Source organism: Grus americana, unplaced genomic scaffold, assembly GCF_028858705.1.
Source record: "Grus americana isolate bGruAme1 unplaced genomic scaffold, bGruAme1.mat scaffold_565, whole genome shotgun sequence".
In the NCBI taxonomy this organism is placed as follows: Eukaryota; Metazoa; Chordata; class Aves; order Gruiformes; family Gruidae; genus Grus; species Grus americana.
Window position 1 is genome coordinate 1 of NW_026561803.1, and position 58,542 is coordinate 58,542.

Sequence of the window (58,542 nt, forward strand, 5' to 3'; positions counted from 1 at the left end):
CAGGATAACCCAAACTGTCTTTCCCAACATATTTTTCATAGGCACTACAGGAACTTTATCCCCTTCCACTGGGCGTGGAAATTTTGATTGGGCAGGGCCAGCTCGATTGGCAGATCCCCTAGTGTTAACCAACCAGGTGGCCTTTGCTAGATGTGCGTCCCAGTGTTTGAGGGTCCCACCACCCGTTGCTCTCAGGATAGTTTTTAGCAGTCATAGAATCATAGAATGGTTTGGGTTGGAAGGGACCCTAAAGATCATCTAGTTCCAACCCCCCTGCTGCGGGCAGTCCATTGTACCTTTCCATTTTCTTGGAGGCTGGTGCATGGCAAGGGATGTGATACACCCACTCAATGCCATGCTCTTTGTGGCATGGGGCACAGGATATGTTTCCAGCCATCCAGTGGTTGCTTCCACCATTGTAAGAACATAACGCTTGCCTTGGTGGGTTTGTGGGAGTGTGATGTAGTCAATTTGCCATGCTTCCCCATATTTATATTTCAATCATTGTCCTCCATACCACAGAGGCTTTACCCACTTGGTTTACCTGATTGCAGCACATGCTTCACATTGATGGATGACCTGTGAGATGGCATCCATGCTCAAGTCCACCCCTCGATCACAGGCCCATCTATATGTCGCATCTCTTCCTTGATGGCCTGAGGTGTCATGGGCCCACCGAGCTATAAATAATTCACCCTTATGCTGCCAGTCCAAATCCACCTGAGCCACTTCAATCTTGGCAGCCTGATCCACCTGCTGGTTGTTCTGATGTTCCTCTGTGGCCCGACTCTTGGGTATGTGGGCATCTACATGACGTACCTTTACAACCAGCTTCTCTAGCCGGGCAGCAATATCTTGCCACAATGGGGCAGCCCAGATGGGTTTGCCTCTGCGTTGCCAGTTGCTCTGCTTCCACTGCTGTACCCACCCCCACAGGGCATTGGCCACCATCCATGAGTCAGTATAGAGGTACGGTGTTGGCCACTTTTCTCTTTCAGCAATATCTAAAGCCAGCTGGATGGCTTTCACCTCTGCAAACTGGCTCGATTCACCTTCTCCTTCAGCAGCTTCTGCAACTCCCCGTGTAGGACTCCATACAGCGGCCTTCCACCTTCGATGCTTTCCCACGATGCGACAGGACCCATCAGTGAAGAAGGCATATGGTTTCTCATCTTCTGTTAGTTTATTATACGGTGGGGCTTCTTCAGCACGTGTCACCTCCTCCTCTGGCGACATTCCAAAATCTTTCCCTTCTGGCCAGTCCATGATCACTTCCAGAATTCCTGGATGATTGGGGTTTCCTGTTCGAGCCCGCTGTGTAATCAGTGCGACCCACTTACTCCACATAGCATTGGTTGCATGGTGTGTAGAGGGGGCCCTCTCTTTGAACATCCAGCCCGGCACTGGCAGTCAGGGTGCCAAGAGGAGCTGTGCTTCAGTGCCAATGACCTCTGAAGCAGCTCGAACCCCTTCATAGGCTGCCAATATCTCCTTTTCCATTGGAGTGTAGCGGGCCTTGGATCCTCTGTATCCCCGACTCCAAAACCCCAGGGGTCGACCTCGAGTCTCCCCTGGTGCTTTCTGCCAGAGGCTCCAGGTAGGGCCATTCTCCCCGGCTGCGGTGTACAGCACATTTTGTACATCTGGTCCTGCCCGGACTGGCCCAAGAGCTACGGCATGAACTATTTCCTGTTTAATTTGTTCAAAAGCTTGTCGTTGCTCAGGGCCCCATTTGAAATCATTCTTCTTCCAGGTTACGTGGTAGAGAGGGCTTACACTCAGACTGTAATTCGGAATGTGCATTCTCCAGAAACCCACAACACCTAACACTGTGTCTCCTTTTTGTTGGTTGGTGGAGACATGGCTGCTATTTTGTTGATAATATCCATTGGGATCTGACGCCACCCATCGTGCCACCTTATTCCTAAAAACTGGATTTCCTGCGCAGGCCCCTTCACCTTACTTTGTTTTATGGCAAAGCCAGCCTGCAGCAGGATTTGGATTATTTTCTTCCCTTTCTCAGAAACTTCCTCTGCTGAGCTGCCCCATACAATGATGTCATCAATGTATTGCAGGTGCTCTGGGGCTTCACCCTTTTCCAGTGCAGTCTGGATCAGTCCATGGCAAATGGTGGGGCTGTGTTTCCACCCCTGGGGCAGTCGATTCCAGGTGTACTGGACACCCCTCCAAGTGAAGGCAAACTGTGGCCTGCACTCTGCTGCCAAAGGGATCGAGAAAAATGCATTAGCTATATCAATTGTGGCATACCATTTGGCTGCCTTTGACTCCAGTTCGTACTGGAGTTCCAACATGTCTGGCACGGCAGCACTCATCAGTGGTGTGACTTCATTCAGGCCACGATAGTCTACTGTTAGCCTCCACTCTCCATTGGACTTCCGCACTGGCCATATGGGACTGTTAAAGGGTGAGCGGGTTCTGCTGATCACTCCCTGACCCTCCAGTTGACGAATTAGCTCATGGATGGGAACCAGGGAGTCTCTGTTGGTGCGGTATTGCCGCCGGTGCACAGTTGTGGTAGCAATTTGCACCTGTTGCTCTTCAACCCTCAGCAACCCTACAACAGAAGGTTGCTCCGAGAGGCCGGGCAAACTAGACAATGGTTCAATTTCCTCCGCTTCCAAAGCAGCTATTCCAAAAGCCCACCGGTAGCATGTTGGGTCTTTGAAATACCCTTTTTGGAGGTAGTCTATGCCCAGGATGCATGGAGCCTCTGGCCCAGTCACAATGGGGTGCTTTTGCCACTCATTCCCAGTTAGACTTACTTCAGCCTCCAACAGAGTCAACTGTTGGGATCCCCCCGTCACACCAGAAATAGATATCGGTTCCACCCCTTCCTAGCTCGATGGCATTAGGGTACACTGTGCACCAGTGTCCACTAGGGCTTTGTACTCTTGTGGGTCCGATGTGCCAGGCCATCGGATCCACAGTCCAATAAACCCTATTGTCCCTTTCCTCCACCTGGCTGGAGGCAGGGCCCCTCTAATCCTGCTCATCATAGTCACTATTCACCTCTTGCAAAAAGGACTTAGAAGTCCCTTCAAGAGGATCATAAGTGCGATCGGGCCTTTCACTTGGTCTGGGGGGCTGCCGGGTGGAAACTGGAGCGGCATTCTTTCTGGAAGAGTCCCTTTGTACAGCTGTCTTGCCTTGTAGCTCATGTACTCGTGCCCGCAGGGTTGAGGTAGGCTTCCCATCCCATTTCCTCATGTCTTCTCCGTGGTCACGCAGATAAAACCACAGGATATCTCGTGGTGTGTATGCTCCATATCCCCTCTCTGGAGCAGAAAAACGCTTACTCCTAACAGCTGCAATACGGGTCTGCACAGGTGGGGAGTAAGATATATCCTCTTTGAGTTGCCGGACGTCCTGGGACAGTTTCTCCACAGCCGAGATGAGGGAGGAAGAAAGGGTCTCTTCATATTGCCGGAGTCGGCCAGCGACTTCGTCCACTGTGGGTGCCTCTTCACTTTTCCAGTCGATGACTGCCAGTGAGTTGGTGTACGATGATGGTGCACTTCGTACAAATTTTCGCCACATGGGTCGGGTACACTGGACTTCATCGGAGTCTGTGGGCAACTGTGCATTGTCCGGATCATAATAAAGCATCTCCCGCACAGCTAATTCCCTCAGATATTGGATACCTCTCTCCATAGTGGTCCACTTGCCTGGCCGACATACAACATCTTCGCTGAAAGGATACCTTTCCCTCACACTTGACAGGAGTCGCCTCCAGAGGCTGAGGGCCTGTGCCTTCTTCCCAATTGCCTTGTCAATTCCCCCTTCCCTAGACAAGGAACCTAGCTGCTTGGCCTCCCTGCCCTCCAGTTCCAGGCTACTGGCCCCGTTATCCCAGCAGCGGAGCAGCCAGGTAATAATGTGCTCCCCTGGAAGGCGGCTGAAATCTTTCCGCATATCTCGCACGTTCATCGCACTTTCTCTCTGCTGCTCCATCCTCCTCACTTTTTTCCCCTGCTCCAACGGGGGGTCTTTCCCATCAGGGACAGTCCTTCATGAACTTCTCCAATGTGGGTCCTTCCCATGGGCCGCATTTCTTCATGACCTGCTCCAGCGTGGGTGCCTTCATCAGGGTGCAGTCCTTCAGGAGCAGACTGCTCCAGCATGGGTCCCCCGTGGGGTCACAAGTCCTGCCAATAAAACTGCTACAACGTGGGCTCCTCTCTCCATGGGGTCACAGGTTCTGCCAGGAGCCTGCTCCAGCGCGGGCTTCCCATGGGGTCACAGCCTCCTTCAGGTGTCTCATTCATGCTGGAAGGCACCTCGGGAGGTGTCTGAACCTCCTGCTCAAAGAAGGCTCAGACCAAACTACTCACAGCTTTATCGAAACACATCCTGTTTGCTTTCTGGGGCAGAGACAGTGCACACTCCCTGGGAAATGGCTTCCAGCATTTGACTATCCTCATGCTGGAAAACTCTCTCCCTATATGCAGCCTGACCCTCTCTTGTTCCGGGCCATTGCCTCTTGTCCTTACGTCTTGTACCACGCACATAAGCCTGACTCGGACTTCCTGGGAACGGTGCAATGCTTCTGCAAGAACTTCCCTTCTCCAGGCAGGACAAGCCCAGCTCCTTCAACCTCTCCTCATAGGCAGCATCCTGACATTCTTGAGGGCCCTTTGCTCAACCTGCTACAGCTTGCCAACATCCTTCCTCTACTGGGGATCTGAAATCGGGATGCAGTAACCTGGAAAATCCCTTCCCCCAATTTCCTGGCCGTGCTCCTGCTCTGACAGCCCAGGATGCTGGTGGCCTCCCTTGCTGCCAGGGCACACGGCCGCCTCCCGTCCAGCTCCCTGCCCACCGAGACCTTTCCCACAGGGCTGCTCCCAGCCAGGCAGCCCCCAGGCTGTGCCATTGCCAGGGTGAGTCCCCTGCAGGGGCAGAAACTGCCACTTGCCCTTGCTGGAGTTCAGGAGGTTCTTGCCCATAGATGCTCTTCTCCTCCTTGAACCATTTCCCTGAGCACAGAGGCCTGGAGACCTTTTCAGTAAACACTCAGGCACAGAAGGCATTGAGTCCCTCAGCCCCACCTGTGCCTGCTGTTATTAAATCACCCTCCCTGTTCAGCAGCAGCAGCAGGCTGGCATTTCAGTTGTGCAGCCTAAAGGTCATCTCTAATGGGTCTCTAACAGGTGATCAAAGCTCATCTTTTCACTCTTGACTTTCCCAGGTGACCTTTGCCTTTCCTGAAATCCTACCTGCACAATGAAGTTAAGGCTCAAAATTTTCTCGTTTGTGGAAGGATCTCAGAAAGGCACTGCAGGACCCTTTTATTTATTTTTTATTGTAACACAGAGAGAGCAAGGCTCTCCATATACACAGCCACTCAGTCAGAAAAGAAAGCAGACAGTGAATGAGAGAGGGGATGACAACATCATTACAAGTAAAACACCACCCCAAAAACAAAAAATACAGACAGACTGGACCTGTAATAAGTTACATCATAAATAAATGCTGTGCAGAAGAGGGGCAGTTTTTTGCTTCTGAATAACATCCGGTCATCAGTTTCCACACTGCATCCTTGAGCTCCTTGTTCCTCATGCTGTAGATGAGGGGGTTTATGGCTGGAGGTACCACCGAGTACAGAAGTGACACCACGAGATCCAGGGTTGCGGAGGAGACAGACAGGGGCTTCAGGTGGGCAAATGATCCAGTGCTGAGAAACAAGGAGACCACGGCCAGGTGAGGGAGGCACGTGGAAAAGGCTTTGTGCCGTCCCTGCTCAGAGGGGATCCTCAGCACAGCCCTGAAGATCTGCACATAGGACACCACAATGAAAACAAAACACCCAAATGCTAAACAGGCACTAACCACAAGAAGGCCAACTTCCCTGAGGTAGGCGTCTGAGCAGGAGAGCTTGAGGATCTGGGGGATTTCACAGAAGAACTGGTCCACAGCATTGCCGTGGCAGAGGGGTAGGGAAAATGTATTGGCTGTGTGCAGCAAAGCATAGAGAAACCCACTGCCCCAGGCAGCTGCTGCCATGTGGGCACAAGCTCTGTTGCCCAGGAGGGTCCCGTAGTGCAGGGGTTTGCAGATGGCAACGTAGCGGTCATAGGCCATGATGGTGAGAAGATACAATTCTGCTGAAATGAAAAAAACAAACAGAAAGAGCTGTGCAGCACATCCTTGGTAGGAGATGTCCCTGGTGTCCCAGAGGGAATTGGCCATGGCTTTGGGGAGAGTGGTGGAGATGGAGCCCAGGTCGAGGAGGGAGAGGTTGAGGAGGAAGAAGTACATGGGGGTGCGGAGGTGGTGGTCACAGGCTATGGCGGTGATGATGAGGCCGTTTCCCAGGAGGGCAGCCAGGTAGATGCCCAGGAAGAGCCCGAAGTGCAAGAGCTGCAGCTTCCGTGTGTCTGCGAATGCCAGGAGGAGGAACCGGGTGATGGAGGTGCCGTTGGACATTTGTTCACTCTGAGCATGGGGAACTGTTCAAGGAGGAAAACACAGTCAGTTAGCAGAGACTTCTCTGAGCAAAATGAAATCCATTACCCATAGACTCTGCCCCTACTGCATACAGCCCTTCTCATTTCCCAGGAGACCTCCTACACTTCCATGGGTGCAGCTCTGGTTGGTGCTGGCTGATTTTGCTGTGAGGAGCAGAGCCTCTGCCCGCTGGCTGCCGAGGAGTCAGCCCTGCTCTGCAGCAGTGGGTTCATGGGAACGGTGGGGACAGGGGCCAGTCCTGGGTTTGGCTTTGTCAGGTGAATCCGCTCCTAACGAAAAAGGGCCTGTCAGCATCTGCACTCTGCGGACTAAGGAACTAGGATGGCAGAAGGCAGTTTGAGACATTCGGGAGGTGTTCTGGGATGTCAGAAACCCTCAGCATTTCTGCTGCACTCAGGGAGCACAGAGTGAGTCGTGCGAGGCAAGAGGATTGCCTGTGGCTTAGAGCAGAGTGAGGGGAGCTGGTCTGTCCCTCCGTCTTGTTCCCAGCTTGTACCTTCATGAGGTGGAGAGTGACCACACTCTTAGGTTATGTCATACAACCAGACACTGCTGAGAGCAGAGGCATCCAGCGCAGACCACAAAATGTCTCACCCTTTCTCAAGGTCTCAGCACCCCACTTGTAGACAAGAAGAAACGCGGCTCATTTCACCAACCCAACAGCTTTTCCTTGGTTGTAGCATCTCGGCATTTCTCCATGGGGCTTTCAGATAACACAAAGGTGCTATGGGGCAGGCTTGCATCCTGGAGGGCAGCTCACACCTTGGAAGGACACCCCAAGGACTTAGCCAAGTGTCCTAACGACAGCATCTGATTAAGGGAAATCCAGCTCATTCTCCAGCCCCACAGACTCCATTGCCCACAGCCCCACACGTCAGAGGAAAGCTGGGACACTTGTTCCCAAGGACATGCCCACATGAATGGATGAACAAGATCAGCCCGTGACTCTGCAGCTGAACCTCCCACCCCCAGGGAGTCTGACCGCAATAAAAAGGTAACTTTAAAACAATCACAGGGAGAAACAAGGAAAAGCACAGGGAGGGTCTGGCTGAGAGAGGCCAGGGCAGAGACAGCCGGGCACTCGGGAAAGCATTACCCTGACCCAGCTGTGCATGTCACCTCCCAGAGACTGATACTGCAGGACAGTTGCCTTCCATCCGATTGCTGGTCAGCGGGAAATAAATATGTGGCAGGAGGGATGCCCTTCGCCTCTTCTGCTGGTCTGCTGGACAGAGAGGTGACTCCTACCCTAGACCCCAATGTCCGTGAGGGCCAAGGATGTGCTGGGTGGGAGGGATGAAGGGGGTTTCTCAGGGAAGGCATCTGCACTGCAAGGGGTGGCCGGGAGGTGCCCCTGTCTCCCCTGCAACAGGGTTTCCATGAGCAGTTCCTTCCTTTCCTGCCCATCTCTCCTGCCTGGAGCTGTCCCTGCCAGGAGCTCTTTCTCTGGCCCCACGTCTCTTCTCTGCTCACAGACCCCATGCCAGCCCCTGTGTGCCCAGCTCTGCCCTGCAGCCTCTCTGTGTGTGTGCAGGGGCTACAGAGAAGGTCACACAAAGCCTGATGAGACTGGAAAGGTGATGCTGGTGCTGTCTGTAGCCCCCACAGCTGCACACTGAATCACAGATGAGGAAAGCTCCTTAGCCATACAGGAGACCCTCCTTTGACCTCTGGATTCAAAAGCCCCCTTGGAAATGTCCCACTGCCCAACCAGCCGACCAAGATGAGAAACCTCAAAAGGCAGACACCTTCCCTTACAGGGAAAACCATCTTGAAAAGACCCCTTGGAAATCCCCAGGGCTACCCTGGAGCTGTGAGCAACCCTGACCCACGCAGCACCCTCTCGACAGCAGAAGGACCCTACCCTGACAGAGGTCGCTCCTTCCACCCACAGCTGCTCCCCACAGCGCCATGGGGAGCTCCCCGGGCAGGCTGAGGGTGACCCTGGCAGGCGGCAGAGTCCCTGTGCCAGCACACAGCCCCTGGGGTGCAGGGACCCTGCTCGGAAGGACAGCCCTGGGCACCCCTGGCTGCACACCCACCTGCACACCCCTGCGGCCGTTCCTGGCAGAAGGCAGCCGTCATGCCCTGTGCCTCTGACGCTGTGGCAGGGAAGCCCTGCTCTGCAGCACGTCCTCCTCCTCCTCCACACCAGAGACCTTGTGAGCGTCCTCCTGATAGATCCCACAGGCTGTGGCATGTGCCAGCTTTTGGAGGTCTCTCCAGGAACTGCAGCTGCTTTGTCCTGCTGCCACAGACCTACCGTGCCAAGTGGTGTGGACATTTCTCCTCCTGTTACTTTGCAACATTCTCACACCCCAGACTGCCTCTTTCCTCTCTTCTCCTCGCTCCTCTGCCCTCGCTGCCTGCAGGCAGTGCCCTCAGCCCTGCTGCGCTTTGCAGAGGAGCTGCTCCTGGGCAGAGCTGTCTCTCTGCAGCGCTGCCCGCTTGCCATGAGCTCCCTCCATCCCAGGAGCCCAGCCCAGCTCAGCAGCAGCACAACAGCCCAAAGTGCCACTTTCTCTGCCCCCTCCCCACCCTCCCCGACTCCCTCGAGGTGTCCCTGGGCCTCCAGGGCTGACAGCTCACGAAAGGCAGCAGGGTCTCTCCTGGGGAGCAGAATTTGAAGCAGACTGAAGTAATCACCCAGTGTCCCTCCCTAAGCACTGGACAGGCTGATTCCTGCGATGGGAATTGCTCTTCCAGGGTGTGCAGATCTACAGGAGGTGTCAATGTTCCCCTCTGGAAACCCCCATTCCTGCCCCATTGTCAGGCAGGACACACAGGCAGTGACAGGCAGGGGATCATTTCCTTCTGTGCAGGGCAGGGATGGAACCAAGTCAATGAAGGCATCTCAGCTCTCATCAGTATTCCTGAGGCCAGAGGGGATTCAGCTTCTCCAGTGCAACCCACAGACCCACTGGAGGTGGGATTCCTCTTGCCTCAGCTCAGCTGCAAAAAAATCATGGAATCATAGAATGGCTTTGGTCGGAAGGGACCTGAAAGAGCATCTAGTTCCAACCCCCCTGCCATGGGCAGGCACACCCTCCACTAGGCCAGGTTGCCCAAACCTGGCCTTGAACACTTCCAGGGAGGGGGTTTCCACAGCTTCTCTGGGCAACCTCTTCCAGGGCCTCTCCACCCTCTACAGTGAAGAATTTCTTCCTAATATCTAATCTAAATCTCCCCTCTTTTAGTTTAAACCCATTACCCCTTGTCCTGTCACTACACTCCCTGATAAACAGTCCCTCTCCAGCTTTCCTGTAGCCCCTTTAGGTAGCTCTCTGATCATCTTCATGGCCTCCTCTGGACTCACTCCAACAGCTTCATGTTTTTCCTGTACTGAGGACCCCAGAGCTGGACACAGTACTGCCGGTGGGGTCTCACAAGAGCGGAGTAGCGGGGCTGAATCACCTCCCTTGACCTGCTGGTCACGCTGCTGGTGATGCAGCCCAGGACACAGTTGGCTTTCTGGGCTGCTAGCGCACATTGCCAGCTCATGTTGAGCTTCTCATCAATCAACACTCCCAAGTCCTTTTCCTCAGGGCTGCTCTCAATCCATTCCCTGCCCAGCCTGTAGTTGTGCTTGGAATTGCCCTGACCCACATGCAGGACCTTGCACTCGGACTTGTTGAACTTCATGAGTTTTGCATGGGACCACCTCTCCAGCCTGTCAAGGTCCCTCTGGATGGAATCCCTTCCCTCCAGCATGTTGACCACACCACACAGCTTGGTGTTGTCGTCAAACTTGCTGAGGGTGCACTCGATCCTGCTGTCCATGTCACCGACAAAGATATTCAACAGTACCGGTCCCAGTACCGACCCCTGAGGAACGCCACTTGTAGCTGATCTCCACTTGGACATTGAGCCGTTGACCACAACTCTTTGAGTGAGACCGTCCAGCCAACTCCTCATCCACTGAGAGGTCCATCTGTCAAATCCATGTCTCTCCAATTTAGAGACAAGGATGTTGTGCAGGACAGTGTCAAATGCCTTGCACAGTTCCAGGTAGATGATGTCAGCCACTCTTCCCTTATCCACCAATGCTGTAACCCCAACATAGAATGCCACCAAATCTGTCAGGCACAATTTGCCCTTAGTGAAGACATGTTGGCTGTCACCAGTCACCTCCTTGGCAGCTCCATGATCTTGCCAGGCACAGAGGTGAGACTGACCAGCCTGTAGTTCTCAGAGTCTTCCTTTTTTCCCTTGTTAAAAATGCATTTGATGTTTCCCCTTTTTCAGTCAAATAGGTCTGAGCTCCTTATCTAAGCTGCCATGTTAATAATGGAGAGAGAGGCCAGGAGTGAACTTTTCTGATGCTAAAACCTGGTGCCATTTGAGGTGCCACAGGTGGTCCAAGGCACGTGCAGGTGGCAGCAAGCTGTAATGGAACAATTGTGAGGGACAGGGCGGCATGTGAGGGCATCGCCTTGGAGGCTGTTGGGGAATTCCTTTGGCCAACAGACATGACAGCAGATGCTGACATTCAGTACAAAGAATCCTGTCCCTGATCAGTAGGTTCAGGGCAACCTATAGAGGTGTTCCTCTGACCAAATGGAGGCATGTGCCATAGGGACGGCTATGTCTCCTTCTCTTCCCCATCAGCTGTATTTCCCAGGTCTGCCCTGACTATAACGTCTCATGGTCTCCTGTCAGGGCTGCACAGCCCAGCCCTGCTTATCTCGGGCATTGGTGAGGACAGCAGGTTTTGCTGGCTCTGTGGGCACCTCATGTCAGCTACCTCATCATCTACATCTACAGCTCATATCATCATTGACATTGCCATCTAACACATAGTCCAAGCGCGTCTCTGCTATGAACATAGCGCGTCTTTGCATATATGGGCCCTTGGGATGTCAGAGGGGCAGACTGGGGACCTTCAGGAGGGATCTCATGAGCAGCAGTACTGATAGGCAGCAGAGCCCAGCACAGCTGGTGTTTCAGGACAACCTCCTGCAAGGACAGCAGTGGTGCATACAGACAGTCAGTTGACTCTCATAAGGGAATTTAATGGCACCAAGATGAGCTGTTACTGATGAAGTTACAGTTAAAGAAGAAAGAAAGACCATGTGGGGCCACTGCAGAATTTACCAAGGGCAGGTATCAACAGGTCTGAGATACCTTTGGCGCCTTTGGCTTCATCTTCATCAGCAAGGTCTCCCAGGCCTTTGTGCCTTGAGGCAGAACCCATGGAGAACAACCTGCAGTGAGTGAGGATCAAGTCAGGGCTCACCTGAGCAAAGTCAAACCTTTACCAGTCCATGGGACCAGAGGGACTCCATCCAAGGGTGCTGGCCAGGAAGTCACAGTGACACTGCTATGTGTCACTTTGGACAGGTCATCCGGGGCACTCCCTGAGGACTTGCAAAAAGCAAACATTGCATGCATCTTCCAAAAAGGCCCCAGGGATGAGCTGGGAACCTGAAGGCTTCTCACCCTCCTTTTGGTTGAGGAATGCATCCCAGAGTGTGTCCTCTTGGATCCCATTTCTGGGGTTCTGAAGCAGAGGGTGACTGCGTTTACTCAGGTACATCATGCCTGACCATCCACACTGCTTTCTGAGATGAAAGGATTGTATTTCCGAGTGAAGGGAGAGCAGTGGATTTCATTTACCTAGACAAAAGCAAGGATTTTAACGCTATCCCCCACTATATTCTTTAATTCCTATTATGATCCTCTGGTCTGCCTGGGTAGATAAGTGGATTAAAAACTGATTCCATGTTCGGGCTCAGAGGGATGTGGTGAATGGGAGATACACTGCTGGGGACCTGTAGCTGCAGGGTCCTTCATGGATCCATCCTGCAACATGCCCTCTTTCATGTGGTTTTACGGACCTGGAGGAGATGAAAGCATGCTTTCTCATCAAGCTTGCAGATGACACCAAACCGAGGAGAGGAGCTGATACTCTGGAGGGCAGGGCTGCCATCCCAAGGAACCAAGACAAGCAGGAGGGATGGGCCAACAGGAACCTCATAATATCCAGCAAGGACAAACCCAAAGGCCTGCCCTGGAGTGGACTAAGCCCCTGCGGTCACATAGGCTAGGGGCTGCTTGGCTGGGTTGCAGCTCTGTGTTAAACACTCTGGTGGGCCTTGGGTTCCCTTAGGCCGAAGAAGAGCTATCAGCAAGGAAGGCCAAGAGCCTCTGGGGCTGTATGAGCAGGAGCGCAGGCAGGGGAAGCGATTCTCCACCTGTCGTGGTTTTACCCCAGCCGGCAGCTAAGCACCACGCAGCCGCTCACTTGCTCCCCCCATCGGGATGGGGGAGAGAACTGGAAAAGTTAAAGTGAGAAAACTCGTGGGTTGAGATAAAGACATTTTAATAGGTAAAGCAAAAGCCACACGCACAAGCAAAGCAAAGCAAGGAATTCATTCACCACTCCCCATGGGCAGGCAGGTGTTCAGCCATCTCCAGGAAAGCAGGGCTCTGTCACGCGTAACGGTTACTTGGGAAGACAAACGCCATCACTCCGAACGCCGCCCCCCCCCCCCCCTTCTCTTCCCCCAAGCTCCTTATAAACTGAGCATGACGTCATATGGTATGGAATATCCCTTTGGTCAGTTTGGGTCACCTGTCCTGTCTGTGTCTCCTCCCAACTTCTTGTGCACCCCCAGCCATCCCGCTGGCAGGGCAGTGCAAGAAGCAGAAAAGGCCTTGGCCCCGTGTAAACACTGCTCAACAATAAGCCCATAGAACAAAAACATCCCCATATTATCAACACTGTCTCCAGCACAAATCCAAAACATATCCTCACACTAGCTACTATGAAGAAAATCAACCCTCTCAGCTAAAACCAGGACAGGGGCTTTTCAGACTTTCTTCATCCCTCTGTCCTCTCCACTGCAGGCCATCGTCCTATGGTGTTCCACACCTGTACCTCCTCCTCCTCATTGAATCATCATAGAATGGTTTGGGTTGGGAGGGAGCTCAAAGATCATCTAGTTACAACCCGCCTTGCTGCGGGCAGGGACACCCTCCACTAGACCACATTGCCCAAAGCCTCATCCAACCTGGTCTTAAACACTTCCAGGGATGGGGCATCCATCCAGGAGGATCTGCTCCATGATCTTGCCAGGCACGGAGGTGCCTGGTGCCTCTTTCTCTGCAGGCTGTAGACATCCACCCTGCTACCACACCTTGCTCTCACCTCAGCATCTCCCTTCCTTTACTGATATCTCTCCACCCTCCCTGGCTGTTCCTTGAAACACAAAGCCTTGGGCTGATCCAGTTTCCCTCTGGGTGACTTCATACACCATGGCACTGCCCTTTGAGTGACATTTCTTCATGTCCAGACTAGGCCTCCTCAGCTGCACTTTGTGGCATTACTTCTTTCTCATGCTCTATCTCACTACAAAGGGAAGCTCCCTCATCTCTGAAGCAACTCTTCAAGCACTCTCAGGCCACTCCTGTACTGCCTGGAGCCTCCACACTGCTGGGCCAAAGAACGCCCAGTCCCTTGACCACCCTACACAGGTCATGTGCACTAGGTCCCAAGCCTCACCTTGGCAGACCTCCACTTGACACTCCCCACTTCTCCCTACTTCTCCAAAACAGGGAGCCACACCCTGGGACACACCCATGTGTGTAGGCCACACCAATGTGAGTTGAGGGGGATGATAAGGCAGGTTGTTTGAGGGGCCCATGTTCCTCCTAATGCAGCCCCGTGACGCAGCAATGCCCCTAATGCAACACTGTGGTTGGTGAGTGTCTGCTGTGGACCTCCTGATGAGGCAGAGGAAGTAGATGAGGCCTTCTTCAGACACCTGGAAGAAGCCTCATATTTGCAGGTCCTGGTCGTCGTGGCAGACCTGCACTATCCCAGTATTGACTGAAGGGGCAAAACAGCAAGGTGAAAGCCATCCAGGAGGTTTCTGGAGTTCACTGACAACGCCTTCCCGACAAGGGTGACTGAGAGGCCAGTGAGGGGGGCGGTCCTTCAGGATGTCATACGTTGAAACAAGGAAGAGCTGGTCAGGGATGGAATATCGGGCGCGAGAAAGTAGAGTTGAGGTTCCTGAGAGAAGGGAACAAGGCAAAGAGCAGGACTTGAGGAGAGACAGCTTTGGCGTGCTGAGGAACCTGCTTGGAAGAATCCCATGGTTTAGGGTCCTGCAGAGAAGAGGGAAGAGCTGTTTGCTAGACAAGGATCTCCTCTTCAAGCTTCATAACAATACACCCAGATGTGCAGGAAGTCAAGCAACATTGCAGGAGGCTGGACTGGGTAAGAAAGGAGCTCCTGACAAAAATCAAGCATGAAGAGGAAGCCCAGAGAAGGTGGAAGCTGGCTGCCTTCCAGCCTCAATGGTTCTGTGATTTGGCGATGGAGAGAGCCGTTGTGGTGGGTTGACCCCAGCTGGATGCCGAGTTCCCACCAAAGCCTCTCTATCACTCCCCCTCCTCAGCTGGACAGGGGAGAGAAAAGATAACAAAAGGCTTGTGGGTTGAGATAAGGACAGGGAGAGATCATTCACCATTTACCATCATGGGCAAAACAGACGCAACTTAGAAAAAAATAATCCAATTTATTACCAAATGAAACAGAGTGATAAGAAATAAAACCAAATCTCAAAACACCTTTCCCCCACACCTCCCTTCTTGCCGGGCTCAACTTCGCTCCTGATTTCTCTACCTCCTCCCCCTCAGCAGAACGGGGGGACGGAGAATGGAGGTTGTGGTCAGTTCGTCACACATTGTCTCTGCCCCTCCTTCCTCCTCACGGAGGACTCCTCACACTTCCCCTGCTCCAGCGTGAGGTCCTTCTCCTAGGAGACAGTCCTCTGTGAACTTCTCCAGCTTGAGTCCTTCCCACAGGCTACATTTCTTCATGACCTGCTCCAGCATGGGTCCCTTCCACGAGGTACAATCCTTCAGGAACAGACTGCTCCAGCATGGGTCCCCCAGCGGAGTCACAAGTCCTGACAGAAAAACTGCTCCAGCGTTGGCTCCTCTCTTCATGGGTCCACAGGTCCTGCCAGGAGCCTGCTCCAGCGCTGGCTTCCCACAGGGTCACAGCCTCCTTCAGGTGTCTCCACCTGCCCCAGTGTGGGGTCGTCTGTGGGCTGCAGGTGGATATCTGCTCCACCATCAACCTCCATGGGCTGCAAAGGAATCTGCTCTGGCGCCTGGAGCACCTCCTCCCACTCCTTCTGCACTGACCTTGGTGTCTGCAGAGTTGTTCCTCTCAAATAGTCTCAGTCGCTCTCTTTTTCTTCCTTCTTAAATATGTTATCACAGAGGCACTGCCACAGTTGCTGATAGGCTTGGCCTTGGCCAGCATTGGGTCCGTCTTGGAGCCGGCTGGCATCAGCTCTATCGGACACAGGGGAAGCTTCTAGCAGCTTCTCGCAGAAGCCACCCCTGTAGCCCTCCCGCTACCAAATACATGACTCTGTGTGTGTGTGTGTGTGTTTGTCTGTGTGTGTGTTTGTGTGTGTGTGTGTTTGTCTGTGTGTATGTGTTTCTCCATGGGGTAACTGGAAGGATGAGGGAATCCCAGGGCCAGCTCCTGGATAGATGGAGAGTTTAAGATCAGCTCCTGGAGACATCACTACTGTACGTATGGGCTTTCCCATAGCCCCTGCAGAAACTGTGATACATGTTCATACCCGCATCTTCCAAAAGCCTTCAAAATCGTGTGAATCCTGGTGAATTTTGAATGTGTGCTTGCTTTCATCCTAGGACTGCTGACTCCCCAAAAGCCTCACAATCATTGCACCAGAAATTGCATTAAGTTGTCTGATAGGTGTCCAGAGGGAAAGGCAGCTCGAGGAGAGTGGCATGACTACTGCATGCAGGGAAGGGAATACAATGATTTGGCTAGCAGGCAAGGATTTGGGTCCTCTGTGCTGTAGGCACTACAAGGGACACCATACAAGGCAGTGGTGCGTGCTCAGCGTGAACAAGGTCAACTGCATCTGAGGCCGTGGTAGGAGAAGCTCTGCCACCCCAGACATCTTGAGTTTTCATCCCCCTGCAGTGAGCCGTGGTGTGGTGACATCTGGACCGGTGTGTCCCTCTGTGGGAATTGCTGCTGTAGAGAGGTGGGGAGGAACTGGAGAGTGCCCCGAGGAGGTCTGCACATGTCCTGTACTTTAGGCCTCAACCCCATCTTTGCCGACCTCTTCCATACCCACTCAACCCTGGGAACATGCCGCTCCTGGAGAACCACTGCGCCCTCCAGGCAGCTCCAGATTCCTCTCCTAGACGATGGGTGTCCTTAATGTCACCTGTGTGAGAGCCCTGGGCACACCCCTCAGTTACACTCACCATCTTACCTGTCATCAGACACCGACTGGTGACGCATAAATCCAGTCCGACATCTTGTCTCTAAAAGGTCACAAAGAGACACTGGGCTTTTTGCTCCCAAACACATGGAGGAAGAGGAATTTCAGTGGGGCAGTTCCTCATGCCTCTTTGGAGAAAGAGCCCAGACAGAAAGCACTGCACCGGGGAGATCCCACTGTATTATCGAGATGCTACGAGTCACGCTAATTCTGAGTAGTGTTGAACATACTTTTATAAAGGCAGCCAGGCTCACTTATACATGCAAAGTTGGTACATGACTCAGATACAGTGACGTAAATGCAAATATTTGTGAAGAAAGAAACATAAAAACCATGAATGAAAAATATCAACAGCATGATAATTATAATGATATTATAATGATATTTAAACCAAAGGAAACCAAACCAAAAAAACCCCCAAAAAACCCAACCTCACAACAAACAAACAAACAAAAGCTGGAATCAGATACACTGGGAATCATTTGTGGACAGAGGTGGTAATTCTGTCAGTGTAGCAAAATGTCCTTGGAATCATTTTCTCAAGGGCATCCTTGAGCTCCCGGTTCCTCATGCTGTAAATAGTGTGTCACTACTGGAGGTACCACAGAGTACAGAACAGCTACCACCAGATCCAGAGATGGGGAGGAGATTGGGGGGACTTCAGGTGGGCAAACACGGTACTGCTGCTAAACAGGGAGACCACGGCCAGGTGAGGGAGGCACGTGGAAAAGGCTTTGTGCCGTCCCTGCTCAGAGGGGATCCTCAGCACGGCCCTGAAGATCTGCACATAGGACACCACAATGAAAACAAAACACCAAATGCTAAACAGGCACTAACCACAATAAACCCAGCCTCACTGAGGTGGACATCTGAGCAGGGGAGCCTGAGGATCTGGGTGATTTCATGTCGGAACAGGTCCAGGGCATTGCCCTGGCAGAGGAATAGGGAACAATTATTGATACTTGGCAGGAGAGAAATCCCCATATTGCTATGCTGCTGGAGGCATTGACCCACAAATCTCGAATGCTGACATGTGGGAGTTTCAGGCCAGAGGGACCTTCACACCCTCGTGCCTTTGGCCAACAGAAAGGCAAGGTCTGCATCTTGAGCAGAATAAACTGCATGCATGAGGACCATGACGTGCCTGGCTGAGGAGAAGGGCATGGGGTTATGATGGATGCCATATGAGCCAGTGGGTTTCCCATTTTGAAAGGTGGATGGAGAAACTGGAGAATGTCCAGAGGCAGTTTGTTGTGATGAGAGTTGGGGCCTAAAGCACGAGCCGTGTGGAGAGGCAGAAGGAACTGGGTCTCTTTAGTCTGCTGAAGGTGAGGAGCAGGGCACTCAAAGGCAGCTGAATCCTGGCAGAGGCAACAGCCACAAGTTTCCTCCTGGGACCTTCACACTGGGCCTTCAGAAAGAGTGAACAGAGGGTGCTGCTGATGGCAGCAGGACACCCAGAACTCTCTGTTATCTCCATCTCTGGAGGTCTTCAGTTTCCAGCCAAGCTGACTGTGGGACTGGCGATACCCCACCCTTTGCTGGGAGGCTGGACCAGAGATCCCAGCGCTCCCTTTCCCAACAACCCTTCCATAAGCCCGTGCCTTGCAGTGTGCCCCAGGAGAAAGGATTCAGCTGGAGGTGGGGGTCTCTGCAGCAGGGGGTCATAGGACGATTCAGGGTGGAATGCTCCTGTACTCAGGAGGTCTCTAGTTCTACCTTTGGTTCCAAGCAGGGCCAGCTCGGAGGTCGGAGCAGGTTGCTCCATAGACATCAGCATCCCAGTACAGAGGCTGCACGTGTGCCAGGCATTGAATCCACCGTTATGGAAATGGACACAAAGCCTTTGAGCGGCTCCTTGAACCCAGGAATCGGTATGCCATGCCTCCCGAGCTTCCCAGGAACACCTAAGCTTTCTGTGCAGAGGAATGCGAGTCCACTTTCCCTGTCCTGGCCAGTCTCCTGGCAAATGTGGTGCTGTAGGTTCTGAAGAGAACCAGAAGAATCTCTTTGAGGAGGTTAGTTTCATTTTACATGCTGAATTGCAGGGCAGATGAAGGGAGCTCAGAGCTTCCAGGCTCCCTGCCGCACAGTTAGCACATCAGAGACTGGAAATGCAGGTAGCGGTGTTGTGTTAGCGTACACCACATGGAAATGTTGTCTTCCTTTGTGCTTTTGCATAAGCTGGGGTCTGTCCCTTGGCCGCCTGTGGCTAAAAAAGCAACAGCTCCCCTCTTCCACCTCCCTCTCCTCCACACAACAGGGAGGAGAGAGATGAAGCAGGGATAATTTAAGGGCAATACTGTCTAAGAAGTGTAATATTGAAATGGTAACAGTGAGAGAAGCAGCACTGCGTTTTAAGAACTTCATGCCAGAGGCTAACTGCTGAGCCTTTTGTAAAGTAGAAATGAATGTTGGGAATGAAATTGAAGTGCTTTGATTAATCCTAATGAAGAAAAAGAAGGAATTCCCTTACAGCACTGTGCTGTTCGTGTTATTAGTGACAGGACCACTAATTCCTTAAACGTCCTTGAGAGCGTCTTTATTTTCCTCCTTTCCAAAGCTTAGTCTACTCAGATTGCCAGAGGACTACCTCCAATCTCTGCAACCCAAAGCTCTCCAGCCTTCTCTCATCAAAGGTCTTTTACCCCGGGACATATCTCACCATCACTTCAATACGCTGCCCGGGGTCTATTTTTCAGGTGGGTGAGGTCAGGCTATTCCTTTGCAAAGCCTTCCCTACAAAAGTCTTGTCTAGGTGCTGATCCCACTGTAGCACCTCATGCTGGGCACCACTCCAGCCTCCTTCTGCAGAGCTCCAGTGGATGGGCAATTTTCCTGTTTCTGTCCTACCCATTCACCTTCCCAATCTTTTTGTATTGTTTGCATATCGAATATTGTCTCAGGAAACACATTTGTCCTCCACAGCATCAGCCATTTGCAATTGCAGGCTGAGATATTTCCCCTCGTGGAGCAGACATTGTGCAAAGCTGCTCCGTTTGGGGAAACCCACTTCATGCTGCATAGGCATTTGGGCTACAACCCCCCACTAGCTCATTTTTTAAAGAGACAGTTTCAGACTGGCAAAGCAGATTCAGCACATAAATGCGTGTGCTGGTTTTGGCTGGGACGGAGTTAATTTTCTCCATAGTAGCTTGCATGGGGCTGCGTTTTGGATGTGTGCTGAAAACAGTGTTGATAACACAGGGATGGTTTAGTTACTGCTGAGCAGTGCTTGCACGATGTCAAGGCCTTTTCTGCTCCTCGCACCACCCCACCAGCGAGAAGTTTGGAGGGGACACGGCTGGGACAGCTGACCTCACCTGACCAAGGGATATTCCATACCATATGACATCGTGTTGAGCCATAAAAGCTGGTGGAAAAAGAAGGAAGGAGAGGGCATTGGGAGTGACGGTGTGTGTCTTCCCAAGTAACCATTGCGCGTGATGGAGCCCTGCTTTCCTGGAGATGGCTGAACACCTGCCTGCTGATGGGAAGTGATGGAGGAATTCCTTGTTTTGCTTTGCTTGTGTGCACGGCTTTTGCTTTACCTAATAAACTGCCTTTATCTCAGCCCCCCAGTTTTCTCACTTTTACCCTTCCGAGTCTCTCCTGTCCCACCAGGGTGGGGAGTGAGCAAGCTGCTGTGTGGTGCTTAGTTGCCGACTGGTATTAAACCATGGCAAAAAGACACTCCATGGGTCCCTGGGACTCTATCCCAGTGCTGGACTTTCCCCCCGGTGACTTTTTTTTTTATTCTTTCTGTCAAGTTAGTGAAACATTACACAACTCAGTGCAAGACATCATAGCAGGGGAAGATGACCTTCATGACTTTTGATGTTTTTAGGCTGATTCCATGCGGTGACACTCTAGACAGTCCATGGGGTCTAGCAAGTGATTTCTCAAACCTGAGGGTAGTCATCTCTTCATCGGTTGTGTCACCTTTGGGCCTCCTTGACTGCTGACCACGATTCGACTATTTCCCTTTAACTTTACATTGGTCAGACAGAGCTTGAAGGAGCTGTTTGCATTAATCACGGTGGGGCATGACATACCAGGAATGCCTCAGGCCACCTTCCCCCTTCTTGAGGAGGATGGAAGCCAGGCTGGACATGTGGGGTTTTTTGGGGCAAATGTGGGATGCCTTTTTTCAGACAACCACGTACCCCAGTGGGGCATTTGGGACTATTTGGGGCTATTTTACATACTCTGTAGTATCACTTTGTCCATAGGAGTCTCTTCAAGGCAATTCTCACTTCCTTGTTCCTCAGGCTATAGATGACAGGGTTAAACATGGGGGTCACAATTGTGTAAACCAGGGCAAGGTACTTGTCAGGGTCTACAGAATCCCTTGACCGTCGCTTTAAGTAGACAACTGTGGCCGAGCCATAGAAAAGTGTCACCACTGCGAGTTGTGAAGAGTAGGTGGAAAAGGCTTTGTGTCTGCCCAGAACCGAGGGTATTTTCAGAATTGCCCTGATAATTTTAAGGTAAGAAATAACTATGAAGGAGAAGGGAAGGATCGCAAAGACCAGGATGATGGTGTACAGCATCACTTGGTTCCAGAAAGTGTCTGCACAGGCCAGTTCCAGCAGAGGGGGGACATCCCAGAAAAAGTGGCGAAGGTCCAGGGATGCACAGAAGGGCAAAGTGAACACCTGGTAGGTCTGTCCTACTTGCACTGGTACGACGACCACCCACGACCCCACCAGCAGTCTGATGCAGACACCCCTGCTCATGATGAGGGTGTAGTGCAGGGGGGGGTCACAGATGGCTATGTAGCGGTCGTAGGCCATGGCAGCCAGGAGAAGGCATTCGATGCTGCCCAACAAAACCAGGAAATAGAGCTGGGCAGCACAGCCAAGGAAGGAGATCCTGCCGTCTTCCGTCAGGAAACCCACCAGCATTTTTGGCAGAGTGACTGACGTGTAGCAGATCTCCAGGAAGGACAGGTTCCTCAGGAAGGCACTCCTTTTGGTCAGTTGAAGACCTCTATAGGATGCCCTGGAGCTAAGGTATAGTTACAGTTTCAGTTGTCATAAACGTGGGCATCTGCTGTCATTTCACCTGGCCAAAGAAATTTCCCACCAGCCTCCAAGGTGATGGCCCCAGATGCTGCCCTGTCTCTAGGAAGTGCTCCATTAGATCTTGCAGTTACCAGCACACATCTTGGTCACCTCTGGCATCTCAAAGATAACCAGGTGTTGTGTCTCAGCAGCTCACTCACGGCCTTTATCTTCATGAATTACCATGGGAGCTGGGACAAGCAGCTCACATGCAGGTGCCTGTTTTGTGCCCACCTTAACTGAGGCAAGAGGAATCCGACATCCTGAGGGTTTGTGGCAGGGAGCTGAGTCCCCTTCCAGCCCCAGGACTATAAAACTACACCTGAGATGCGTCTAATGACTCGGGTGCATCCCTTCCCTCAGCAGAGGTAAAGGAGATCCCTCCTGGTCACTGTCTTGGTTTCCTGTCTCTAATGATGGGACATGAAAAGGTGAATCTTGGACATGACTCAGTCTGTTTGGAGAAATGACTCTACTGGAAAGAAGTGTCTCTCTCCAGCGGAGGGAGGGAACATCATGATTCCTTCAGCCTGTTTCACAGCAGGTTCCCCCAGAGCCCCAGGGACACCTGGAGGGAGCCCAGAGGGGGCAGAGAAAGTGCTGCCTTGGGCTGGTCCTCTGCTGCTGAGCTGGGCTGGGCTCCTGGGATGGAGGGAGCTCATGGCAAGCGGGCAGCGCTGCAGAGAGACAGCTCTGCCCAGGAGCAGCTCCTCTACAAAGCGCAGCAGGGCTGAGGGCACTGCCTGCAGGCAGCGAGGGCAGAGGGGGAAACGGCAGAGATATTACAGGCACTGTGGAGTGGGCTAATGCTGAGAGTTCGCTGTTGGAGAAATCTACACAGGCCTTGACACGGTAAGTGTCTGGCTCCAGGTCGATACACAAATGTCCTGGAGGGGCTTCCTAGAGCTCACACATCTTGCTGCAGCTAAGATCTGGCAGGATGGCAATCAGGGTTTCTTTACTGTGGAGAAGGACATGCTCCAGAGCAGGGCTTCTGCGTAGCACCATCAGAGGGACAGCACACGAAGTTTCCTTTCTCCTGGGGCTGGCTGCAAGGGTGTGCAGCCAGGTGTACAGCCAGGGGTGCCCAGGGCTGTCCTTCAGAGCGGGGTCCCTGCACCCCAGGGGCTGTGTGCTGGAGCAGGGACTCTGCTGCCTGCCAGGGTCAGCACTCAGCCTGCCTGGGGAGCTCCCCACAGCACCTGGGGATAAGCTCTGGGTGGAAGGGGTGATGCCTGGCAGGGCAGAGGCCTTCTGGAGTCAAGAGGGTGTTGCATGGGTCAGAGGTGCTCACAGGTTCAGATCCCCCTCAGGGCATTTGCAGAGGGTCCTTTTGAAGCAGGACATCAAGGCAACATGTACCTGAAAGTGCAGGAACCTGTGCTTTCAGTTTTGCGCTCTTCATTGGCTGGGGGGCAGTGGGAGATGGGAATTTATTTCTCCGCTCTGGTGAAGGCACGGAGACCCTAGTTCTAATTCAGACTTCTCTGAACTGCTGCTGAGCCCCCGCACACACAGAGATGTCCCTGCTTCCAGGAGGGGTCTGCAGGGCAGAGCTGAGCACACAGTGGGTGCGATGGGGTCTGTGAGCACTGACAGGGAGGAGATGTGGGGACAGAGAAACAAATCCCGGCAGAAACAGCTCCAGGCTGCAGAGATATGGGCAGGGAGTGAGAAGAAGCTGCTGCCAGAAATGCCAGGGGAGGGGGGGGAATTCAGGCACCTCTGTGCCATTTGCTACAGCGCCGACGCCTTCCCCGGAGCAAGCCCCTGATCTCTTCTGCCACACAGCAGGGCCTTCACCTTGAAGGCCATGTGCTCCACGGCATGAGTTACCTCCTCGGCAGATGGACCCCTGATGAGGGGAATCTCCCAAGTGCTCATCCGTTTGTCCCCGTACTGCCTCCATCAACAGGGGCATTGGGGAATTTCTCCAGTTCCCCCCTCCTCTTCATGCTGCCTTTCTTCCCACCTAAGGTGGGAGCTCCAGGCAATGCTGCTTGCAGGGCTCAGTGAGCCAACTCACTGTTCCGGACAGGTGATCTTGAGGACATTTGGTTATTTCCCTGGGCCATCCTGCTGTGCTGCAGGCTGTCTTCCAGAAGGGCACAGCCTTCCCGTTCCGTCTGTGTGTTACGTAGCAGCCCCTCAGTACTAAGGCCATGGAAATGCTGCTGGCAGGGTGTATGCAAGCACCTGTGATGAGCCCCCTGCGTCCCTGGCTGGGAGGGGAGGGCTGAGCTGAGACAATGTGAGGAGTTTGGAGATGGGCACTTGGGAACTGCATTCACCCCATTGTCCATTTTCTTCTCAGGGGGGTCTGGGTGCAATCGCCCTCCAGCTCAAGGAGGTGACAGCCTAGGGTAACTGAGACCGGGTCTGACGGACAGACTGTCAGTCTGCACAAAGGGACAGTCCCTTTGCCACACAGGACCCACAAGGTTTCTCTCAGCGACAAGCAGAAGTGCCACTTGGGGGATCCTCAGCCAGCTCCCACCCGAATTCACTAAATGGACCAGCAAAAGGTCTTTCTGAAAGGAAAGAGGCGGTTTGGGGGGTTTCCATGAGAACTGGAAGAAATACTTCTCTGAGATGTCTACCCTAACTTGTCACTACTTCTTCCTCCTTTGACAGGTCCCAATGCCCAGAGACAGCAAATGTCCAATGACAGCTCCATCACTGAGTTCCTCCTCCTGGCATTCGCAGACACACGGGAGCTGCAGCTCTTGCACTTCGGGCTCTTCCTGGGCATCTACCTGGCTGCCCTCCTGGGAAACGGCCTCATCATCACTGCCATAGCCTGTGACCACCACCTCCACACCCCCATGTACTTCTTCCTCTGCAGCCTCTCCCTTCTAGACCTGGGCTTCATCTCCACCACTCTCCCCAAAGCCATGGCCAGCTCACTCTGGGACAACAGATCCATTTCCTACGCAGGATGTGCTGCCCAGCTCTTTTTCTTTCTCTTCTTTATTGTAGGGGAGTATTGTCTTCTCACCATCATGGCCTACGACCGCTACGTTGCCATCTGCAAACCCCTGCACTACGGGACCCTCCTGGGCAGCAGAGCTTGTGCCCACATGGCAGCAGCTGCCTGGGGCAGTGGGTTTCTCTATGCTCTGCTGCACATGGCCAATACATTTTCCCTACCCCTCTGCCACGGCAATGCTGTGGACCAGTTTTGTGAAATCCCCCAGATCCTCAAGCTCTCCTGCTCAGATGCCTACCTCAGGGAAGTGGGGCTAATTGTGGTTAGTGCCTGTTTAGTCTTTGGGTGTTTTGTTTTCATTGTGGTGTCCTATGTGCAGATCTTCAGGGCCGTGCTGAGGATCCCCTCTGAGCAGGGACGGCACAAAGCCTTTTCCACGTGCCTCCCCCACCTGGCCGTTATCTCAATGTTTCTCAGCACTGCCACGTTTGCTGACCTGAAGCCCCCCTCCATCTGCTCTCCATCCCTGGACCTGGTGGTGTCAGTTCTGTACTCGGTGGTACCTCCAGCCATGAACCCCCTCATCTACAGCATGAGGAACCGGGAGCTCAAGGATGCACTGTGGAAACTGAGGACTGGATGATTTTCAGAAGCAATAAACTCTTCATCATCCTCTGCATATCTCATAGAATCATAGAATCATAGAATGGTTTGGGTTGGAAGGGACCTCAAAGATCATCTAGTTCCAACCCCCCTGCTACGGGCAGGGACACCCTCCACTAGACCACGCTGCCCAAAGCCTCATCCAACCTGGCCTTAAACACTTCCAGGGATGGGGCCTCCACAGCCTCTCTGGGCAACCTGTTCCAGTGCCTCACCACTCTACCGGTAAAGAATTTCTTTCTAACATCTAATCTAAATCAACCCTCCTTCAGCTTAAACCCATTACCCCTTGTCCTGTCACTACACTCCCTGATAAACAGTCCCTCACCATCTTTCCTGTCGGCTCCCTTCAGAATCTGGTAAGCTGCAATTCGATCTTTGGAGCCGCCTTTTCTCCAGGCTGAATAACCCCAACTCTGTCAGCCTGTCCTCATAGGAGAGGTGCTCCAGCCCTCTGATCAGCTTCGTGGCCCTCCTCTGGACTCACTCCAACAGCTCGATGTCTCTCCTGTACTGGGGACCCCAGAGCTGGATGCAGTACTCCAGGTGGGGTCTCACAAGAGCGGAGTAGAGGGGCAGGATCACCTCCCTCGACCTGCTGGTCATCTCTCATAATGTAACTCCTTACAGCCCCAACCTGTCTTCTGAAGTTTTTGTTGCTGTTGTTTTTTTGGGGGGGGATTTAGGTTTTTTTCTTTTGTTTTACTGATGACAATGTGGTCCACAAAGCAATGTCATTATTCATCCCACTTCTGCATCAGGATCTACCTTTCCTGTGTGATCCAGAGAGTGTGTTAATGAGAAGCAAGACTGTCTGTACATTTAAAGAAATCAAAGGACCCTGCAGTGACTGGTTTGTTTGAGATCCTTCCTGAGAGACCTTTCTGGAGCTGCAGGTCAGTGCCTGTGTGCACAGGTGGAGGGGAAAAGAGTCCCAGCACAGGAGCACTGCCAAGCAGCACCAGCGCTTGGTCTTTCCTGAGCTGCTCTCTTTTCACTTCCACACTCTCTTTCTGAGCTCTTCTTTTGGTGCAAGGCCTGAGAGCACTGGCAGCTTGGTCAGAGTCCTGCTGCGTGGCAGTCCTGTGATCATAGGCAGGGACAGGCAATGGGCACTACTATGACAGAGTTTGCCCCCATAACAGTGTTTCCGTCAGACAAGGGGACCTCCTGAGGCAGTGCCTGAAGGCGTAGGTCTTCCTTCAAAGTGGCTGTCCAGAACAAGCTCAAGAAAGTGCCCTGGTGAGGAAAACACCAGCGAACAGACCAAGTGTTTGAATGTGCGGGGCGAGGGAACGCAGCAGTGTCCTCGCACAGCCAGTCCTCCTGGGATAGCCTTGAAGGACCAGCAGAGCAGGGTCTGGTCTGTGCCTGTGGTCACTGGACACCCCAAGGAAAGTGCCCCAGGGCAATCATCACAGGCCAGCCCCTTGCAACCACCATTCCCAACACTGGCTTCTCACTCCAGCTCAGAGAGGTGGTTTGTCCCTCCTGTTCAGAAGGAGGACACTGCATGACTAGGTCAGAAGTTCACGTCTACATTTTACAGACGAGATAGAAGCATGCACATCATGTGCATGTGGGGAGATGAACCTGAGTGAGCATGAATGCCATCAGCTCTCCCTCAGAGGTGCCACAAAAGGCTTGTGGGACAGACAGCGTCTTGAGGTCACTTCACTGTGAGAGTAACTTCCCCTGGGAAACCACCTGAATGCAGCACTGGGATGGGCTTCCTTGGACCTAAGTCCCGGTGTCCATTCCTCATGCCTTGGAGCATCTCAGATGAGTGCAGGGCAGGGCGACACACTGCAGGGCTGAGGTGCCTCCCAGCCTCCTCCCGGAGTGGCAACAAGAGGCCAGAGAGACACTGTGACTGCTGCGATGCACTGCCTCTGTGTCTGCAAGGGAAGGACTCGTGGCTCTGAAGACCCCTGTGTATATGAGGAGTCAATGAGGCCAACTCAGGTGCGGACATCTCACAGGGCCTTGACGTTTCTATTTGTGACTGCAGGAACAACCCCCAACTTCCCCTTGAGATTCCTCTCACCTGCCTTGGACAGGCTCATTGCAAATACTCCTGTCTGCTCGCGTCACCCTTTCTGGATTGTGCCCTCAAACGTGTCAGAGCAATCAGAGAGGGTTTGGGATCCTCAGAAAAGGCAGACATCAAACATTTCTTCAAGAAGGGCAAGGAGGAGGACTGGGAGAATTACAGGCTGGTCAACCTCACCTAAGTCCCTCAGAAGGTGATGGGCCAAATACACCTGCAGGGATTCACAGGCACTGAAGGAGAAGGAAGGGACTGCCGAACCCACATGGGTAGGGGCAAGAAGGGCATGTTTCGTACCTGGACCTTAGCAAGGGCTTTGACATGGTCTCCATAGTCTCTATACAGTCGGATTGGGCCAACCCTGTTGAATGTCTTTATTAACTCCCTGTACAATGTGACAGAGGGCATTTTCAGCTCCTTTGTGGATGATGCCAAACTGGGCAGAGCCTCTGAGCGACCTCATCAGGTTAACCCTGCCTTGAGCAGGATAGCCGGACAAGAGGAACTTCAGGGCTCTCTTCCAACCTGAGTTATTTGATGATTCCATGAGTCTCTCCCTTGGAGAGCTTTTGGAGACAGAATCGACAGAGGAAGAAGACAAAACAAAGAGGCCGAAGTAGAGATAGAAAATGCAGCGGTAGAAATACAGCAGTTCCTCTGAGGAACATTTCTCCACTCAAATTGTTGGTAGGAAATCTACTGGATAAATTTGATGAAAGCAGCTTACTTTTACCTGCTCAGGTACTGGGCCACAAAGAGGGTGATGGTTGGGTATGGTATGATGTGGTCAATTGTGTATAAGTACCTCATAATCCAGTAGGAAGCAAATGGGGAGGTGAGGTCAGTTCTGCCTCTGGAGGTGATAGGCCAGCAGCAGGAACGTGGCTGAGAAAGGGACTCTGAGGTCACTTCATTCTGAAATAGCTGACAGGCCAGACCTTGGCCCATGGCTGGGATACGTGCTTTAAAGCTCACATCTGCCAGCGTCTCTGACAGGCCAGCAGAAGGTACCTGGTTGGCACATTGTCTGTGAGATCCCATCTGCCAAAGGACCTAGGGTCCCTCCAGGAAGGGGGCTTATATCTTGGTGATCATGTCTGTTCTGCCTGAGAACATGATGGGGCAGCAGCAGGCACACGGCTTGGTCATGTCTATCTGAGAAGCTGAAAGGCTAGCAGCCTTGGGAGATCATGGTGAGGTTACTTCTGTCTGCTCAGCTGAAAGGCCTCAAGAAGACTGGTGGGTTGGGATGCCTGCCTGAAGGGTTGTTTCTCAGATGGTGGAGCTTTCCTTGGAGGTAGGAAACAACAGGAGAGAGAAATGCTGCCACACAGTGCAGCGTGGAAGGTGGAGACTGGACATGAGGAGGAAGAACTGTCACTCCAAGGGTAGTGCTGTGGTACAAGAGGTCATCCTGAAGGAGTGTGAGATCAGTCCATCTCTTTGTGTTTCAAGGAACAGAGCGTGAGGGTGGACAGATGTCCGTGAATGTATGGAAATGCCAGGGTGAGAGCAAGGTGAGGAAGTGAGATGGGTGTCTACAGTGTGCAGGGAAAAGAAGCAGCTGTGGGACAGCGTAGGACAACGTGTGGTGGAGATGGCAAAGGGCGCTGGCAAGGCTGGAAGTCGCCAAGAGAACCCAAGTCTGTGTCCCCTTGGCAATCGTCTCTGCCACCAAGGCCTGTGAGGAGACATGTTGTCCTAAGGCACTGGGGGGGCCTCGTTGCCTCCTTGCACACCCCCAGTAAGGCTGGGAACTGCCATCCCGTTGTCCTTCACTCAGCACGACACCCCCCACATCCCACTGCCCCAGGAAGAGCCCTGAGCAAGGCGTGAAGGACAGGATCTGCCTTCCCAGGGGCTGGGGGTCAGGCCTTGGCCCTTCTGCTTCATCAGACAAAAGCAGGGCTTTCTCTGCATCTCAGCTGCCTGCACATTACCTCTGCCTACCTGCAATCATGGCCTCCAATTATCCCTTCTAACGAGTCCTCGGGGAGCCTTTGCTGGTCATGGTGCTCAGTGGGACTCAATGCTTCAAGGTACTTTGGGTTTTTTCCTTTTACACTGAGTCTTTGAGAGGTTTGTGCAATCTCCTCTCAGTACCTGAGGTTCGTTACTCAGCACCAAATACACCATGGGACTCATTAAAATAAGCCCTAACGAGCCATCTCTCTCCCTGTGATTTTCTTCAAGTCTTCAAGAGTTGTACAGATAATTGGAGCTGTTTCCTAGTGTAGTTATGGAGAAAGATTTCAAAGAACTTCTAATAAAGAGGAGCTTTTATTTCCAAGGGTGTATTTTACTACTTTTCAGTTTAGAGAAGAGGTGATGGCAGCATTCCCCAGTAGATCTTGCTCCAGGGTCTCTCCTAATGACGCCTGGACAGGAGGAAAAGCAGTCCCTTGAGCTCTGACACAGTAAGGACAACCTTCACCTCAGCTCCCCAGCCCCACCATTTCTCTCATTGGCCACCGGGGACTTTCCCTTACATCAGACTTCTCCACTGAATTCTGCAGCTGGATGTTACAGCTCCTTTGTACCAACCTGCACTTGCTTTCCTTAGAGAAATGGCTGCACATATTATTTTTTTTGCCTATTTGCAAGCAAAGAAAAGTCAAGCACGATAAAGTTTCATCGACAATAAAACACACTCTGCACCATATGCTTACTACAAGCTGCCTCTAATGATGTTGCTTTTCTACAAGGGATAATCTTATGAGCAATGTTTTAGACAGGTAGATGCCAAAAGCTAGCTATAAACACAGCTAAAGAGTTGGCTAAAGAGCAAATTAGACTAGTGTCGTGATTTAACCTGGTCGGCAGGTAAACCAACCCCACAGCTGTTCTCTAACTCCCCTTCCTGGGATGGGGGAGGGAATTGAAAAAGGAATAAAAGGAAATCTTGTGAGTTGAGATAAAGACAGTTTGATAGGACAGAAAGGGATGATGATGTTAGTAATAACAACAATAACAATAACAGAATATATAAAACAAATGATGAACAGCACAATTTCTCACCACCTGAAGTCAATGCTCAGCAAGTTCCTGAGCCACCTCATCTCCTGGCAAGCCCCCAGTTCTATATGGAGCATGATGTCATAGGGTAAGGAATATCCCTTTGGTCAGTTTGGGTCAGCTGTCCTGGCTGTGTCCCCTCCCAGCTTCTTGGTGCCTCCCAACTTCTTGTTGGCAGGCCATATGAGAAGATGAAAAGTTCTTGACTGCTTGGCAACAACTAAAACCATCAGTGTGTTATCAACAATACTCTCATCCTAAATCCAAAACACAGCACTATCCCAACTGCTAGGAAGAAAATTAACTCCGTCCCTGCCAGGGGGAGGAGAAAAGTAGAGTGTAATGGAAAAGGCCTTTGTCTAGACAGTCTGCTGGAAAGATGACTTCAGAAATGGTTGTTGTTATCAGGAGAGGTGACAATATAGGAAAGATTAGAGAAATTAAAAACTCCATATAATGGGCAGAGTAGTGATGATGAAGGTACAGGGGAAGATCAATATTTCTTTTGAATATGCCTTTTCAAAGTTCACAGGCTTGGTAGAGGTCTCTTGTGAGTGAGGACGTGCAAAAGCTGCACCTGTCTTGGAAAGTGGCCAACATTGCAACCCAGGGAACCCCAGGCTGCACCAGCTCACTTTGGTGAGGAGTGTGCCATCAGGTAGAGTCTTCTCAGGTGACATATCTGGGCACCCAGATGAGAAGAACGTGTCCACGAGCCGTCAGCATGGACTTCCCAGGGTATATCATGCCTCACCAACCTGGTTGCCTTCATGATGAACTAACTGCAGTTATGCATGAAGGGAGAAGAGGGACTTTAGTGTCAATGACACTAAATGCGGGGGGGTGATCGTTCCTGTGCCTTAGCGAAGCCATTCAGGGGAAACGTGCCAGGCAGAAGGACTGTCCTGTCAGGAACTTCATGACAGAGAAGACAGACAAAGGCCAGGTCCTGCACCTGGGACAGACTGACACCAGCAGTGGCCGGGGCTGAGGAATGCCTGGCTGGGGATCAGCCCTGCCTCAAAGGCCCTGGTGGTGCTGGGGGACAAACGACAACGATCAATCCCACCGTGCGACCTGCTAGCAAAGGCCACCAGCGGTGTCCTGGAGTGTATGAACTGGAGTGTCAGCAGGAGAGTGAGGGAAGCGACTGTGTCCCCCTGCTTATCGCTCTGTAGACCACCTGTACGCTGCTGTGTCAAGTTTGGGGCCCCCCCGCTGGGGAGGGGGAGGAGGAGGAGGGAGTGAGCAGCTGTGTGCCTGCTGGGCTGTTGGCCAGTCAAGCCACCCCATGGAGGAAGATGTTGATAACTGGGAGCGAGCGCAGTGGGAGGCCTCCAAGATGCTCAGGGGCTGGAGCACTTGCCTGGGAGGAGAAACTGAGGGGAAGAACCTTGTTCAGCCTGCAGAAGAGGCGGTGTTTTCCAGCCCCCAATGGATAAAGCCTTGAGCAACACTGTCTGACTCCATACCTGATTCTGCTGCATGCAGAAGGCCACAGCAGAGACCTCCTGAAATCCCATTTAAGAGTCTGGAAACCAAAATGATGCAGCAGTTTCTTGTCCTCAAGGTCTGCATTTGATGACAGCAGGGAAAGTTCTCAGGTTCCCTGTGACCATGGAAGTAAGTCAGGTTCTTAGTTTAGTCAGAGCAGCTGCAGCTCTCATGCCTTGCTCCAGGCACTGCTGCTCAGGTGCAGGCCTGCTTGACAGGTATCCCCAAACTGTCCTGACCATTTCCTTTGCTTCACCATTCATTCCCTTTTCAATCCTTTCCCACCTCTCCAGCCCTACTCTTTCAGCATTGTTAGACCCTCCCATACAAAAAGACAACCCCTTTTATCCATTTCCTCACAGGCCCTGCACATTCTCCCTTTGAACCCTTATTTGGTGTTTCTGAGGTGGTTAAACGTTGCTTTCTGCCTTGATTAGCAACTACACTACACTAGTACTCTTTTTCTCATCTGTAGTGTCCTGTAGCTACCTCAGTTATCACCTTGTTAGAGGCACCATGACTCAGGATGAACATCAGCACAGGTACTTTCAATGTTGGAGGTTCATTCCAGAGGGACCTCGATACACCTGGGGATTAGGCCAACAGAAACTTGAAGATTTAGAATGAAAGGTCATCTCATGGTGCTTGACTGAACATGATGACCCTCAGCAGTGAGCATTCTCCAGCTCCTAGGCATGCACACAACATGGAAAAATCTTTTTCATCCCTGATTTGCAGAAGAGATGTCTTCCTTCCTGACATCTTCCCAGGACAAACCTCCTCCTCTTCCCCATACACAGGTACCAGCTGCTTTCATTTCTGGGCTCAGATATGGTTTCAGCATTTACTAAAATCATAAGCCGTCTCCTTGTTTCTCACTAACATCCCTTGACCTTCTCTCTGAGACCTACACATGGACAACCACTGCTGCTCAGGGTTTCTTGCTCTTCAGAAGAGGCCTTCACATTCCTGGTGCTTATTAACTATCTTTCTGGCTCCCTCCAGAGCTCATGGCAAACTTTTGTCTGTAACAGGGCCTTTATGAAATCGTTGTCCTTTTAAGATCTTCTGTGCATAAAGAATAGCCACAGAAAAGCACCAAATACACCAAAACAGGTGTGGAATGAAGTGCCAGTGAGAAGGAGCTGAGCAACACCCAAGGCTGTGGCTTCCTGGCAAGGAATCTCTGCGGTTTGTCACTTTTTCTCATGAAAGAAACAGGGAAACAGTCTATCCCATAGAGCTCTGCAGAAGGAAGATGGAGCTGTACGTAGCGTGAGGTGATACGAGTGGGATCAGCAGGTAGAGAAGATTTTTGTAGGGAAGTCTTTACAAAGGAGTACCCTGACTTCACCCCAATAGAAAACAGAGACCAGTGCTGATGTGATGGGGAGAAGTGTTCTGGGGTAAGTGCGGATGAGAGAAGTTTGGAGACGTTTGGTTTGAAGAGATTTGAGGTAGTACTTTCCTGGCCTGAGCAGCCTGAGCTTTGGAGCCGAGGGAAAACAAAGAAGCTCTCAAGGATGTTTTGGACTTAGTGGTACTATCGCTGACAGCAGCAACAGGACAGTGCTGTAAGAGACCTCCTTCATATTGTTGCTGGTCAACCAATGCTCTTTAATTTAGGTTTTACTAAATTAGTTCAGAGTGGTTAGCCTCTGGCATGCAATTTTTAGAACAGTGCTTTAAGTTTGCACGGCAAGGTTTTGGTAGCGGGGGGGCTACAGGGATGGCTTCTGTGAGAAGCTGCTGGAAGCTTCCCCTCTGTCTAAGAGAGCCAATGCCAGCCGGCTCCGAGATGAACTCACTGCTGGCCAAGGCCAAGCCAATCAGCGACGATGGTAGCACCTCTGGGATTACATATTTAAGAAAGAAAAAAAAAACCCAAACCAACAAAAAACCCCCAAAAACCAAAACAGGAGCAATTTTTGCAGTGAGAGAGATTGCAAATACATAAAAAAAAAGAACCCTGCAGACACCCGGGTCAGTGCAGAAGGAGGGGGAGGAGGTGCTCCCGGCACCAGAGCAGAGATTCCCCTGCAGCCCTTGTAGAAGACCATGGTGAGACAAGCTTTTCTCCTGCAGCCCATGGAGGTTGATGGTGGAGCAGATATCCACCTGCAGCCCCTGGAGGACCCCACAGTGGGGCAGGTGGAGACACCTGAAGGAGGCTGCGACCCCATGGGAAGCCCGCGCTGGCTCAAACTCCTTGCAGGACCTGTGGCCTTGTGAGGAGAGGAGCCCATGCCGGAGCAGGTTTTCTGTCAGGACTTGTGACCCCGTGGGGGACCCACGCTGGAGCAGTCTGCTCCTGAAGGTCTGCACCCCATGGAAGGGACCCACGCTGGAGCAGTTCGTGAAGAACTGAAGCTTGTGGGAAGGACTCCCATTGAAGAAGTTCACGGAGGACTGTCTGCTTCGAGAGGAACCGCACGCCAGAGCAGGGGAAGAGTGTGAGGAGTCCTGCCCCTGAGGAGGAAGGAGCGGTAGAGACAACCTGTGATTAACTGAACATCAACCCCCATTCCTCGTACCTCTGTGCTGCACGCGGGGAGGAGATAGAGCAATCGGGAGTGAAGTTAAGCCTGGGAAGAAGGGAGAGGTGGGGGGGAAGGTGTTTTTAAAATTAGGGTTTCTTTCTCATTCCTCGACTCTGGTTTGATTGGTAAAAAATTAGATTAATTTTCCCGAGTTGAGTCTGTTTTGCCCATTATGGTAATTCCTGAGTGATCTCTCCCTGTCCTTATCTCGACCCACGAGCCTTTCCGTGTATTTTCTCTCCCCTGTCCATCTGAGGAAGGGAGTGACAGAGTGGCTTTTGGTGGGTGCCTGATGTCCAGCCAGGGCCAACCCACCCCAGTCTCTCACTGCTAACTCCTCCTTTCTGCACTCTTCCCCATTCTTCCTACACTCAGCCCCAACCAGGTCCAATGTGTGGCTTCAGAGGCAGCCTTGCTCCAGGGTCTGCCAGGGTCTGGGCCAGAAGAGAGCCCAGGCAGAGCTGGTCATTTCCATGATACAGGCTCTGAGCCCAGCAGGATGGTGGAGATGGCCTCGTAGCAAGACTAACCCATAAACGTGGGGTGAGCAGCCAGTGCTGGAAATGGCTGATGAGAGAGGCTGGGGGGTGATGAATTCCCTGGGACACCTTCCTGTTCAATCCATGCCACCAAAGGCACAGACTGACCTCCTCTCTCCTGCGCCTGAATGTCTTAGCTCCCAACCATGAGTCCTGGCTCTGTACGATCCTGCAGATCCAAAAAGGTCTTGGAGGAAGAATCTCAAAAAAAAAAGATAAAAGAAGGAGCTGCAGGGCCCTTTTTATTTGTTTAAACACACAGAGAGCAGGGATCTTCATTTACACAGCCACTCAGAAAAGAAAAGAAAAGCAGACAGTAAATGAGAAGGGGGATGACAACCTCATTACAAGTAAAACACTACCACCAGTAGCAAAAATTACAGCTTACAGGCTGGGTCAGTAATAAGTTACATAATAAATGCTATGCAGAAGAAGGTGGGCAGTTTATTGGATCGGAATAACATCTGGTCATGAGTTTCCACACTGCATCCCTGAGCTCCTTGTTCCTCATGCTGTAGATGAGGGGGTTCATGGCTGGAGGTACCACCGAGTACAGAAGTGACACCACCAGGTCCAGAGAAGGGGAGGAGACAGACGGGGGCTTCAGGTAGACAAACATGCCAGAGCTGATAAACAGGGAGACCACGGCCAGGTGAGGGAGGCACGTGGAAAAGGCTTTGTGCCGTCCCTGCTCAGAGGGGATCCTCAGCACGGCCCTGAAGATCTGCACATAGGACACCACAATGAAAACAAAACACCCAAATGCTAAACAGACACTAACCACAAGAAGCCCAGCTTCCCTGAGGTAGGCATCTGAGCAGGAGAGCTTGAGGATCTGGGGGATTTCACAGAAGAACTGGTCCACAGCATTGCCGTGGCAGAGGGGTAGGGAAAATGTATTGGCTGTGTGCAGCAGAGCAGTGAGAAACCCACTGCCCCAGGCAGCTGCTGCCATGTGGGCACAAGCTCTGCAGCCCAGGAGGGTCCCGTAGTGCAGGGGTTTGCAGATGGCAACGTAGCGGTCGTAGGCCATGACAGTGAGAAGATACAATTCTGCTGAAATGAAAACGACTGACAGAAAGAGCTGTGCAGCACATCCTGTGTAGGAGATGGTCCTGGTGTCCCACAGGGAGTTGGCCATGGCTTTGGGGAAAGTGGTGGAGATGGAACCCAGGTCTAGAAGGGAGAGGTTGAGGAGGAAGAAGTACATGGGGGTGTGGAGGTGGTGGTCACAGGCTATGGCAGTGATGATGAGGCCGTTTCCCAGGAGGGCAGCCAGGTAGATGCCCAGGAAGAGCCCGAAGTGCAAGAGCTGCAGCTCCCGTGTGTCTGCGAATGCCAGGAGGAGGAACTGGGTGATGGAGCTGCCGTTGGACATTTGTTCACTCTGGGCTTGGGGGGCTGTTGAAAGAAGACATTGACAAGTCAGGGCAGACTTCTTTGAGCCAGTCCTATGCTGTTTCTCAAAAAAATCCCCTCAAAATTGCTTCTCTTTTTTCGGAGGGAACTTTGTTCAATTCCTTTTTCTGAGCTCACCTTTGTGCTGCTGAGTGAGGGCACCTTCCCTGAAGGGGCAGAAATCCTCATCTTTCACCTTGCTCTCAGCCTGGACACTGGTGAGCCCTGAGGGACAAAAGGGCTCCCTGATCCCTAATGCAGAGTCAGGAGAGCTGGTCTGCCCACAAGTGATCTGCTGGTCACCACGCAGGTGCCCTGTGCTAATTATACACCTCTCTCCGTTGGAGGATGATCTCACACACAATGGACTTGAAAGAGAAACTGGACTTGAGAGCTTGGAAGAGTCCCGTTTCAAAGTCCATTCCTCACAACTCTTTTCTCTTTCTCTAAGCAGCTGAGCAGAGAGTGATGCCGAGGGGTGGCCTGGCTCTCTGCTCCCTGGAGTTGTCCCTGCCGGGAGCCGTTTCTCTGTCTCCAAGTCTCCTCCCTGTCAGTGCTCACAGACCCCATCCCACCTGCTCTGTGCTCAGCTCTGCCCTGAAGACACCTCCTGGCAGCAGGGCTCTGCCCAGGGCATCTCCCTGTTAGCAGCTCCGCAGGAGTAGGTCAGAGAAGCACTGATGCTGCAAGCAAAGGTGATGGTGGTGCTGTCTGCTGGTAGAGGAGTGGGTGAAGGCACTTAGGAGGCTTCTGGCAGCTGTGTTGATCCCTCAGTGTAAGGGTTCAGGAGTCTCAGTGACTTCTTCAAACTTGACAGCTCCTCTCCCCTTTCCCTTAGAAGAAAGCTAAGAAGGTAGTCCCTGCCTTGGCCTTCCTCTTGAAATGCTGCTTCTCCCAATGTCCAGAGTGTGATTTTGAACAGCCCTGACCCACACAGCACCGTCTCACCACCAAAAGGACCCTACCCTGCCCTGTCTTTCCACCCACAGCTTCTCCCCACAGCACCATGGGGATCTCCCCAGGCAGGCTGAGTGCTGACCTTGGCAAGGACTCTGCTCTGAAGGACAGCCCTGGGCACCCCTGGCTGCACACCCACCTGCACACCTCTGCCGCTCTCCCTCTCATGCCCTGACCCTCTGATGGTGCAGCAGGAAAACCCTGCTCTGGAGCACAGCCTCCTCTATAGAAGAGAGAGATCCCATAGGCTGTGCGTTATTTCAGCTTTAGGAGATCCCTCCACGAACTGCAGCTGCATTTCTCTGCACCCAGAGCCTTTCCTTGTCAAGGGCTGTGTTGATTTCTCCTCTTCTGAGCTCTCAGCATCCTCCCAGCCCCATCTGCCTTTAACCTCTCTCTCACTACACTTGACTGCCGTCACTGTCTGCAGGCAGTGCCCTCAGCCCTGCTGCTCTTTGCAGAGGAGCTGCTCCTGAGCAGAGCTGTCTCTCTGCAGCACTGCCTGCTCACCATGAGCTCCCTCCGTCCCAGGAGCCCAGCCCAGCTCAGCAGCAGAGCATCAGCCCAAGGTGGCATGTTCTCTGCCCTCCCAGGCTCCCTGGAGATGTCCCTGGGGCTCCCAGAGCTTACAGCTCTTGAAAGGCAGCAGGACCTCTCCTGGGGTAGACTCAGGCTGAAGTAATCACTAACTGGACACTGAACACTGGAAAGACTGATTTTAGAAGTGGCATTTGTCCTGCCATGGATTTGACCTCTACGGCAGGTGTAAATGTTCCCCTCCCTTTACCCTTCTCCCTGTCCCATTGCCAGGCAGGACAGCGCAGCAGTGAAAGGCAGGGATCATTCCCCCCTTCCACGGAGGGCAGGGATTCAGCTGAGTACATCAGGCTTCTCCTCTCTGCTGAGTAGCCTGGAGAGCGGAGTGGGGTTGAGCTCTCCCTCATGCACCCCACAGACTCACAGGAGGTAGGATTCCTCTTGCTTCAGCTCCATGGGCACAAAATAGGTGCCTGCAGGCCAGCTCCTTCCCTGAGCTCCCACGGGGATCCATGGCGATGAAGGGTGGCAGGCAGCTGGTCACACACAAACAGCTGGTGGCATCTGAGGTGCCAGGGGTACTCCAAGACTCGTGGATGTGTTTGTGGGCTCTGATGGAGCACACCTGGGACACCCACACCTGCCTGAGCATCAGCAGTGGGGTCTTGGGGACGGGTGCCTTGGTCGCCTCAGCTTACACCAGATGTTTAGGGCATCTGAAAGCCTGCGTCATGGTTTAACCCACGCAGCTAAAGTAACCACACAGCTGGTTACTCACTCTCCCCTAGTGGGATGGGGGAGAGAATCAAAAAGAGACAAAAAAGGTAAAATATGGGCATTGAGAAAAAGACAGTTTTATAGGACAGAAAAGGAAGGAAAAAAAAATACAATAACAAACAAACCAAGTGATGCACAGCACAATTGCTCACCAACCGAAGCCGATATTCAGTTAGTCCTCAAGCCGAACTCCCTCCTGGCCCACTCCTCAGTTATACACGGAGCATGATGTCATAGGGTATGGAATATCGTTTGGGTCAGCTGTCCTGGCTCTGTCCCTTCCCAGCTTGTTGGGCACCCCTGCCTTCTCGTTGGCAGGCCAGCATGAGAAGCTGAAAAGTCCTTGACTGCCTGGCAACAACTAAAACCATCCGTGTGTTACCAACATTGTTCTCATCCTAAATCCCAAACACAGCACTATCCCAGCTGCTACGAAGAAAATTAACTCTGTCTCAGCCAAAACCAGGACAGTCCATGGGACTCACATTTCCGTGGTGGCTGCTGCACTTTCAGCTGACCAAATGGAGGAGTGCGCCAGAAGGAGGGTCAGATCTTTCTGTAGGCGCTCTCCAGTGCACTCACTAGAGCTCAGCTCACTGCCAAACTCAGGCCCAAGCCCATCCCTGCATTGCAGGCACCTACATGATTTCAAGGAAATAATTGCAGTGGGGGATGGGCAGACACAGCATGGCCTCCCAAAGGGATTGGGTGTGCCAGAACCTGAATGCCAGCATCACAGCAAGATGGCAAGGTCCACCTTGTCTATGCACCCAGGTGTGCCGCATGACTGGGAGGCACAACACACCAGGGTCTCCACTCATGTCGCTATGCTCTCAGCCCCTAATGGTCCTCCTCTCCATTGTCCTCTACCCACCTCCCTGATGATATGAAGAAAAGCCATGCCACTGATGTCCACGGTCTGGCTGGATTGCAAGCTGACCTCACCCAGGGCCTTTCTCAGTGGTACCTTGTGTTCCTGGAGATTGGCACAAGGTGCTGCAGAGTCATCTCAGTCAGCAAATTCACAGATTCACAGATTCACAGAATGGTCGGGGTTGGAAGGGACCTCTGGAGATCAGCTAGTCCAACCCAACGGCTAAAGCAGGATCACTTAGAGCAGGTTGCACAGGATTGCGTCCAGGTGGGTTTTGAATCTCTCCAGAGAAGGAGACTCCACAACCTCTCTGGGCAGCCTCTTCCAGTGCTCGGTCACTCTCAAAGTGAAGATGTTTTTCCTCATATTCAGGTGGAACTTGCTGTGTTCCAGTTTGTGCCCGTTGCCCCTTGACCTGGCACCGGGCACCATTGAAAAGAGACTGGCCCATCCTCTTGACATCCACCCTTTAGATATTTAGAAGTACTGATCAGATCCCCGGCAGCTCCCGGCAGCACCAGGCCGCACGCTGCTGCAGCGCCCCGGGGCAGCTCAGTCTGGGCAGTACAGGAGCAATTCCACCTCAAATGCACGACACATTTTGCATTTGGGGTATCACCTGTATTCTATCTGTTTCAACATTGTGAAAGTGTCTCAGTGAAAGGCCTTTGGGGGCTCCGACTAGCAAACGTTGACTCTGATATGTGGCTATATATATAATCCTTTAGACATAAACCGTTGATCAAGTCTGGGCCTAAGACTGGACCTAGCCGCACCTAGGGTCCTCTCTGAGAAGGAGTTCAGAAAGCAAGGGGGTCCTTTCTGAACCTGGGGACTCAACAGGAGGGCCTCCCTCAGCCACGCATCAGACTCTCACCCTTTACGTGACAGTGGGTCAGGTTACTTTGCCATGAACTCTCTGGTCAGCATGCCTGGGAACATTCCATCTCTCCAGGCGTTTTGGTTTTCCCTCTTTCTAAGTCCTTTGCCTGGTGATGAATGTCTTGACTGGTAGTTTGTTGGAATGGTCTCTCCTCTTCCTCCCTCCTACCCTTCTCCCTGGACGTAGCTCTTTGGTAGAGAACCCAGGAGCAGTCAAATGGGCCTTGAAAACAACATTTGCCATATGACAGCATTTTTTATGGTATCTTGTCTTTCAGGGCCTAGATTCCTCATAGGGGAGCCCGCTGCAGACATCTCTCTGGCTGTCTCATGCTCTTCTAACCTCCTTCCCCAACTCCTTCCCCATGCTAGCTGCTGATTAAGTGGCTTTGCTGGAGCCATGATCTCTCACGCCAACCAAAACTGCTGCTTTGATTCCACTTCTCTGCATCGTCACAGCCACCCGGAATAACGAGCAACTCTCACAGTCAAGGCAGATCCTGCTGGGGTCCCTCCCAGACCTGCAGCACGACCTGCGTTGCTTCGTGTGTCCTTGGAAGACTTGAAAAGGGAGAGGGCAGGAGGTGGCAATGTTTGCTGCTGTTAGGAAGCTGTTTCAAGCAAAGTAAACAGGAGGTGGCCGGGAGAGAGCCACCCTGCTACAGCCACCAGCATTCCCATAGACTCCTCCCAGGCTGGTGTCATCGGCCAACTTGCTGAGGGTGCCCTCTGCCCCATCACCCAGACCAGTAGTTAAGGAAGATGTTAAACAGGATTGGACCCAGTACTGAGCCCTGGGAGATGCCGCTCGTTCCTGGCCTCGCACTAGACTTGGTGCCACTGAGCAGCACCCTCTGGGCCCGGCCGTTCAGCCTGTTTCAGTCCCACTCGCTGTCAGCTCCTCCAGCCCATTTCTGTTGGAGTGACTTGAACTCCACATTGAAAAAGAAGAAAATGCAAGATGGGCAGAGGCAAGCAGACTGCTTTCAAAGTCCCAAGTCATAAACCTCTCACACTGGGTATTGGCACCAAGTGCCTCAAAACCTGCAGAGAAGAAAACAGCCCACGAATGACATAGGCAAGGCCAACAAGTGGTTTTAATTTTGGCTGTGGCAAGGTGATCCCAACAGATGAACAGGGATTAAAGCTCTTCCTCAAGGGACCTGTGGGCAGGTGGGCCAGCCGGCAGAGCTGTCCAAGTCTCTGGAAGGTGTGTCTGAGCTCTTCCTGGCCAGAGGCAGCCCTGGGAGGAGGGCCAGGGTGGGCTGCTGGTGTCCTTTGTGCAGCTTGGCCCCTTGCTGGGGGCAGTGCTGGTGCTTCCTGGCTTCCTCCTCCTTTTTCTTCTCCTGCTCCTCTTGTCTGGCACAGCAGAGGAAAGATGGTGTTCTTCTTCACCCAGGATCACATTCTGCCCCCATCACCACGGCAGCGCCCTGAGCGTTTCTCTGAAATGCGTCTTGGGGACGCTGAAACCCTCCTGCTCCCTGCTGAGGGCTCATAATCCATGGTGTCAACAAACCGGCTGCAGAGATCATAGTCCCGCTGCGGGGATCTGCTGCGCTCTCTCTGCCTCAGCACGGTTTGCTGCTGAGCAGCCCTGGGTGCGGGAGCCACCTGGGAGGTGGTGTTGGAGGGACCGGGAGCTGCGGCAGCCCTGGGAGTGCGGTCACGCCTTGGAGAACTAGTTCTCCTCCTCCTGCCTGCTGACAGGTCATTTTTGTTATTGTCCATGAACCACCGACGGAGTTCATCACCCTGCCGTGGGGATCTGCTCCGCTCCCTCGGCATCAGCTGCGATTGCTCCCGAGCAGTCTTGGGCATGGAAGCCACCTGAGTGCGGGCGTTGGAGTGCCCTGGAGCTGCATCATTCCTTGGGGCTCGGGAACGATGTGGAGGACTTGTTCTCCTCCTTCTTCCTCCTGAGGGCTCATAGTTGGTGGTGTCCATGAGCTCATCACCCCGCCGCGGGGATCTGCTCCGCTCTCTCTGCCTGGGCAGAGTGTGATGCTGAGCAGCCCTGGGTGCAGGAGTCAACTGGGTGTTGGTGTTGGAGGGCCCAGGAGCTGCAGCAGCCCTGGGAGTGCAGTCACGCCTTGGAGGACTAGTTCTTCTCCTCCTCCCTGCTGAGGGCTCAGAATTGGTGGTGTCCATAATCCAGCTCTGCAGTTCATCACCCCACCATGGGGATCTGCTCCGCTCCCTCTGCATGGGCAGGGATTGCTCCCGAGCAGCCCTGCGTGTGGGAGCCTTCTTGGAGCTGGTGCTGGAGTGCCCTGGAGCTGTGCTGTCCCTTGGGGCTTGGGAACGATTTGGAGCACTCGATCCCCTCCTTCTCCCCACTGAGGGCTCATGGTTGGTGGTGTCCATAGGTGAGCCGCAAAGATCATTGCCCCACTGTGGGGATCTGCTCCGGGTCCTCTTTCTGGCACCGTTCCTCTGGCAGTGGGAAGAAGGGCTGTATCCATGCTCTGACAGGGAGCAGCCTTGGGGCCGTGAAGTCAGCTGCAGTGTGAGAGGGAAAAGAGAGCAATGTCAAGATCCCAGAAAGAAATGCACTGTCCATCTGGTGCCCTGAGCCACCCCCCAGAGTTACCTTAGTCCTAGGAGACAGACCCTGTGGTCCCACAGAACCCACCTGCTTGCTCTTGGCCACCCACTGGCTGAGGAGGGAACGGGCAGATGATGGTGCCGGTGAGGAAGAAGCCCTTTCTCCAATGTCCAAATCAGGGCACCTGGAGATAAAAAAGAGTGATCTCCTGTTAGGGCTGTTCTTGCAGCCTCCTCTGGGGCTCAGTCATTTTCTTGCAGCAGATTCTATCACAGAGAGAAGACGTCACCAAGACTACAAATGGGAAATTCGATGGGGGTCTTCCCAACACGTCTGCCCCTGTCGCAGCAAGACCTTGTCTTTATACCCCCTATGGCCTCCATTTCATAGAATCATAGAATTAAAGAATGATTTGGCTTGGAAGGGACCTCAAAGATCACCAAGTTCCAACGCCTCTGCCATGGGCAGGGGACACCCTCCGCTAGACCAGGATCTTCCTCACATCTAATCTAAATCTCCCTTCTTTCACTTTCAAACCATTACCCCTCGTCCCATCACTGTACGCCCTGATCAAGAGTCTCTCCCCATCTTTCCTGTAGGCCCCCTTTACGTCCTCTTCTCTACAGAGGCCAGCTTCAGACAGCAGGCAAGGAGCAGTTTACACCAGGGCAGCAGCCTAAAGCCCAGCAAGGAAAGATAAGGACTGATGTGGGGTAGGGCAGGTTTGACAGCACTGAATGATGCAGGTAGTAATTGTCTCCTCTGACAGAAAGAGAAACACTCGGGAGGATGAGAAGAAAAACAGCAAAGCCATGAAAAGGAAACATCTGCTGAAGACATTTTAATACTGGTTCTTACCTGACATAGAAGAGCAAATAGGCTTGCTGCCTGAGAACTGTGTCGATGCCACAAGGATCCACAGACTTGTCGTCCATCTCGTACCACAGCCCATTGCTGGCCTGCAAAGAAAGGCATGGGTATCTGGAGATGAACTGCATGGTTTCTCCACAAAAACACAGGCAGAAAGCTGCAGAACCAAGAGTACGCCAAAAGAAATCCAATGCAGCCGCTAAGGAGACCTTCTCCCCCAAAACCTTGGCTGCCAGTAACACTGCTAGGTGTGCCTTGTTAGGAAGGAAGCTGCTCTTTACCTTTGCGTAGCAGAAATAGTGTCCGACGTGACAGCTGCCACCGCTATGCACCAGGACGGCATACAAGGAGTAGAGCAGCGGTTCTCCAGCTGTCTGAGACATGTATGGCCGCAGATCCAAGCACTTGGGATAGTCCACAACCTACGGAGAGACCAAGAGGGCTCCGAAATGATCCTGGCAGATTTGATGAAATAGCCTTCCAAGGCCACATGCTAGAGATGTCTACACACTTCTTTTGGGCTCGTGAACACTTGGGTTTTCCCTAAAGCAACATGCAGTGGTTTGGGTGGCAGGAAACTGTTCCCAGCCAAAGCAGCTCTGTCGGAGCAGAGGACATGCTTGTCTTCCCACGGGAATTTTCCTCTCCTCTCCCCGGAAAGGAACAGGAACTTGTGAAAGAAAGCGCACTGCTTTGGGAAATCTCCTGCTCCAGGAAGAGGAAGCAGCACTCCGATTGTGTACACACCTTGCTGATCTTCCGGCCGGTGACATCTTGGAACCTTTTCAGACACAGCGTGAGAACCTTGGGCGCGCCATGGATTGTAAACCCCTTGGAGGCGGCAACCCTCTTGTCACACCTTGAAACCAAGCAGAGAGCCACGTGCTGAAATGAGCCCTTTCTTCCCCCCAGAAGGACAGACAAGCTTTCATGTCTCACACATCCTTACGCTGTTTGAAGGCTATTTAGTACCACAAGGCCGTATTAAAAAAAGCTGCATCTCGTTATTGTGCATTAAAGCTATCTGACAAGATGACTTATGCTCGACGACATGCAGCACCCTCATGCAGGATCTCGTATTACTATGTCGTTAGTAATCGTCTTACTGGCTGCACTGAAAGCAGTTTTCGCCATCCAGCTGCTCGGGTTTCACAAAGTCCTCCAGAGCTGCGGTGACAGAGGAGGCTGCCTGGAGGAGTGAGAAAGGAGAGCACTGAGCTGCGGGAAACGCCCTCGCCCCAACACTTAGGAGGAGTCGACAAGCAGTGCCCAGGAGGAGGCAGAAAGAGGGTTTGATGCTGAACGTTTCCCTCCATTCCCAGGGATTCCCGGGGCGATCGAGAGCGACCTCTCTGTGGCACCGCTCAGTTCAGCTACCGATGGTGTGCAGGGTCATCAGTAATGAACAAAAATACACGCCATCAGCCCAGGAGCCAGACGGCTGTTGAGGGAGGGCAAAGGGCAGAAGGATGAGAGTACGTCAAGGGTGCCGAGAGGATAATGCGTGCTGGTTCAGCTTCAAGCCAGCACCTACAGGGAGCCCACTGCCACGGCCTCCCCACAAGGACACCGTCCATTCCCCTCCCACCCACCACCAAGCTCTCTTCTCTTCGCAGCAGACATTTTTAAGTCAACTGCGTCGATACTGGAAAGCTACAGGGGCCTTGGGACATCTTGAATCACAAACCCTCTTACTTTTATATCCAACGGGACATCCAGGAAGGCCTCATAGGAATCAGAAACCGCTCTGCAGCTCAAGCACGTGACTGGAATGCAAATCAAAATGCTCAGAGATCGGGGAAGTCAAGTGACTGTGATGGTTTATGCTCTTCACACCTACCACAGGCAGACAGAAGGGCACAGACAATTCCAAGGAGAGCAACAGTTGTGGAAAAACCTACCTCTGGATCTCAGAGAGCCCCCAAATATTTGATGGACGATGGTAGTTTCTTGCAAAGAGAAGTCCAAGCTGGCAAAAAAAAAAATGGTACGGCAGAGAGTTACCTCCTCCAAGAGTTTTGCTTTGCCTGAAAGGCCAGGGCGTAGGTTTTCCTTGGTGGGAGTACATCAAGGAGTCCAAAGGGCTCAGGAACACCGAGAAGGTAATTTGCTTGTGCTTACTCGCTGCTTCCACTCAGACAAGCTCTCTGCATGGCATCGACAGTGGAGCGTAAGAACTCGTGGGCATCTTCCTGCATGCCAAGCTGGAAATGTTCTCCTATTCCTGAGAAAGAAGAAGTTAGTTGTTCTCTCCTACAAGAACGGAAGAAAACCTCTACAAGCCCCTGAAATGACTTACGTGTGAGGACACTGATGATAGCCCTAGGCTCGATGGTAGAGCCTGAGGAATGCAGGACCTTGTTAACATGCGCTTCCATTACGCACATCATGCAGAAGCCTTCCTGACGACCTGAAGAGAGAGGGAAGCAAGCTTCTCAGGTTAGCAAAATATCCATAGTGATGGGAAACCTAATGGAGATCTTGAAGTGATAAGAACAGCCTCCACTCCTCCCAAGGTGACAACGTCCCAACAAGCCCCGGACGTTCTGGTGCACAGAAAACTTCCTTCTTTCAGAGGGATGCTTAGCGGACAGAAGTTTTCTGGGCCGTAAGCCAAGAGGGTTTAACTTGCAGGAATAGGGACCAGCAAGAGGTGCCTTTCTGAAGATGCACAGACCTCGATAGGGCAAGCGGCTTCTAGGCTTGAGTGTCCAAAGAACACCCACTCAGGGGGTTGACACAGAAGGGCTGCTTTTCTCCTAAGTGACATTCCAGATTCTGGGAATCTGGCAAGTGCCCAGCAGATTCCCAAGGAGATGTTCATAAAAGTACTCACACGCCCGGCTGTGCTCCCCAGAGAGCAGGTAGTTGGCCAGAGGGGGTGTGTACGTCAGGCACTGCAGGACGGCGTTGAGGAAGCACGTATTGCCCAGGTTGGGGAGTCCCGCTCCAGCTCCCTGTCGTTGCTGCCACTCCATGCAAATCTTCTCCGGGGGGAAGAGCATCCCTTGTGGTGCAGCCATTCCCTCGGCAATGACTGCAGGGAAATGACATTTGAAAAGAGATGACACGATTTTCTTGCACAAAAGCATATGTTAAACCTCAAGTTCTGTACAGGTGCACCCAGGAGACAGCCAGCTCTAACCTCCAAGACAGAAGCATCGGGGGAAGCCTAACACTGCCATGGAAATTTACTGCTCAAGACACAGCTTTGGAAAACACTCCGTTACTTTGCCAAAAGCCCAACAAACCCACACTGATTTCTGTGCCTTGGGCTACCCTCCTTTCCCTCCAGAGTCTTGAAGCTCCACAGCACACTCTTGTACCTTCTTGTCACACCAGCCTTCACAACAAGGCAAAACCATTTTCTTCCTGTGGTTACTCTCACGAGTGAAAATGTTTGGTGGCTTTAACCCTTCATTGTTGGCAAACTCAGTCCCCATGTCTTGCAACAAGCAGCTTTGTTCCAACTGCTTTGGAGCAATTACAGAAGACATCCTGTCATTAAGGGCTGTTGGCACCACAGGGTCTTCTCAAGGATTTTAACATCCATCTCCAAGGTGACACAGGTCAACTAACATTTGCTCAGACAGCGTTGCATTCTGCCAGGCACACACCATGGAGGATCTAGAAGGCCACAGCAACACAGAGACAGATGGGGGAACTCCTGGAACAGTGCTCCCTGTTGGCATTTCTTGGCAGGCACCTACCCTTCCAAGCAAAAAGGCTTCAGGAGAATTGGTCTGCAATCAACTGGTTTGATCCCAGTTCCTCAGAGCACTTCCCTGCTTCATCCAGCAGCACCTCACAAACCTGCTGCCTTCCAGCTCCCATTCAGCAGCAGCCCATCAACACAGAGAAGCAGCCAGTGCTGAGCAGAGGCTGCGTGAACTGAAGCAGAAACCCTTTGTACGAGCAGGTCTCAAAGCAGCAAGGTCTTCAACAGCCTGGCCTACATCCAGGCACGGCCCATTTCACTGGGCTACTCAAGCCCACGCCTAGCTTTAGGCAAGAATTCACTTTGTGCTGAAAGGGGACCAGCCTGTTCACCCCTTTGCAAGAGACCCTGAAGATCACCCAGCACACGCTGGGTCCTACAGCGGTGGGAAGTCTGAGAGCAAATGCATACCCACCTGCACACTGATCTTGGTCGGCACTGGAGCCTGAATCCTGTGGAAGGCTCACTGCAGCACTGCCGTGACACTCCGAGATCGGAGCGGGAGAGACACAAGCAGGGCCACTGCTTTCATCTTGAGATCCCGGTGTTTCTGGTTTCTCACTGTCAGCTTCAAGGGTGCTGGTCGGAGGTGGTGTTACCAACAGCTCTGGAAGGTCCTGAGAGAGATCTAGCCTCTCAGGAGTCTGGCACAGAAGAGAGGGTGTCATCGACACTGCTGACAGCAGGGAGGTCGAGGTTTCCTTCTCAGGGCATTCCTCTTCCTCGATGACTGCCTCTCTCGCTGGAGCACATGCTTCTGTGGCGGGTGTTGAATCTTTCTCTGGCACTTCTTCCTGCTGCTCTTCTTCATCGGCTATTTCTTGTTGGTCAGAACAGCTTGCAAGCTTTTTTCTCTGGGAATAGATCCACCAGCAGCCAAGAAGTGCCAGCGCTCCAGGTATGGCATATGGGATGACTTTGCAGAAGTGCAAAGCCATTCTCCAGAGCCTCAGCAATTCTCTCTAGAAGGAGAAACAGAGACCGTGTGAAAATCGTCACAGGGAAGGTAACAGCAAGGCTGAAGTTTCATCAATGCCTTGAGGTATGTCTATTCCCATGAACAGGCTTGTTTTCCAGCCGCTCTGTACATTCACATCTCTGCTCTACCAGCAGAGTACAGGACAAGATCCTCACCTCAGACTAGGGATGTCGGGACATTTCTCACCATTAGACTCATCGATTTCACCTTACCTCACCTTGACACTTCAAACCATTTCACCTTCTTGTTCCTGCCCCACCATTGCAGGTCAGTACTACACGCAGGACAGCATGCAGCACTGCAAGGTTCTCCAGAAGAACCACAAGTCCCTCAACAAGGTTTCGCAGCAGTGAAGATGGGAAATATGCTCTACCACCCTTAGAAGAGTGGTATTTGTCCAGCTTTAAAAGCAGCCTGGATACAGACACTACTACTCTGGAACCCAGCTCCAAAGTTTGTTCTACATCTGCAGTGACTACTACGTTAACTGCTGCTACTCCTCTGACTTTGTAGAGCTGAAAGCTGTCTCATACTCGAGAGAGAGTGTGAACCCTTCCCCACTTGGATACTGCTGAGACTCGTGTCCTGGTCATGCTCCTCCATTTACAAGCCTCACCTGGGTTATACGAGGCAGGGCTGACATGCCTTTCCTTTTCCTTAAGGAAAGCTGGAACACAAAGCTCCACACTTACCCACATCCCCAAACCAGCCTGGCTGTAAAGCACTCCCAGGTTATCTTTTCATGGAGCAGAAATGAAAGCAAAACACCACGTGCCTGACGACGCTTTCACACGACAGACTTTTTAACCTGCTCAACCAAACGGTTGTAAGATGCAGCACAGACTTCTGGTCTGTGGCACCAGCCGCTTCCACTTCCTTCTGGCACGTCAGGAATCTGGTCGAAATGTCACACCTTCTATCCAGAGACGGCCATGGAGCTGCGGCTAGGACATGAGACCTTTCCACCTTGCTAAATCATCTGTCCTGAAAGTCCAGTCCAAATTACCTTTGCAAGAGGATGGAAGCTGAGGAGCAGTGGGCAGGAAACGAGAAATGGTTGAAAACAGTAGGCGTGCACGTGGCAACGGAAGGAGCCGAGTTACCCCGAAGGCCAGCTCAGCCCAAGTGGCTTTGGCTGGCCCGCTTTTCAGGATAGCAAGCCCTGGTCCGGTGAGGTCACAAGTGGTGGGCGGGTGCCGCATCACTGCCCCTTTGTGTCACGGGGCCGCACGGGGACGTGTCCCCTCAAGGCCACCCAGCTTCCAGTGTGAACTGGGACAGGGCAGGTCTGTACTGGGAGGGGTGAAAGGGATCTAGTTTGCACTGGGACAGGGCCAAACCTGCGCTGGGGGGGTTAAGGGGATGCAGTTTGTACTGGAAGGGGGCCAGTCTGTTCTGGGTGGGGTGAAAGGGAACCAGTTTGTCCTGGGAGGGTGCCGAGGATGTAGTTGGAGGGGTTACACGGAACAGGTTTGTACTGGGAGAAAGCTCAATGTGTACGGGGAGGGGTGAAAGGGATCCAGTGCTCCCAGTCTGTCCTGGGAGGGGGCCAGGGGATCCAGTTTATACTGGACAGGGCCCACTCCTTATGGCGAGGCGTTAAAGGGATGCAGTTTGTACTGGGAGGGGTCCCCGCCTGCAGTGGGGAGGTTCAAAGGGATCCAGTTTGTACTGAGGCAGGGCCCAGTCCGGACTGGGAGGGTGAAAGGGATCCAGTTTGTACTTGGATGGGGCCCATTCTGTACTGGGAGGGGTAAGGGGATCCAGGTTGTAGTGGGAAGGGGCCCACTCTTACTGGGAAGTGTTAACAGGATCCGGTTTGTACTGGGACAGAGCCCAGGCTGTACTGGGAGCGGTTAAAGGAAGGTGGGGAAGTACTACGTGTACCTCAAGGGGATTTGATTTTGGGTGAGAACAGCGAATAAATTACATTGGATTATGTTAATTGCTAGGTAACCCTGCCATTGGATGTCATCATTGCTACAATTTCTATGTGCTGTATCCTCCTGCTCCTCCTTTTCCTCCTCCTCCTCCTCCTCCCCCCCCCCCCCCCCCCCCCCCCGCCCCTGCTCCACAGAGTCTCCAGGGCAGGGCTGGGCCAGGGGATGGTGTCCCCGCAGGGTCAAACTGCAGGAAGGAGTGCCCCGGGGCATGCTGGGAGCTGTAGTTCTGGGGCAGGGGGCTGCCAGGTGGCCATGTTTGTTCCTGGAGCATGCTGGGAGCTGTAGTCCTGGGGCAGGGCACTGCCAGGCGGCCATGTTGGTTCCCACAGCATGCTGGGAGCTGTAGTCCTGGGGCAGGGCACTGCCAGGCGGCCATGTTGGTTCCCGGGGCATGCCGGGAGCTGCCATTTCCCCACGCTCAGCAGCCAGGGCAGCCTGCACCGTGGGGACGGGATAAGGAAAGAAAATTACACTACGGACAGGGAGAGAGAGAGTGTGCGTGTGTCTGTGTGTGTGTATATGTATGTATATGTGTGTGTGCGTGCATGTGCACGGCTGTGTATCTTGGAGGCCTCATGTTTTAAGAGCTGTAAGACACCCGTGTGTTCTCTTAGGTGGAGCACAGGCCAGTGACTGGAGCTACAGAAGAGCAAGGGAGGAAAGGACAGGCAGAGAAAGAAGTGCCTGAACTCTAAAATTTGCTGGGCAGTGAAGAGAGCAGGAACCACGATCACCTGCAGGACAGAGAGAGAGAAAAGAAAAAGGAAGAGGGAGCAGGAAAGAGAGGTGATGAGGAAAGTAAATGGAGAGGTAGGATGACAGAGAAAGAGAGAGACTTGGGGAGAAGCGAAAGGAGGGACAGGGAGCAGAGCACAAGGATAGAGAGGAAGAGAGAGGGAAGTGAAAAAAGAGAGGGAACGGGGAGGGGGCAGGGAGGAACTGAGACGCAGCAGAGGGGTGACGTGACCCCAAGGCCCGGGACTCAACACAGTCTGAATCATAGAATGATAGAATGATTTAGGTCAGAAGGGACCTCAAAGATCATCTAGTTCCAACCCCTCTGCCATGGACAGAGACACCTTCCACTAGACCAGGTTGCCCAAACCCCATCCAACCTGGCCTTCAACACTTCCAGGGATGGGGCCTCCACAGCTTCTCTGGAAACCTGTTCCAGTGTCTCACCACCCTCACAGGGAAGAATTTTTTCCTCAGATGTAATCTAAATCTCTCCTCTTTTAGTTTAAACTCATTACCCCTTGTCCCATCACTACACTCCCTCATAAACAGTCCCTCTCCATCTTTCCTGTAGGCCTCTTTGGGAACCGGAAGGCCACAATTAGATCTCCCCGGAGCCTTCTGTTCTCCAGGCTGAACAACCCCAGCTCTCTCAGCCTTTCTTCACAGGAGAGGTGCTCCAGCCCTCTGATCATCTTCGTGGCCTCCTCTGGACTCGCTCTAAAAGCTCCATGTCCTTCTTGTCCTGAGGACCCCAGAGCTTGACACAGTAGTCCAGGTGAGGTCTCACGAGAGCAGAGTAGAAGGCCAGAATCACCTCCCTTGACCTGCTGGTCACGCTTGTTTTGATGCAGTGCAGTATATGGTTGGCTTTCTGTGTCTCAGATGTGCATTGCCAGCTCATGTTGAGCTTCTCATCAATCAACACTCCCAAGTCCTTTTCCTCAGGGCTGCTCTCAATCCATTCCTCGCCCAGCCTGTAGTTGTGCTTGGGACTGCCCTGACCCACATGCAGGACCTTGCACTTGGCCTTGTTGAACTTCATGAGTTTTGCATGAGACCACCTCTCCAGCCTGTCAAGGTCCCTCTGGATGGAATCCCTTCCCTCCAGCATGTCGACCACACCACACAGCTTGGTGTCATCAGCAAATTTGCTGAGTGGGCACTCGATCCCACTGTCCATGTCGCTGACAAAGATGTTGAACAGTGCTGGTCCCAATACCAACCCCTGAGGAACGCCGCTCATCACTGTTCTCCACCTGGACATTGAGCCATTGACCACAACTCTTTGAGTGTGACCATCCTGCCAATTCTAGTCCATCAAGTGGTCCATCCATCTCTCCAATTTAGAGACAAGGATGTTGTGCAGGACAGTGTCAAATACCTTGCACAAGTCCAGGTAGATGGCGTCTGTCACTCTTCCCTTATCCACCAACGTTGTAACCCCATCATAGAAAGGCACCAAATTTGTCAGGCACAATTTGCCCTTAGTGAAGCCATGTTGGCTGTCACCAATTGCCTCCTTATTTTCCATGTGCCTGAGCATAGTCTCCAGGAGGATCTGCTCCATGATCTTGCCAGGCACAGAGGTCGGACTGACCAGTCTATAGTTCTCCAGATCTTCCTTTTTTCCCTTTCAAAAAATGGGGGTTACTTTTCCCCTTTTCCAGACAGTGGGAATGTCACTGGACTGCCAGGACTTCCTCAAATATGATGGAGAGTGGCTTAGCCACTTCATCTGCCAGTTCCCTCAGGACCAGTGGATGCATCTCATCAGGTCCACCTTCATGTTCCTTAGATATTCTCGAACCTGATGTTCTCCTATAGTTGGTGGTTCTGCATTCTCCCAGTCCCTGCCTTTGCCTTGTGTGACCTGGCCAGCATGGTTCGAGCCCTTGCTGCTGAAGATGGAGGCAAAAAATTTGTTGAGTACCTCAGCCTTCTCCATATCCTGGGTAACCAGGTCTCCCGTTTCATTCCAGAGGGGCCCCACATTTTCCCAGAATGTCCACATTTCCCAGAAAGGATATCACAAGATCACAAAATTACGGTGAAGTCTGGGTTTGAAGGCACAGGACTGGACCCTGCACTGACTCCTGCTGTGTACCACTGGTGAGTGGCCTCCAGCAAGACCTCGTGCCGTTGATCACCATTCTCTGGGCTGACCATTCAGCCAGTTTTCAATCCACCTCACTGTCTGCTCATCCAGCCCGTGCTTCGCTGGCTTCTCTATGAAGATTTTATGGGAGACAGTGTCGAAAGCCTTACTCATCTACCAAGCCAGCCATTTCATTAGAGAAGTTTATTGGGTTGTCAGATAGGCATGACATTTCCTTTCATCAGATGGGCTCTGGGCCTCTGTCTATCAGTCACAGTCTGGCACTTGGAGGGCCATGATGTTACACCATTGTATACCCCATAAGGATTTGGCCAGTTCAAAAAAAAGGATGATAAGAGGGAAGTGCTACCAACTGTGGTCATTGCTTGATAGCAAAGAAATAGTAGTCAGCTCTATCCAACCTCTCCAACCTCTCTTGCTCTCAGCTCTGTTTAGATGAAATGTAGACATACAATGTTTTAATATAAACATGTCCTGGAAACAATTTCTTCGTTCAAAGTGTTCATAGGAAACGTATTTTAGAAATGGCTGCGTAAATCTAGATTTATAAAGAGGGCTGAGAGTCATCAGCTTGCTGGTGCATTCAAGGCTTGAGAAAGTTCTCCCCCCGCTTTATGATCCCAGTGAGAGTGCTCAGTTCAATGTCCCCCCATAAACACAACAAGACATAACCCCATGACATGACATAACTTTTGCAGCCTCCCCCAGTACCCGACCCTTTCCCAGCCCCAGCTGTGTCCTACGTGGGGCTTTACAGTCAGCCTTTCTCTGGGGCTGGCACTGAGTCCAGCAGGAGGATGGAGGAGCCTTTGCAGCAACTGACCCGTAAACCTGAAATGAGCAGCCATTGCTGGAAATGGCCAGTGAGAGAGGCTGGGAGCTGGCAAACGTCCTGGGCCACCTTCCCAGGCTGTCCATGCCACCGAGAGCACCAACCGGCATCCTCCCTCCTGCACCTTCATGTCTTTGATCCCTTTCGTGAGCCCTGGCTGTGCACGACAACCCTCCCTGGTGTGAGTGCTCACCCTGCGTGCTCACACAGTGCCAGCTGTACACTGGTAGTTTCCTCTCCCGGGCACTTTCCAGCCCCAACAAGACCCTCCCCAGCTCTTCCCAGCTCCACTACCCCTCCCCAGCCCAGCCCAGCTCAGCCCAGAAGCCCAGTCTGGGCTGGCCCACGGCAGTGCCCACAGCAGGGTGCTGCAGAGTTCTGGGCGCTCACCCCACAGCCACAGCCTCTCTGAAGGGCACAGCAGCTCCCGGGGGGCAGAGAGGGCTCCAGCCTCCCCATCAGCCCCAGGGCTGGGGCCAGTCATGGCACGAGGAGACGGAGGACAGCATTTCTCTGTGTCTCCTGCTCTTCCCTCAAAGAGATCCTTATTGACCATTGCTGGCAGCCCCTCTGTGCCCGTCCCTCTGCCGAGCGCAAGACTCCTGGCCTGGGGGCTCCCCAGGCAGCTCCTGCCGCACCAACAAGAGAGAAGCCTGCCCAAACTGGTGCATGCAGGAATAGGTCTCCTGCTCTTCTCCAGGGATGTCATCGTGGCATGGCCCCGGGCTGGCGGTGCTGCTCAGCAGGGCAGAGGTGCCCAAAAGCCACAGGGAGACAGTGCCAGGCAGATACCTGTGGATCATTCATCATTTCCTTTGGCACTTGGCACCCACACGTGAAGGCTCAGCTAAGGCCAATTCCCTGACACAGCACCCTGTGCCCTCCTGCTCTGAGCCCATGGACAGCCCAAGCACAGCAGCATGCTTGTAGGGACAATTTCTTCATCCTGTTCCTGACCTCAGCTTTCGAAGAAGAGGCCAACCTCCAGACACGGGCAGTGAGGAAATCCATTTAATTACAGAGATGTGACACAGTAGGTCAGCTATACTATCATGCAAGAAAACTGTACAAAGGCCTCTGGGGAGACAGGCTGGCTTCATGCTTCTGGGGAAATTGAGCGGCTGCAGGGATTCCTGGGAAAGCAGAATTGTCACAAATAATATGCCCAAAGTACAGGAAGTTCCATGGATGAGTTTGAAATAAATAGTGAAGAGACACGGGCATCTTATTCCTGCTGCAAGACAAGTGATTGAATCAGCTTCTGCAGGGCATCTTTGAGCTCCCGGTTCCTCATGCTGTAGATGAGGGGGTTCATGGCTGGAGGCACCACTGAGTACAGAAGTGACACCAGTGAGTCTAGCAATGGGGAGGAGCTGGAGGGGGGCTTCAGGTAGGCAAAAGATCCAGTGCTGATAAACAGGGAGACCACGGCCAGGTGAGGGAGGCACGTGGAAAAGGCTTTGTGCCGTCCCTGCTCAGAGGGGATCCTCAGCACGGCCCTGAAGATCTGCACATAGGACACCACAATGAAAATAAAACACCCAAAGGCTAAACAGGCACTAACCACAAGAAGGCCAACTTCCCTGAGGTAGGCATCTGAGCAGGAGAGCTTGAGGATCTGGGGGATTTCACAGAAGAACTGGTCCATAGCATTGCCATGGCAGAGGGGTAGGGAAAATGTATTGGCCGTGTGCAGCAGAGCATAGAGAAACCCACTGCCCCAGGCAGCTGCTGCCATGTGGGCACAAGCTCTGCTGCCCAGGAGGGTCCCGTAGTGCAGGGGTTTGCAGATGGCCACGTAGCGGTCGTAGGCCATGATGGTGAGAAGACAATACTCCCCTATAATAAAGAAGAGAAAGAAAAAGAGCTGTGCAGCACATCCTGCATAGGACATGGCCCTGGTGTCCCAGAGGGAATTGGCCATGGCTTTGGGGAGAGTGGTGGAGATGCAGCCCAAGTCAAGGAGGGAGAGGCTGCAGAGGAAGAAGTACATGGGGGTGTGGAGGTGGTGGTCACAGGCTATGGCGGTGATGATGAGGCTGTTTCCCAGGAGGGCAGCCAGGTAGATGCCCAGGAAGAGCCAGAAGTTCAAAACTTGCAGCTCCTGTGTGTCTGCGAATGCCAGGAGGAGGAACTCAGAGATGATGGAGCTGCTGTTGGACATTTCCTTCCTCTGGGCATGGGGACCTTTTCAAGGAGGAAAAGGCAGTGACAAGTTAGAGCACTCTTCTCTAACAAAAATCCAAGCCATTTCTCACACACCCTCCCCCTGCTAGACAAACACACACAGTCTTGTTGTGTTCTAGGAGGTACTTCTGCAGCTCCATTGCTGGAACTCTGCTTGCTGCTGGCTGAATGTGCCGTGGGAGAAGGGCCTCTGCATCCCTGAGGGCAACTCAAAGCTTGGAAGGACACCTCAAATATATAGCCCTAAATAAGTAAGTGCCCTAAAGATGGCGTCTCAGTAAGTATGAGTCAGCTCATACTCGGGCTCTACAGGCTGCATTAAGCAGAGCTCCACAGGCGAGATGAAAGCTGGGACACTTGTTCCCACGGACACATTTGCATGAATGGACCCACAAGATCAGCCCGTGACTCTGCAGCTGAACCTCCCATCCCCAGAGAGTCTGACAGCACCACCAGCATAACAACAGCAAGAACACAGACAAGTGGAGAAAGAAGGCAAAATACAGGGAGGGTCTGGCGCAGAGAGGCCAGGGCAGAGGCAGCCGGGCACTCAGGACAGCGTTACCCTGACCCAGCTGTGCACGCCACCTCCCAGACACCAACATTGCTGGGCAGCTGCTCTCAGCCCCTGTGCTCTGCAGAGGGAACTGGGCACGTGGCTGGAGAGCTGCCCCACGGCTCTGCTGAGCTCTGGCTGCAGAGGAGCTGGGTCATGCCTTGGAGCCCACGGCCCTGAGGGCAGAGGCTTTGCTGGGTGGGAGAGGAGGCAAGGGGGCTTGCTCAGAGGAAGGGGTCTGCGTTGGAGGAGATGACACACCAGCCTTCACACCCTGCAGCCATCCCCAAAACACTGGAGATGCCATGCCCTGTCCCTCTGATGGCTTGGCACAGAATTACTGCTCTGGAGAACATCCCACTCCTTTTCACCAGCCATGGGATATTCCAGCCCTAGGAGATCTCTCCAGAATACCCACGTGCATTGCCCTGCAGCCAAAGACTTACCATGTAAATTGGTGTGAAGGCTTCTCCTCCAGTGAGCTCTATACATCTTGCCATTGCTGACCGCCCTCCACCTCTCTTCTCCTCGCTCCTCTGCCCTCGCTGCCTGCAGGCAGTGCCCTCAGCCCTGCTGCGCTTTGCAGAGGAGCTGCTCCTGGGCAGAGCTGTCTCTCTGCAGCGCTGCCCGCTTGCCATGAGCTCCCTCCATCCCAGGAGCCCAGCCCAGCTCAGCAGCAGAGGACCAGCCCAAGGCAGCACTTTCTCTGCCCCCTCTGGGCTCCCTCAGAGAATGTCCCTGGGGCTCCAGGGGAACCTGCTGAGAAACAGGCTGAAGCAATCACTGATGTTCCCTCCCTCGGCTGGGGAAGGACACCTCTTTCCAGCAGTGGCTTTTCTGTCAGAGACACACTTAGGTCTCAGCATCGCCTTTTTTTGTTCCGGTGTTAGAGCGGTCACCCAGACAGGGCCAGGGCAGCTGCTCAGCTTTATGGCCAAGCACAGGCCTGTCGTGCTACCTCAGATGCCAAAACTGCCCAGCACAAGGGTGGCTGACAAGGGCGTTTGAGGATCTCTCGCACAGCGATCCCCGTTCAGAGCTGGTAAATAACAGACACCTCTAACGGCATCTCAGACAGATTTGCTGCTGCTGAGCAAGTTACCGAACGCCAGCACTGCAGTGAGGCAATGTCTGTCCCGTGTCTACCCAGCAGATGCATGAGGCAGTGCAGGAGTACGGGGCACACCACGGCAGGGTCTCCGCTCCTGTGCCAACACTTTCAAATGCTGCTGGTTCTTCTCACCCCATCCTTGTTCACCTCCTTGATGATACAGTCACAGAACAGGTAAATGACTTTCACATGACTGCCCAGATGACAGGATGTCCATAGGCAAGGACATGTTCAGCAGCAACTTGTCTTCTTGGAGACCGTCTCCCCTCCACCACAGGCCCTGGGGGCTGCAGAGACACTGCAGAGGGAAAGAAAGCCCTCTCCTGCCAGGAGACGCACAGTCCAAACCTGTTTCTCTGTGGCACTGGGGAGCACAGGGTTTGCGCTCTTTGTGGGCTTTTCAGCCTTACATTGCACTGCCATCCACCAGCATGTCTCTGCTCTGAAG

The 58,542-nt window shown here is 52.7% G+C and overlaps 3 protein-coding genes across 3 annotated transcripts; 1 reads left to right on the forward strand and 2 right to left on the reverse strand.

Annotated features, from left to right (window-relative positions):
- Nucleotides 1-3,652: 3,652 nt before the first annotated feature.
- On the reverse strand, nt 3,653-6,447 carry LOC129200844 (olfactory receptor 14A16-like). Its single transcript, XM_054812086.1, has 2 exons — nt 5,554-6,447; nt 3,653-3,818 (listed from the first exon to the last, which is right to left on the reverse strand). The coding sequence occupies exons 1-2, from the start codon at nt 6,445-6,447 to the stop codon at nt 3,729-3,731; spliced, it is 984 nt and encodes a 327-aa protein (XP_054668061.1). The 3' UTR covers nt 3,653-3,728.
- A 14,545-nt stretch (nt 6,448-20,992) lies between these two features.
- Nucleotides 20,993-21,682, reverse strand: LOC129200843 (olfactory receptor 10AG1-like). Its single transcript, XM_054812084.1, has one exon. It carries the CDS (start codon nt 21,680-21,682, stop codon nt 20,993-20,995), a length of 690 nt encoding a protein of 229 aa, XP_054668059.1.
- Nucleotides 21,683-24,498: 2,816 nt separating this feature from the next.
- Nucleotides 24,499-25,413, forward strand: LOC129200845 (olfactory receptor 14J1-like). The gene has a single exon (XM_054812087.1). It carries the CDS (start codon nt 24,499-24,501, stop codon nt 25,411-25,413), a length of 915 nt encoding a protein of 304 aa, XP_054668062.1.
- Nucleotides 25,414-58,542: the final 33,129 nt, after the last annotated feature.

Coding starts and splice junctions, on each gene's coding strand:
- LOC129200845 (XM_054812087.1), top strand. CDS start 24,499: ATGTCCAATGACAGCTCCATCACTGAGTTCCTCCTCCTGGCATTCGCA.
- LOC129200844 (XM_054812086.1), bottom strand. CDS start 6,447: ATGTCCAACGGCACCTCCATCACCCGGTTCCTCCTCCTGGCATTCGCA. Junction 3,819..5,553: donor ACAAGGAGCTCAAGGATGCA/GTGTGGAAACTG, acceptor CCAAGCAGCTAG/GTTCCTTGTCTAGGGAAGGG.
- LOC129200843 (XM_054812084.1), bottom strand. CDS start 21,682: ATGCTGGTGGGTTTCCTGACGGAAGACGGCAGGATCTCCTTCCTTGGC.